General features: G+C 48.9%; 1 protein-coding gene across 6 annotated transcripts; it reads left to right on the forward strand.

Moving 5' to 3' along the window:
• Positions 1-242: 242 nt before the first annotated feature.
• On the forward strand, positions 243-50230 carry KMT5B (lysine methyltransferase 5B). 6 transcript variants are annotated; one of them, XM_045854809.1, is made up of 11 exons: positions 248-618; positions 17136-17371; positions 23320-23467; positions 26699-26767; positions 32244-32409; positions 32978-33087; positions 34542-34708; positions 34993-35012; positions 35091-35227; positions 40651-40847; positions 47864-50230. In XM_045854809.1, the coding sequence occupies exons 2-11, from the start codon at positions 17212-17214 to the stop codon at positions 49339-49341; spliced, it is 2652 nt and encodes an 883-aa protein (XP_045710765.1). In that variant the 5' UTR covers positions 248-618; positions 17136-17211; the 3' UTR covers positions 49342-50230. The 6 variants fall into 6 exon arrangements, with proteins under 6 accessions (XP_045710770.1, XP_045710769.1, XP_045710765.1 ...); XM_045854815.1 differs by lacking the exon at positions 47864-50230 and adding an exon at positions 41863-42121 and having other exon boundaries at positions 254-618; XM_045854810.1 differs by lacking the exon at positions 248-618 and adding an exon at positions 750-902.
• The last annotated feature ends 19405 nt before the right edge of the window (positions 50231-69635 follow it).

Below are 69635 nucleotides of genomic sequence, written 5' to 3' on the forward strand. Positions count from 1 at the left end.
GCCTGCCGTCCCCCAGGCCTGCCCCGCGTCCCAGCTCGGCAGCCACCCCCGGTGGGTGCAGCCGCACGGAGGGTCTAGAGTGGTGGCCACGCACGGACGCCCCACGCCGAGGCGGCGCCCAAGGGGCGTGCGGCGACACCGCCTCCAGCCGCAATTTAAAGGGCAGCGAGGGGCGGAGGGATCCGTGCCGACTGCTCAGCGAGGATCCCTCCGCGGCGAGAGAAGTGCAGTCAAGACTCGGCTCGCTCCCTCAAAATTCGCTGTTTGTTCTTCCGCCGCAGGAGCACCCGGCGGCGGACTCATTTCTTTCTCGGGTTTCTCCGCCTCCCCCCCGCAGAGTCCCGTAAAAGCAACAGAGGTGACTAGGCCACGCGAGCCGGCGTGGTGTCCCTCCGCCCGGCCGAGGGCACTCCTTTTCGTGTCTTTCCACCGTTCCCGGGCGGCGTCCGGGTGGCTCACCGGGGGCGGCGACGCAATCGCGGCGCGGGCGGCCAGGCTCTGGGGCTATGAGGTGAGGGCGCCCCGGTACAGGAGACGGCAGCGCGGCGCCAGGACCCAGGACGCAAGCCTCGAAGCTGGCGGCTGCCTCTGGGACCCCGCGGCCGCGCGTGAGGCGAGGTGAGGCCCGGGGCGCGGGGGACGCGGGGGCGCGGGGGCGCGGCGCGATGGAGGCGGGGGGCTCCGGCCGCGGCTGGGACTCATTTCCCGACAGCGGATGGAGCGGGTGGTGCTGCGGCGTGTGCCGCCATCTTGGATTTTACTCTCCATTTTTCTCTGGAATTATTTTTTGGTGATTAATTTTTTCGTGGGACGGGAAGTGTCGTCCGGCAGCGCGGACCCCCCCAGCGCAGTGGCCGGGGGAGGGGCGTCGACGCGCCCCGAGGAGCGGGCAGTGCCCGGCGGTGAGCGGGGTGGTGGGCGCCGGTGCGGGGGGCGGCGGCGGCGGGCTGGGGGCGGGCGCGGGGGCACCGGGCCGGGCGGGGGGCGCGGCGGCGGCGGCGGCGGCGGCGGCGGCGGGGGGCGGCCGGGGCGCGGGGCCTGCAGTAGGCGCCGCCGCCGGAAGGGAGCGGTAGCGGCCACCGGGCGGCGCGGGGCCGGGCCGCGGCCGCACGAGGGGAGCAGCCCCGCCGCTCGCGATTGGGGGACTCTGTTTTCCCTCTTCTCCAATGGGCGGCCGTGAACGGTCTCGCCCAATCTGCTCCCTCGGCCGCGCTCGGCTCGGGCTTGTTTTTGTTTGGGCTCGAGCCTCCCCTCGGCCGTCCCCGCGGGCCGGCCCCCCACCCCTCTCCGCCCCTCGCTTGACAGCGGCCCCGGCTCCCCCTGCGCTCCAGGCGCCTGGGTCCCGAGGAGACGCCCGGCTCCGTCGCGGGGATCGTCCTCCTTGCGCGGATCCGAGGCGATGTGCGCCCGCGTCGCGCCCACCCGTGAGAGGGGGCGACGCGCTGCCGAAAGGACAGTGCGGCCCAACAACCTGTGGGAATGGCTCGCACCGGCCGGGCTCGCTCGCTCGCTCTCCTCGGGCGTTTGACCCGGCCCTGGAGCGCTCGCTTCCCCCCCACCGAGTGCGGGCCGCGGGGGAGGAAACGCGCCCTTGGAGTGAATGTTTGAGAACTCGGCCAATGAAACAACTCCCTGTGTGTATGTCCGGGGTGGACCTGGACGCGTGGGCCGGTGAGCGGGTTGGTCGTGGGCGTGCCTTCTCCCGGGCGTCCTTAGACCCGAACTGTCCCGGCGCAGGTGCAGGTGCGGGTGCAGGTGCGGGCGCGGCGGCCGTGTGGCCCGGCGTCCTGCTGTGCAGGGACCTCGGAGGGGACAGGCGCCCGCTCCGGGTTTCCCCCTCGGGGTTGAATGCTGAGCGCACGCCTGTGGCTTTGGGGGATGAGGGGTGGAAGCGGACACGTTTTGGGGGGGAGAGGAAGTCGGGCTTGCCTGCAGTGACCACGGGTAACTGGACACGCGGACGAGCGTTCGTAAAGAGTTACTTGTGTCTGCAGTCGGTACGAAGTTACTGTGCAGCCAGAGTTTAGCAACTTGAACTCCAGGTGTGGCCCCTCAGGGTCGGGGCTCCTTATCCAGGCTCCGGGAGACAAGTCCGGGACGGCTTCTAGTCCCCGCGGGTGTGGGACCTCAGGCCCATTTTTCAGTTTTTAAATATTCAGCTTTTAGAAGTCTCCAACCCTTGGACCTTCGGCTCTCCCTCTCCCAAGCGCCAGCCCCGCCGATGTTCCTTGCCTGGGGCCGCCGGGTCGCCTCCTGCGCACACCCGTGCCCGGCTGCCCCCTCCCGCGGCTCCTCCTCCGGGAAGGCCCGGCAGCGGCAGCGGCGGTGTCGCCCGCCAGGGGACCCTCCTGGCGCAAAGGTGCGGGCCAGCCGGCCCTCGCTGTCCCGAGCAGCGCTTACTTGCCTTATTTCGGCTGTTTACCTGCCCAGCCCCTCAGGTCTCTTGTGAGCTGCTTATCCTTTATCTCCTTTCAGGAGCAGGTACAGAAGAGGAAAAGTTAAATTTATTAATCTCTAAGTTATCAAGCTTAATAGTTTGCATTTAGTTTTTCAAGATGTCCATTCTGATGTTATTAGCGTTGTCATTAGCGAAACTTAGTTTGAGAGTGAAATGAGTGTTATGGACATTTACTCTTTATGGAGAGAGCATAGTAGGGCAGTTTTTGTTACCCATAAACTTGGAGGTTGAACTCTCTTCGATCTCAAATGGCTTCAGAGCCATTTCCAAGTGCTCTCATGCCTGTATTCCCGCCCGTGTCCTGGGGCACACTGAGCTGTGTCCGCCTTGAACTCTCTGCCCGGGACCCAGCGCCTGTGGGCAGTGCTGCGGGAGGTGGGCGGGTGGGGGAGCGCCTGCGAATGCGCCTGTGAAGGAAGTGGTGGCAGGCTGTGTGCACATCTCTGAGCGCAGTTTTGTGGGTGGAGGATGTTGGTTTGTGAGTGTTCCCCTGTCATTGAACTTGACTTTCCTGTACATGAGTGTCGGTTTGCTTCAGGACACGAGTACACGGCCCGCTTGTGTTGCAAAATCATTAGTTTGTGTAAGTAGCCTCCGAACAGCCCCCTGTCCCCAGGAATGCCTTGCCCTGCCCACGGCTTATGAGAGCAGATCCGCTCCGATAATCACGTAGACTCCATTATTTCCTACTTTCACTATTTTATGAGCTTCACTTTCCACTCCCAAATCCTCCTCCGTGGGTTTCACATGTGGACATACCATGTTTTGTTCAGCAGACACGTTCCCCAGTTTTAGTCACACATATCTTATTTTAAATGCATGACGGGATTCTACTGTTTCAAAGGTGTGCTATAGAGAGAATCCATCTGTACGGGAAGGAATCACCGCCTTACTCTTGTAATTCACGTTAATGTCGAACATGAGCTTTTGACCCGTGCTGCTCAGAGGTCGTGCGTTCCAGTAGGTGTGTTATCTTGAGGTAGTTGGTGACGGGACCAGAGACCACTTGCAGAAAAGGGGAAAAGGTCAGATTTCCGTAATTATTGATGCTCTAAATTACATTTTGCGTCCTAATTTTCCTTTCATCGTGCTGAAGGGCTCCCAGGACCATGGACCAGTTTGCTGCCCCACTGCCTCCGGCCCCTGTGTCTGCCCGCCGGATTCGGGGCTGGCTGGCGTCTGTGTGGGGGAAGCTTAAACACCACGTAGTCTTCCAGGGTTGAGTGTAATCATGACTGCCGTGTCTCCATATAATTCTGGGGCTGGTTGAAGGCGCTGGAGTAAGAGTCTCTACCTGTGTTCGTTTGCTCTGTCATTATTTACAGAAGACACTGATAGGGCCAAGCCTCAGTTTCTTTGTCTGTAAAATAATCAAGTATTAATCTCTGTAATCATTTCCAATCCTGTATTATAGTTTATCTTAAAAAAAGATTTATTTTCAGAGAGAGGGAAAAGGAGTGAGAAAGAATGGGAAACATAGGTCGATTGCCTCTTGCATTCACCCAACTGGGGACCTGGCCTGCAACCCAGGCATGTGCCCTGACAGGAGTCCACCCAGTGAGCCTTTGGTTCGCAGGCCAGTGCTCAGTCTACTGAGCCACAGGAGCCAGGGCTATAATTTATCTTTTACACTTAATCGCGGCTCTGTTTTCTTGCAGGGATGTCCAACCTGTGGCCGACGGGCCGCATGCGGCTTAGGATGGCTATGAATGTGGCCCATCACAAAATCATAAATTTACTTAAAACATTATGAGATTTTTTGTGATTACATGTCACAGTATATCTAATATGTGGCCCAAGACAACTGTTCTTCCAGTGTGGCCCAGAGATGCCCAAAGGTTGGATGCCCCGTAAGGGCTGTTTTAATCGTATTTTGACGTCTAATTGTGTACGCAGTTCATCTGTAAATTCCATGCAGTTTTTTTTTTATAATCAAATTGATGGTATAGGTTACAGGCAGTTGGGTTTTAGAACTGAGAAACTCGGGTATATCCCTGGTTCCAGAAGCTTGATTCTTCAGGTCTGTGTGGCTCCTGCTTGTTGGCTGCATCTCTGCAGGAGATACGGGGTCTTATTTTCTGTGTTATAGCAGTGCACTAAAGACAGGTGAGTAGACCTGGGAAGCATTTCTCGGTGATAAGCCTCTTTATTTCTGCCTGGTGCACATGTCCTCACATACTGGAGTAAATCTCCAGACTGCGGCTTAAACACTAGAGTTTTAGACCCAGCCTTACCATCTAATAGCAGTTTGACTTCAGGAAAGCATCTTCATTTCTGAGCTTTAGCCATCGTAATCCCTGACTCACCTACATCACAGCGCCACCACGCTGGCAAACCCTCCGTCCCGTGTGTGAGGGCGAAACAGACGCCTGTGTTCCAGTTGGGCCTCTGGTTGCAACAGTTGGTCACCGGGTCTCTAAGGCACTACGATTGCCTCTCAGGTCTTAGGCAAAAGACCCCTTCATGGCAGGGTCCTTCTGCTTCCTAGTCTGTGGACTGGTTCTTCTGAAAGCTGAGGCTCTCGGGCGCCCTCTACTGTCCCCGGACACAGCCGGTATTCCAGCACCACGAACAGTGCCCGGTGGCTCCTGGTAGGTTCTTGGGGAATGTTGGATTGAGTGGATTCTGATCTGCAGAGTGATTCATTTTGTCTGACTTGTATAACAGGATTGATTGAAGTGCCTGATAAAGTTTAATGATCCCTGAGGAGTATTTTCATCTTCAAGGAAATGCGTACGTGGCATGATGTGGAGGGATATATATTTTTAGCAAGAAGACCAACCTGCTCTTAGAAAGGTGGGGCTCCCTGACTGAGGAGAGAAGGGGGGCCTGATCCCTCAGCCAGTGAGCCAGTGGAGTCTGGGCTAGAGAGGCCAAATAGAAACCTTTTTCCTTTCCCCTGAGAAAGGAACAAAAACAGTCTTCATGCCCCAGCTGGTGTGGCTCAGTGGGTTGAGTGCCAGCCTGTGAACCAAAAGGTCCCCAGTTCAATTCCCAGTCAGGGCACAGGCCTGTGTTGTAGACCAGGTCCCCAGTAGGGGGCACTTGAGAGGCAACCACACATCGATGTTTCTCTCACTCTCTTTCTCCCTCCCTTCCCTTCTCTCTAAAAATAAATAATTAAAATATAAAAACAAACAAAACAAAACAAAAACCCAGCCCTTATTCTGGGTCCAGGAGGATTTAGACAAAGTCATTTGCCTCAGAAACTGTTTGTTCATTGGATATGAGTAGATACCAGGAATGTTTTGATCCTCCCAAAAGGTGATTGTTTTGGTGTTTATGCTTTTGATTTCTTTTCTCTGTCATCCAATCTAAAGTCAGTTTCCACATTATTCTGTCTCCTAACATCCTATTTGTTTCCTTTATAGTGCTTACTAGAATTTATAGTTTCATGCTTATTATATTGCTTATCTCTCTTCCCACACTATACTTTGAGCTCCATGAAATCAGGAACTATGTTTTGTTCTGGGGTCTTACTCTTCAAATAGGAGGTAAAATAAAGTACACTTGTAACATCATCGATAGGTTCTGTGACTTTAAACAAAATAGTTTACGGTGAAACCAGTTTTATCACAGGCTAATTGATAGAAACAAAAGTTAAGCTTCTGCCCTGGCTGGTGTGGCTCAGTGGGTTGAGCATTGTCCTGCAAACCCAAAGGTTGCTAGTTTGATTCTCGGTCAGGGCGCACGCCTGGGTTGTGGGCCAGGTCCTCAGTTGGGAATATGTGAGAGGCACCCGCACACTGGTGTTTCTCTCACACATCAGTGTTTCTCTCCCTCACTTCCTCCCTCCCTTCTCTTCTCTCTAGAAATAAAATCTTAAAAAAAAAAAAAAAGAATGAAGCTCCTACGGCATCACATCATTTATACCTAAACAACGTGATTTAAGGACCTGCTGTATGTTTAAAAATTTGAGTCATGGTTGTATCGGTTTCTCATATGGCATAAGGCTTGCTGCCATTTGTAAAGTGGGGGCGATAACAGTAGTATCTTGTGCGTTAATACATAATTTAATATTTTTATTATGTGTGAATGAATATGCTTAATGTATTGCACACATTGAAGGACTGTGATGGGGCAAATGATGTGATACATGGAAAGTTGGCAGCACAATCCTTGCACCATAGTCAGAGCAGTAGTGCGAAATGCCCAGAAGACCAGCACTACAAGGTGTCTCTCTGCTGTGCCCAGGACCGTCCAGTTGTCCCTGCGGCATTCAGTCCTTCACTCACACCTTGAGCAGCCGTTTACCTGAATGCGTGGTGGACGCTGTGCTCCGCACTCAGCACGTAGCCGCCAACACTGTCGTGGGGCTGCTGCTTTGCGAGACCTGTCTCTCCACAGTGATGACTGTGTGTGCCTCTTGCTCATTTCATTTCCTTCTCTCTTTCCTCCCCTTTTTTCTTTCACTTAACTGCCCATGATAAAGCTCAAAAAATTTTTTTATATTGGTTTTCGGGGGAGGGGGAGGGAAAGGAGAGAAAGAGCAATTTGTTCACCTTACCTATGCGTTCCTTGGTTGCTTTTCGTCTGTGCCCTGACGGGTCAAACGTGCAGCCTTGTTGTATCAGGACGACGCTCTAACCAGCTCAGCTGCCCAGCCAGGGCCTCCAAAATTTTTTTGGTTTCATGGATTGGTAACACCTTATCTTGTCAAAAGATGTGAATTACTTTAGGTAGGTAATTATATTCTTTTACACTAAGACTTTCTGCTCTGAAATACTGTGATTCTTTTTTTTTAATGTATTTTATTTATTTATATTTAGAGAAAGGGGAAGGGACAAAGAAAGAGAGGGGGAGAAACATGAGTGTGTGGTTGCCTATTGCACACCCCCTACCTGGGACCTGGCCAGGAACCTAGACATGTGCCCTGACTAGGCATCCAACCTGCTACCCTTTGGTTCACAGGCTAGCACTCAGACCACTGAGCCACACCAGCCAGGGCTGAAGTACTGTGATTCTTTGAATTAAAACAATGTTGGAATGCTTGGTAAACTGCAAAGTCCTTGTTAATGTTACTCTGCACAGTCCCACTTCTCTCCTGAGTTCTAACACACGCCGGCTTCACCTGGGTAGTGCTCCCCGCCTCAGATTTCCCAAATCCAAACTTTCTCATCTTTCCTACAAACAGGTTCCTTTGTGGTTCCTAGCTCAGTTGATGGCAACCTTGCAGTCACCCCAACTAAAACTTTTGCACCAACTAGAGATTTCTGACTCAGTTGGGATTCCTTTCTGCGCGTCACCATCCAAATCAGATTTGTTACCAAGTCTTGCCAACTTGTATTTGAAACACCAGAGCTTTTCTCTCTTCCCACTCACTGCTCCTGTTGCATTGGACTTTCTAACCGGTCTCTGCTCAAACGCTTCCCACCAGCAGGGTCCTTTCTGGAGTGCAATGAGCAACTTCTCTAACCTTTCGTCTGACTAGCAGCAACTCCACAGGGTGTGAGAATTAAATGATAAAGTGACTATGGGAAGCACTAAATAAATGGAGAAGCTATGATTTATTGGTGTTGTTTTTTTAAATGGGGTTACAGTTTACCAAATGCACAACAAGCTAAATCCCACTGTGACAAATCCGTAATCCCTCTGAATGCTGACTGTGAGATGTAGTTTGGTGTGACTTTTAATTCCGCATTGTTGCCAGAGGTCTCATTCCTTCTCTTCAGGAGCAGCAGAAAAGTGAAGCTGATCTCAGCCCTGTGGCATAGATTCACACCCCTGGTCCTTTTTTATTCTCTTAAAAACTTTTTTAACGCAGGAGGCGAGGTGATTTTTTTTCTTGTGGGAATTACGGTAGGATGAGGAGTGGAGGGAATATTTATACTTGGTTAAGGTTTTGTGAATGATGCGTTAACATGCCTGCCCTCTTTGTTTCTGCCTTAGTGATTGATTCAAAAAGAGACAGTTGGATACCTTTATTAGCAATTTCTGCTCATTTAGTCCTTTTGATAAACTGAGGAGGTAGACTCTTCATTTCACTGAAGCTGTTAGCAAGGTTAAGTGACTGGTCTGCGGTCCCACTGATGGAGAGCGATGAGTTGGGGCCGGGGTGGGACCCAGGCTCTTTGACTCCACCCAGAGCACGTCCTGAACTACCTGGCACACTCAGCCTTGGCCATTAAGAGCCACCCCCAAAATTGCCCGTTGGAGTTTTTCTTGCCTTTGTCTTTGCACGGTAAGAATTGATTATTCTTTGTTTGACTTACCTCGGAGCTCCTGAGGAACTGTGGACTGTACTTACAGACTTTTGACACGAGGTGGCATCTGTTTACAGAAAAGTGAAATGCTGTTTGGCTCTCAGAACACAATGACAAAGGAAGCATCTTTGGTTTTCATTCTGAGGCCCTGCTAGGTAAGTAAGGGGGTCAGATGTGGAGAGATGGCAAGCAGGTTCCTTTGTTTGTTGCAGAATTTCCTTCAACAACTACATTAGCTAAAACCTGTATTTGAAATATACCTACTAAGTCAACTGGAGACACAATCTTGCTCATATAAAATCCTTTGTTGTAGTGTATATCAGATGCGAGTAAATAAGGACTATGAAGCAGTATTTTCTGTAAGGACTCAGTTTATTGTAAGTCCAGCTGTAGATCAGTGGCCCATTGAGCAAGTGCAAGTGTTGTAAATATCTGATCGTTCACTTGCCAGTGAGTAGTAATTATACTGTTTAAAATGTGCTGAATGAAAAATTTTAGTAATTTTATTTTTCATATTTATTGTAAATTTTGTATAAACATAAAAAGTGGAAGTACTTCCCAGGAAGGTCTTGTTTAGCTGGGCTTAAGCCCAGTGTGTGAGCAGTTGCCCCTTCAGACCCCATGTAGCACTCTCTGCGGCTGTGTTGCATGCCTGCAGTGGGAGAGGAGAAATGACTTTAAGTGTAATTTAAGACAACCTTTTTTCTTTATCCTCACCCAAGGCCATGGTAATTGATTTTAGAGAGAGGGCAAGGGGGGAGAGAGAGAAACATTGATGTGTGAGACAAACATCGACCAGTTGCCTCCCGTACGTGCCTTAACTGAGGATGAGACCCACAGCTTAGGTATGTGCTCTGACTGGGAATCGAACCCATGACCTATTGGTTCACAGGAGGACGCTCCAACCAACTGAGCTATCCAGCCAGGGCTAAGACAACTTTTTAAAGGTGTTTAAAATCTTTTTTCCTGTGATACATGGAAACCTTATGTGTTTCTTGAGTCTGTTGACTCGTAATACAGTAGAAATACTTTACAGTATTTTTTCATGGTTTTCTTTTTCTTGGTCTCTTTCGGTTTCATGTGGGTGTTGTAACAGATGACCACAAACTTGGTGGCTTGAGACAGCAAGTGCGTGTTCTCTCAGTTCTGGGAGGCAGTGCACCCTCACTTTCCCTGGGCCCAAATCAGGGTCCGGTCAGGCTCCCTCCGGAGGCTCCAGGAGAGACTCCGCCCCTTGCCTCTTCCGGCTGCCCGTGACTGACGTGTGTGCTGTCCGAGCTCCCTCTGCCCCTCTCTTGCAAGGGCACTGGTGACGCCATTTAGGGCCCACCTGATGCAGATGCTCTCAAAACCGTAATTTAATCACACCTCCAAAGACCCTTTTCCCTGTAAATGAACACTGGCAGGTTCGGGGAGCATTTTCCAGCCTGCTGCAGCCTCCTTTAGAGCAGCCAGTTAGCGCACCAGGTAGGCCCGATGAGTGGTGCTGTCCTCCAGCCGTCCTGAAAGGGTGGGCGGAGCATTTATATGCGTTGGTGGGAAACTGCTCAGAATGGGGCATTCTCTTGCTTGTCCCAGTGGCTGCTTGGGAAAGCCGTGAAATTGTCTGAAGCAAAACGCACGTGAGTTTGACTGTCAAGAGCTGGAGAAAGAAGGCTGAAGTGATACCTTTAACAATAACATGACACGGGTTCCTATGACTGTGAAGAACTACTGGCTCTGGAGTTTGGTGCCAGATACTAAATCCTCACTGAATTTGTACCAACACCTCCAGTCTTACAGCAACAGCTCTGCCTTAGGTAGCAGCTTAATTGTGAAAGCAGAACAAAATTCCCCAAAGCCGCTCTTTCATAGCACTAGTTGAACTCCAGCAAGTCATCTGAATTCTCACATGCAGTTTATTTCTGACAGCAGTGTTTATAAGAGCAAGTTTTAGGTTACAGGTGTGATCATGAATTCATGGTAGTTTTCTAACAAATTTGCAGCTTGAGAGATTGCCCTGTCAAACTGCATCGTAGTCTTACGGTGAGGTGCTAATCACAAATGCTCCTGGTAGCTTTGCAGGACTTCTTATACTGGTCCAACCATATGGATTGTTACTAGAGAGTTCCATGGAACCTTGGGTATGTATTGATTGCAGATGGATTTGGAATAGCCAATTTTAAAAACTAATTAGGGCTCTGGCTAGTGTGGCTCAGTGGATTGAGTGCTGGCCTGTGAACCGAAAGGTCGTCAGCTCAGTTCGCAGTCAGGGCACATGCCTGGGTTGCAGGCCAGGTCCCCAGTGGGGGTGGGCAAGAGGCAACAACACACTGATGTTTCTCTCCCTCGCTTTCTCCCTTCCTTCCCCTCTCTCTAAAGATAAAGAAATAAAATATTTCAAAAATCTAATTTGGAATTCTTTGATATATTTTAGGGTCCCTTTGTAATTTTAGATTTGATGGGAAAAACTAACAACCACTTGGGTTTATATGTAGCAGTTAGGTTTGAGAATAGAAAGGGGAATGTGAGGCAGGCCAGACATGTGAAGCTCTAGAAGATGAAATTGATTTTTCACTTTACTAATGGGAAGTTATTAGAAATGATGTGAGCCAGAGTGGTCTCACTCCTGGTCCAATGTGGGCACTTTTGTTCTTTTGGGGAGGGTGGTGTGTGTTTTTCCTCCTTGGACAGTGCTCTCTCTCATTTCTGTGCTTTCTATTTGTGTTTGTCTTCCTTGTGCTTGTTTTAAATGTAAAACTACAGGGAGTCTGGGATTATGACACTTGAGTGTCCCAAAGTCCAGAAGTGAAGGTGTCAGAAATTTGCGAAAGTATTTCTGTGACATGTTGGACTTCCCATCACTCTAAAAGTCTTATTTTTTAATTGCTATATTATGGTTTTAGAAATTGGTTTTAACTTACATACATATAAATAATGCAAAGGATTTTTGTGAAGTCTTTTTTCCTTTTTATGTATACCTTTAAATGTTACAAGAGTAATACATGTTTGTTTTGAAAAGTTGAGCCCTTTGAAGACTATGTCATGTAACAGGTGAAAATTGCTTGTAATCTCATTCTCTAGGGATACTACAGTTAATTGTTTGGTGTATTGAATTGTTTTCTTAGCACATTGTATCTGCATCACTTAAATGTTTGCTCAGCTTTTTCTCAATAAAGATTTCCAAAACTCCTTAGCAAGCTAGAGCCTGCTCTTTAAAAATGTGTATCAGTTTTTCCTCTTTAAGCACTTCGGGATTGTTTCGTTGCCACTGGACAATTTCTCTAAGATAAACTTTGTGCAGGCAAGTTCAGCATGTAAACTGGTTAGAGAGTTCTTGGTAGTGTCTCAGGAATTATGCTAAAATCCTTGATAGTCATTCAGAACCAATGTTTTCATTTTTCTGACAGAGTTTTAAAAATCCTGGTTTGTATTTTAGAACATTCAACAAAAAATCGGTGTCCAAAGCTTTAAGTAAAACCATATTGGGACCACAGTTCTCAAACTGGGCACGAGCAGTTTACTGAAAAGTCAGTCAACAGCCTCCAACCCTCTGTGTGTCCACAAGGGGAGGGTGACAGTCACAGAGGTGTCGACACCTGGTGACGGCCCCTCGCTGCGGCAGTGGGGCAGCCCCTCTGCTCAAACCAAGCACAGTTTTAATGAAACCGTTCTGTGCTTTCTTTTGAAACGTTTTCAAGTATCAGAGTATTTTAGGGTTTTTTTTCCAATTATAAATAAATAGGTTTACTGTAAACATTTTGGGGAAATTTTTTGTTAGTGTTAACCCCATTCCCTCAAAGATAGCCATTCTGTCGTTGGTTTGGAATAAGGAGCGGTGTGATGTGTGTGTGCTTTTTCCTGTAGTGGCATTGCAGTATGGTTAGATGTTCCCTCTTTGAATACAACTCTACATAATTCTTTAAATACTTTCCTCTTCAAATGCAGCTCTTATTTTAGCAGTTCTTCAGTATATTTTGTATTATCATAAATAGTCTGCCTTCTCTTTATGTTTGGGACTGGAATCTGGGGCCTGTGCTTCCTTCCCCACCTGTCGGTCCAGTGAAGTCCGTGAGGCGAATGTTCCTTTCCTGTTGACTTCCGTGTTGCGCAGCCTCCCTGCCCCTGCCCGGGGCACGGTCACTCTGCATTTCCTTAGAGCCTGGTCGCATCGCTTTTTCGTGAACACGCAAAGACACGGAGCAAAGCTGGCAGAATACCCTCAGGAATTTCACTCCATTACCTACACTTACATGGTCTTTTTTTTAAAAAGGACATTTTTTCATTTTTTATTCATTTTTAAAAAGATTTTATTTATTTATTTTTATACTGAGGGGAAAGGAGGGAGAAAGGGAGAGAAACATCAGTGTGTGGTTGTCTCTCACGTGCCCCCACCAGGGATCTGGCCTGCAACCCAGGCACATGCCCTGACTGGGAATCGAACCAGCAACCCTGTGGTTTGCAGGCTTGGCACTCAATCCACTGAGCCACACCAGCCAGGGCAGAATTTCTGTTTTAAAAGCATTTATTGTGAGCTCTTCTCCATATAGCAAGCAGCTAGCATGGGCCTTTAGACTGTCACTTGGGTCAGGTCACTCCTCTGCCTTGCGTCTCACTGAGATTCAGCGCCCAAGGCTCAGCAGGCTTCGAGGCCCTCTGTTACGTGCCGTGTCTTCTGGCCGCCCCCCTGGCCTTGCCCGCCCCGCCACACTGGCTCTGTGCCGGTGCACTTTGCCCGTGCCCTGTGCCTCACACTCCAGCATGCGCCCGGCTTTCCTCGTCGGCCCCGGTGCCGCCCGAGGCACGCCCTGCCACTGGGAAACTGCCTTGTTTTCTCCGAGGTGCCAGCATTTATTTGTGAATTTGCTGTTTCCCAGAGCTTTCTTCATTAGAATATAAGCACAAATAAGGGCAGAAACCTTTTGTTCTTTGCTGTGTCCTCAGTGCCTAGAACAGTGTCTGGAATACAGTAGATGGCTAATAATTTTTCTGATATTCTTATATTGGGAGGTCAGAACAAAGTAAGATTTGTAGCTATTATACTATTAGGGAGTGATCAGTACTCCTTGAAATTTTTTTTCTGCCCATTTTGGGATAAATTCAAGGTAATTTTTATTTCTAAATTATAGTCAGTGGCCAGTTAGCCTAGTACTGTCAACCAAGCCAAGACTGTGGTGGCATTTCCATGTGAGCCCGCTGCGTTCGAAGCCAGAGGGGCACACCTTCGCTCGCGCTGGGAGGGGGCCTCCGTGGGGGCCAGGAAGCCTGTAGGCTTCGCCAGCCGCCCGGCGCCTTCAGCCTCTCTCTCCGCAGTTCGCGCTGTGTGGGCCGCGGTAGCCTTTGAAGTCCCGTCTCCTCCTCCTCTAACGTGTGAGTATCCTTCCCATTTGTGATCTTACAGGAAATATGCTGACGGCAACAGGTTCCATGCTCCTGGGGCAGAACAAGCGATGACCTGATAATTACTAGAGTTTTTATTGTATACACTCGTACTAAGCTAAAAAACTATAAATAGTCCCAAAATTTCTGATAGCTTTACTAGAAGTGCTTCCAAAAAGTGTTCATTTGTGAGCCTGAGTCGAGTCTTTCGCCTCAGTGAGCTGTTGTCATCTGGACGGGTGGAGAGGCTTGGAGCCTCCGTGAGAACGCGTCCCGGGTCCCGGCACGGGCGGTGTGCTCCTGCTGGAGGCTCGGCCGTGCTGGGTGACTGACACGGCACCTGCCACACCACGGTGCGGCGTCGGTGTCGGTGAGACCGCAGGTTCCCAGGGCACTCCCGCTGGCACCGTAAGCGCACAGCACACTTGGCTGACTGTGTGTCGCCTGGAGCGAGCTCAGTCTGTGCTCCGTGAACTGGGCCGCTGTGCCCCTGGGATGATCTGTTGGTGCGCTTTTCCTGGTTCTCAGGGGGAAGAGTATAGCTCGGTAGGTACAGTTTCCTCCGATTAAAATTTTTTGTTCCATGGTTTTTAATTCTTCAGTCCTCACTGGAGAACATGTTTATTGATTTTAGAGGGAGGGAGAGAGGGAGGAACATCCATGAGAGAAACATCGATCGATTGCCTCCTGCATGTGCCCAACCAGGGATCAAACCCACAAGCTTTCGGTGTATGGAACAACACCCTAATCATCTGAGCCATCCAGCCAGGGCTCTTCCATACTTTTTCTTAAAATTTTGGCATCTGTCCTTTGCTCCAACAGCCAATGAAGTGAATGAATAAGTAATTTGGAATGGTAGTACTCACGCTGGTGCTTGCATCAGAATCACCTCGGGGGGCTCAGTAAACCAGATTGCTGGATCTGGCTTCGGGTTTCTGCTTTTTGTCTCTGAGTGGGAATCTGGGTTGGGACTTAAGGATTCTCTGAGGAGCGGGGACTCTATTTTTTGTGTCTCTTAACTCTTCCTAAAGCCACCTTGCTCTTTTCCATTCCATGTGTTACCATTGAAGAAGATAAGGACTCCTAAGAGTCTCAAAAGCCCATTTTGTAGTCATTATCCATAAGCTGTGTGTTACATGTGGGCATCCTTGAGATGGACTTGCTAAAGGACCAAAGCCCTGTGCCTCTCCTTGTTCTTTCTGAGTGGGGACGCAGAGCTAGGGAGTGCAGCAGAAGGCGCAGAGGGAGGGGGCCGGGGCTCGGGTCTGCGCCTGCGCCTGCGCGGGAGCTCCTCTCGCTGCCTGTGAGAGCACTGGCGTCTTGAGAGGGTTTGAAGAGGCCAGGTTATAACTTTAATGTGCAGTTTAAGAAAATAACAGAGTACAGTTTCTGTTAGGTGGTTTAGACTGCAACCTTATTTATTTACTCTTGCATCAGTCTAGTGGCTCTGATCTACTTTGTACTGTGCCAGATACGAGGGTTAGAGAGAAGAAAAATAAATTCTTGACCTCAGGACCTGCCAGTCCATTAAAGAAGCAGGCAGACCGGGACTGCACAGTGACACAAGGGCTGTCGCCTCCGCTTTAGAGTAGGGGTGTCTCCCTGGGTTTGGCAGTGAGGGTCGGGGAAGACTTCCTGGTCACGAGGGGATTTGCGTTCCAGGCGCGGGAGAGAGGAAGGGCGTCCTGGGGCACGGCCGCTTTCCCTCAAGCTTCCTCTGCTTCAAAAGCACACTGCTCGTGCGCTCCGCGCCTTTTCTTCTGAGTGTAAATAGAGGACATTTGATCGCCAATAGGAAGTCTCATATTTAATTTGAGGAGGTGTAATACTTGAAAAATCTTTAATCTATAACTGATGTATCAATAGTTTTACTCACCCTTTCCTATATTTTAAGGAGCACTACTTTTCTGGATTTAGTGAAGCCTGTAAGAAGTAGCAAAAGATAGGTACAATAGAAGTTGAATGCTAATTGAATTTAAATAGTAAGGGAACCGGGAGAAAAGTACATGATGAAGAATAATTGCACAAGTATCCTTAATATTGATCAGATATATATATATATATATTTTTACCTAAGCATATCATTCACACATTTCATCCCACTGTGAATTAACACAAAATTCCTGTCACAGGAAAGCAGTCTGAAGTCAAGTAAAAATTAATGTTTCATATTTGTGTTGGTTATCATTACAGACATGTCCAGTTCGACATTTTTCTTGGAGTACTTCAGAATAACTTATCATTTGTACTTTTCTGTGTGTTTGTATAAAGCAGGGGATATCAACTTTGTCATGTGTCCTGAGAGACCCGAGGGCATGAGCGCTGGGTCCTCACGATTGTGCTATTGGCTGGTGGTGCGGCCTCGGTCATGTCACCTCTCTGGCCTCAGTTCCGCCTGCACGTGGGAGGGCCCGTACCAGGGTCCTACAGGTCCTTAGCGCCAAAGGTTTGTTTTCCTAGAGCCTTTTTAGTTTGACTTACACTAAAAACATAATTTTATAATGAACTGATATCATGGACATTTTTTTTCCTTAATCCATTACCAACAAACATGATGACTTCCAAAGGTCTTTGTAAAGTACAGGCATCCCTCACTGTCCAAATCATTCAATTCCCAAATTCAGCTCATTCAAATTCATATGGTGAAAGATGCCTCTACATTAGCGAATGTAGCAGCCTCTCAGTTTGTGTTGCCATTGCAAAGGAACACTAAGGAAGATGTGTTATGATGGGCGATATTTGGATATTGATAGGACACACTGAATACCTTGAATGACAAAAAGGTGACAAACTGTTGTAGACAAGAGATAACATAATGAGGAGCAAAGGTGATTCTTACTGATAACTGAAGGATAAGTGTTTATCGAGTACTTGCTGTTTACCAGTTGCTATTCAAAGCACCAGCAATGAGAAAGTCCCCCATCAGGGCCTGGGGTCATTGCAGACCTCAGCATGATCGGGATGGCTGGGGAGCCCAGATAGTCTCTAAAGAGTGGAAACATTAATGACTAAGTTACTTTTAATACTCTGTATCTTTCTCAAGGGTCTGTGTAGCATGGTCTTTTATGTATTGACCTCCCCGTTTTGTTTTGTTTTTCATATTTTGTTTCTGTTAGGAGAGAACATTGAAATTATTCTCTAAGCTATTTGAAGAGAGTGACTAAATGCACCTGGGTCAGGCTGTCTGTGGGTATGAAGTGGTTGGGAGAATCCAAGAACATGGTGGTGAATGGCAGGAGGAGTGGAGGCAAGTTGTCTAATGACCACCCGCAGAACCAATCAAAAGCACAGCACACGGGGAAGGACGCCGTGAAGGCTGGCAGAAGCGCGGTGGAGAGGCGGTCGAGCAGATGTATGTACACACTCAACCTGTCGCTCTTTTGACTGTGGTGCGGGCAGTGGTTCCCTCCCGTTTGTGATGTGTTCTGTTCTCTGCTGTTCTCGAAACAGTTACCTGTGTTCTCGCAGTTAACAGTATAGTTGTTTCACTCTTTCATAGCTATATATGTTTTTATTCTCATCAAGCATTGTGTACAACTTCAGTTTAATGCTTAATATAATAACTTCAATCATGCTTTTTATGTCCATGGTTTCTACAAAATTATAGTTTGTAGAAGTTATACCTAAATGGTTAATCTGTTCTGTAAAAAATTACAATAACTGCTACTGAACTGAATTTCTTAGTTCATACTGTATTTTTTATATTTGATTTAAGTATAAGTATGTATGTCTTTAAAAACTTATAATGATATGAATAATAAGATCAACTCTAAATTGTATGTTAAGTGGAATTTAGGCCAGCTTCACAGACTGTTACTACTTCTGTTTATGTAGGGTGAGGCTCTACTGATATTAAGTTACTTTTTTATCTCTACACCTTGGTAAGAACAAAACTACTTGTTGAGATTTCTGAGAAATTGTAGAGTTGATACATGTTTCATAGTTCTTTAAAGAGTAGTAAATTGCCATAGGATAAATTTAAACTTAAGTAGACAGCCATATGAAGATTGTCCAAAAGTATGTTAAGGAGTTCAACTTTTTCTATTGATATTTCTTGATTTTGCTAAGGTTAATTTAGCCACTGCTGAATGGCCTTAGTTTGTGTCGGAATCCGCCTGCTCCCTGTGCACTGGGTTCGCCTGGGGCGTGCTGCAGTTTCAGGTAGATTGCCCCAGTCCGATTCATTTCGTTCTTTCCTTAGGGGTTTATGCAGTTCGCTGCCCTTACCTTTCCATACCCGATCAGGTCACTGTTTCTGTAGAGAAACAGGCAGAAATTCCTACCTCGGTTAAGAGTGGAGGGAGAGTCCAAGACTGAATGTATTCTCTTCTGCACGGACACCTCCTCGCCTCTTAGCCTGTGACACAAGCCTGATGGAGCTGAGAAACGCAGTGACTGGAGCAGTGGTGTCACTCTGTTCAGTGAGTTAGGTGTCGCTTAGACTTTTTAAAAGCAACTTGTTATTGGCCTCCTTTTGTACATCACGGTGCAAAAGGCCCTCATTGGTTTGATTGTTGGAGGTGCATAAGAATCTAGAAAATGACCACTATGTGTGCTGCACTTTGCGAAGTGTAGACAGATGTAGAGGGATAGGTTGGAAGAGCCCAGAGAGTGTGAAGACGGACAGCATCACGTTGAATGTTGCTGGCGCAGAAACAGCCAATGATGAAGAGAAGCACAGCAGTGCTCCATCGAGATAAACTGCAGTGACTTCACCTGACATCACAGCCACAAAATACATGAAGCAGAAACTGACCAAATTGAGGGGAGAAGTAGAGAACTCAACAATAGTTTGAAGACTCCAATAACTTGCTGTCAATGATGTATAGAGCAAGGAGAGAAGACAAACCAATTCTCACCGACAGGCACTTCAGAACACTCCGCCCAACAACAGCAGTCTGTACGTTCTTTTCAGGTGCACATGAGCGTTTTCAGGACAGACTGTAGGGCAGGCCGTAAAGCAACCCTCAGTAAATTTACAAGGATTGAAGTCTTACATTATATGTTCTCTGATGAAAATGGTGTAAAATTAGAAATGAATAATAGAAATTTGGGAAATTTACAAATATGTGGAAATTAACACACTCCTAATTAACCAATGGGTTAAAGAAGAAATCGAAAGGGAAGTGAGAAAATACTTGTACATGATTGAAAATAGGATACCACATATTAAAATTAATGGGGTGTAGGTAAAGCATTGCCTAGAGGGAAATTTGTAGCTGTGAACAACTATATTTAAAAAAGAAGAAAGATCTCAAGTCAGTAACTAACTTTTTAGCTAAAACAAGAGAAAAAGAAAAGCAAGCAGAAGGAAGTAATGAAGTGAAATTAACAAAGTAAGGAATAGAAAGATGGTAGAGATAATCAACAAAGGTAAAAGCTGTTCTTTGAAAAGATCAACAAAATTGGCATATCTTTAAGCAAGGCTGACCAAAAAAAAGAGAAGAATCAAGAATGAAAAAGATGTTATTATCTCAAAAAATAAAAAGAATTATAACAATATTATGAACAACTGTATACCAACAAATTAGATAACTTAGTTTAATCCAAAAAATTCCAAGAAAGTAACAAACTGCCAAAACTGAATCTAGAAGAAATACAAAATAACACTACCTACAAGAAAATCTCAGGCCCAGATGGCTTCATCGGTAAATACTGGCAGGTGTTTAAAGAAGAATTAATACCAGTTCTTCATAGATGGTTCCCAGAAAATGGAAGGGAATGCTTGCTGGTTCATTCAATGAGGCCAGCATTACCCTGCCACCGAAATCCTCAGCAAATACTATAAACCATATCAGCCAACAGATTCTGTAGCATGACAAAGTGGGATTTATCCCAGGAATCCAGGGTTGATTTAATGCCTTTAATACACTGTAATTAATTAATACACTACATCAAGAGAATGAAGGACTAAAGCCATACAATGATCCCAATAAATCATTTGGCCAAAGTCTTAATACCCTTTCAGGAAAAAAACATTCAATAAACAAGGAATAGAAGGAAAGATAAAGGATGTCTATGAAAACCCCATCACACCTGATGTCACATTTAATGGTGAAATACTAAATGGTTCTCCCCAAGATCAGGAACAAGACACAAAATCCATTCTCACCAATCCTATTCAGCATTGTGCTTACAGGTTCTAACCACGGCAGCTAGGCAAGAAAATGAACTAAAAAGCATCCAGATCAGGAAGGAAAAGATAAAACAGTCTCTCTTTGCAGATGACACGATTGTGTATCTAGAAAATCCCAAGGAATCCACTAAAAAACTATTAGAACTAATCAGGTTCCGCAAGGTTGCAGGATACAAAAATCAGTTGCAATTCTGTATACTTTCAATGAACAATTCAAAGTTGAAACAGTTTTATTTACAGTGGTGTAAAATATAGCATCAAGTTTAACAATAAAAGTAATACTTATACTCTACAAACTACAAAACATTGTTGAACTAAGTTTAAAAAGACCTAAATAGATAGACATCACATATGCATGGATTAGAAGATTTACTACTGTTAAAATGGCAGTACTCCCCAAATGATCTTCAGATTGAATGCATTTCCTATCAAAATCTCAACTGGCCTCTTTGCAGAAATTGAGGGGCTCATCTGAAAATTCTTATGTAAATTTAAGGAACCCAGATTAAAACAATCTGGGGAAAAAAGGACTCTCAGTCATCAGAAAAACGCAAATTAAAACCATAGGATACCACTTCACAACCACTAGGATATATATAGAATTAAAAGGACAGACAGTAACAAGTATTGGTGATGATGTGGAGAAATTAGAACCCCCATACACTGCTGTTGGAAATGTAAAATGGTGCATCTACTTTGAAGAATGGTCTGGCAGTTCCTCAGAAGGATAAGCATGGAGTTTCCATATGACCTAACAATTCCACTCCTAAGAGAATTGAAAGCATATGTACACACAAAAACTTGTATATAAATGTTCATAGAAACATTATTCATAAAAGCAAAAAAGTGGAAACAGGCCAATTGTCCATCAACTAATGAATAAGCAAATGTGGTATATGCATACAGTGGAATATTATTTGGCCATACTAGGAATGAACTTGGATGAACCTTGGAAACTCTATGCTAATTGAAAGAAGCCTGTCGCAAAGGCCACATATGGTATGATTCTGTCTATTTGCAATTTTCAAACTAGGCAAATCTGTAGAAACAGAAACTAGATTGGTGGTTGGTTGCCAGGGGCTGGGAGGGAAAAACAGGTAGTGACTACTAATGGCTGTGGGGTTTCTTTGGGGAGTGATGAAATGTTCCAAAATTGATTGTGGTGATGTTACACAATTACGTGAATGTTTTAAAAAACCTTTGAATTGTACACTTGAAATGGGTGAATTGTATGGTATGTGAGTTATAGTTCAATAAAGCTGTTACAGAAAATACAGTGATGTGATAGCTTTTCACATACCTATATGCTTAGTATGAGTGTTTTAATTTTTTTTTTTGAAAGAGTAGATGAAAAGGAGGTTACACCTCTTACTGTGTCTCCTGTTCTTTCACATAGTATTTGGGTTGACCAAACAAAAAGTCCATTTAATTTTTTCTGTAAAGTAAAAGACACTTTTTTTTATTTTTTATAAATAACTTTATTGATTGGAATATTTTGAGTATGTCAGCTGTCTCCCACATGGTGTAACATGGATAGTTCTCAGTGAATGTTTCTGTTTGATCACTGTCAACTTCAACTGGTCTACCTGACCATGGAGCATCATCGAGCGAGAAATCTCCAGCATGAAACTTCACAAACCACTTTTGACATGTTTGATCAGTCACAGCACCTTTTCCGTATACTGCACAAATCTTTTTTTGCATTTCAGTTGTGTTTTTTACCTTTCTTGAAATAATAAAGCATAATATGCTGAAAATGTTGCATATTTTCGTCCATCTTCAGTATTAAAATGGCTATACAAAAATTCACCAATTTTGGTGTTCTTTTTTAAAAAGTTTTATTTATTTTTATTTTTTTTTAAAGAAACATTTTTAAAGATTTTATTTATTTATTTTTAGAGAGAGAAGGAAGAGAGAGAGAGAGAGAGAAACATCAATGTGCAGTTGCTGGGGGTCATGGCCTGCAACCCAGGCATGTACCCTGACTGGGAATCGAACCTGTGACACTTGGGTTCACAGCCCGTGCTCAGTCCACTGAGCTACACCAGCCAGGGAAAATTTTATTTATTTTTAGAGAGAGGGGAAAGGAAAGAGGGAGAGAAATATCAATGCATGATTGCCTCTCGAGTGCCCCCCACTGGGGACCTGGCCTGTAACCCAGGCATGTACCCTGACTGGAAATCGAACCAGCGATGCCTTGATTCACAGGCCAGTGCTCAAGCCACTGAGCCACACCAGCCAGGGCCAGGTGTTCTTTTTTTAAATGCATGCTGATATCACAGGTGTCACAATACAGTCTAACAAAATTGTTTCGAATGAATTTAAAGACAACTGAGTGCTACTACAGCCATCTTATGGAAGAAAACGAAACAAACTTTTTGGCCTGTTTTGCAAGGCTTAAAGTTACGCTGGTGGTGTCGCTGTCTGCTGCTGAGACCATCAGTGACAAAGACACCCGACACTGACGAAACTTCGTGCATACAGATTTGGTTTTCCTCTCCTCTTTTTACATTTTTTTCCCACAATTAAACCCAAGAACTTGAGTCACCTTTCCTGTTTTTATCCAATCACTCAATTTTCTAAAGAGAGGTCAGTTGGAAATAGGCCTGCATTCTCTCTTCTCTTCTTTCCCCACCTCTACTACCTACATCTGTAATGATGGGCAAGTTTCTTAACCTCTGGGCCTGTTACCAGCAAAAGGGAGGTAGTAATCACTCATCAGACCAAAGGCAGGAAGATGGAGTCAGCTCCTCTCGACTCCTTTTGGTCCTTACCTTCTACCCTCCTGGCACTCGCTGCAGAGAGTATCTTATGCTCCTTCTTGGCCCAGCCCTGTCTCTAACGACCTTTGGTGCTCTCTTGCTTCCTTAACGAACATCTACCTTCCCTGTTTCTCACCTCCTCGTGAGAGGGGCAAGGCATCGGAGCCAGAGGCTCATCCTCCCCTTGGGAAAGCTGGTACTGGCTGCTAACCAGAACACTCAGTGGTGGGCTAGTTTACTGCGCTTGGTTTTGTGCTCATTCAACTAGTACTCCACCCTCCGCTCTTAAAGTCGATTGAGATCATTTCAGTTCTTGATGATTAGCTTGAACGGGCAACGGTTATTTTACGGTAGATTTTAGTAGCTTTCAGTTTAAGTTACTTTTTCTTTCTCTTTTCACAGGTAATGGTAATTCAGGATTCGAGGGACAGAGTCGATATGTACCATCTTCTGGAATGTCCGCCAAGGAACTCTGTGAAAATGATGACCTAGCGACCAGTTTGGTTCTTGATCCCTATTTAGGTTTTCAAACACACAAAATGAATACTAGGTAATTTTAAGCCTTTGTCCTGAATGAAACAGATGATGTTGAATTTAAGGAAAGAGATGGCTAATTTTACTTTCAGTCAAAATTTTAAAGTAATGTTAAAGGAAAGTTCTTTCCTACAGAAAGATTTTTCTGTATGTGAGCTAAGAAAAGCAACGAAAGCTTATGAAAGTCTTGTCAGTTTTAACTCTGTGTTCTTGTTTTATCTCAGGATATTTCTGTTAAAATATATATAAGGCTGGGGGACCACCTCTATATCCTATTTTAAACACTGATGATAATTAGCCAAAAGAAAAATCTTAACAGGCATCCTATAAAACCTTAAAAATGTATATGGGTTTTTCCCCTGCTAAAAGTAGGTTGCGTTAGTTTTTTTCATGGCTTTATTAAAAACTTGAATAATTGCTTCTGTACATAGGTAATTCTGCCATCTGTTTTAATATTTGAGATGCAGCTAAGGATTCAGCTAGGTAGGATTCAGCTAAGTAAGAGTGAATGATTTTAAAGATGTGTGCTTACCTGCAGTGTGCAGATGAGAAATTAGCTGTACAAGTGCTTTATTGAGTATCAGGCGTCATCTACATAAACTGTCACTCTATTGCTCTTGAAATTTGTCATCCTTTGAATTTCTCTGTTTTAATTCCCTTAAATTTTATCTCTCAAATTCCATGGCAGAGGGTTTCCAAGTCTGGTGGGAAAAGCACAGGGATTTAGAATGTAGAGCGAGTTCTGGGCCAATGTCCACTCTTACCCCTGCCATCCTAGCTCTGGTGTTCAGTAGCTCCGGTGCCAGTGACTGGCCCTGGGGGACTTGATCGCCAGGTGGGCCCTCGTTGGTAATTAGTTGAGTAATTTTATTCAGCAGGAATTGGTGAGTAAAAGTGATTAGGGGAAAATCTTGTGTTCATCATTTTCCCTTTTAATTCTGTTTCTTGCTAGAATTAAAGCAAGATACTGTGTTAGCATTTATCAGTACATTCTAAATCCAGAAAGAAGAAATTTGGGTAAAAATGTGCCTTTGGTATTTCTGTGTCATCTCTTGTCACCCCGTGTCCTTACTTACTAAAATGAAGGGAGGAGCGGGGATAGGCTTGGGAGGCCCTTTAAACGGCTCCCTTTCTCCAGAGGGGCGAGCGCCCACAGTTTCTGACCAGGCAGGCCGGTGGCTGTGCCCTGCGAGCCCGCAGAGTCGGATGCCCTTGTGTGCAAGTGAAGTCTCGTTTGCCTTGTTTTCAGTCCGCTTCCCTGTCCCCCCAGGGAACATGCGGGACCAAGGCTCATGCTCTGGAGGGTCCTGGTAGCCTGTGAGGCACCCTTTCGGCCTTATTTTATCCTAAGAAATGTGAATCGCTGATTCACAGACATTCTAATGGCATTCAAGATATTACCACACAGGCCCCTAATTATGACCTGGACTCATCAAGAAAGAGATTATGTTCATTAAGCCTTATGTATACTGAAATATGGAAGCATATAAACCATTTTAGAAAGCGTTCCATCAAAATTACAAAACGTTTTTAGTGGCTGAGGAAAGAAATCGGCGTGTTCAGTATCTGCACGCTTTGTTCCAGAGGATGAAGGGTGGTCGCCTGTTACTATCTTCTGCTACGGGAAGTAACTCCTGTTTTCTATAAAAATCCTCTTAGACAACTGCTTCTCCTAGTTTCTAGGAGTCACCTGGGGAATCTTGTTAGGGTGCACACTCAGCTTTGGGAGAGGCCTGGGAGCCTCCGTTCCTGACACGCCCGGACCACGCTCTCAGGAGCAGGGTCCCATGCGCCAGGCTGCCGCACCTCCTCGAGGCGTGAGCAGTGGATTAGAAGCGCTTTACCAGTAGTTTCTTGGGGCTCACTTAAAAACGTGTGTCTTTAAATGGTAAAGTTTAGGATTGCCACACCAATATTAAAACTCAGAATGTTACTGTATCTAGGTACCCTCAATTAAAATGTATTCAGTGCATAAAAATTTTTGTGAATAGAAATTGAAGGATCTAAAATGAAAACTGGTTCAACCTGGTTAAACATGCAGCGGACATACTTGAAAATAAAACTGTATCCATTCTAGTTCATCTTTTGAGCACGAATTGACCAGAATGTTGGCTTATATCATGTTCAAAGATACTATTTTATGGAAAATCTATAGTGGTTTATTTGAATAAACCATAAATATCTCTAAAATTGTTAGCTTGTAGACTTCTCTGTCTTTGGGATGCAAATGAAGTGACTGGAAAGTAGGATTAGAGCTTGTGTGTTTATACTCCAGGCTAGTACTTGTCCAATGGTCTCTTTGTTCTCAGGTTTGTACATCTGTAATTTGACTGTCAGTTGTTAGTTTCTCTTTTTTATACTTTCTTCCCCTCCTTTCAGCTTCTTTCAGTGTACTGTGTTGAGAAACAGAAAAGTTTAATAATTTGAGAATTTCCTAAACTAGCTATATTATGAGTACTCATGTTTTAATCTTAAAATATCCCTAATTGACTAACAAGTAGGTCAGAGTTATAGCATGAATACCTAGAAATAGTGTAAACAAAACAGTAATTTCAGTCTGTTGGGAAATACTTAGACCTCGTTGACTTGTCAGTTATGAAACTTAAATTTTTCCTTTTAGCCGGAGAAGAGAGGTATTAGTAATACCTCTGCTTTTTAAAAAATCAGAGTAGGGCAGTGGGTGTTGCAAAGCCAGGGCGGGTGCCCCTTGTTCAGGCTCCAGAACCCCAAGATCTGACAGTGTCGTGGGGAGCCGGGGGGTCTCTGGTGAGCAGAGTGGGAATAACGTTGCAGAGACACACGGAGTCGTCTCGTCTCAGGGCACTTTTTCTTCGGAGCCCCTCTGGGCTTTGCTGGCCTGCACGTCAGGTGCGCAGTCCTTCCTCGTCCTCCCCCCTCGGCAGCCATCTCATCTCATTTCACTTACGGATTTGATTATGCACGTCCGTGTTGGGTGTGAATTTATAAACCACTGCAAATGCCACTTTGAAATCAAGTGCTTGACCAGAAAGCCTGCAGAGGTTCTTAGGCCCTCTGACTCCCCGTAACGAGGGTAGAATGATGTCACGGGGGAGGGGAGTGCGTCCTGGCGTTCACCGTGCTGAGACTGCCCGCGGCGTCGTGGGGTTCTGGGATTTCAGTGTTTTAAGGGTTTCTGCTGCAGCTAATACTGTAAGTCTGTTTAGAGATTGCAAGTACAGATTGTACAAATAGTTTTTCATTGTTGTTTGTTTTTGCATTTATATAGCGCCTTTCCTTCGAGGAGCTCAAGGCATTTTTCAAAATCTGACAGTTTTCCTCACAACCACCCTGTGAGGTAGGTAGAGTGCATTACAAACAGTAACAAGATGCCGCTAACCTGTCGCAGCCTTCATGATGTTCTTTTATGTTAAGTGTTGGAGGTGTCAGCATGAACATGAGTTTTAGACCATTTTTCGAACTTTTTAAAATAGTTTGGTCTTAGTCATAGCTGTATTTTAAAAAACCACTTGTACTCCATAACAGGGTAATTTTAAAAGAAATCTTTTCATGCAAAGATTGGGAGTCACTCCCTGGGATCAGCTGAGCGCTGGGTGCGGGACTCAGCCAGGTGTGTTTCTGGTTGTTGTCTGTTTCCAGGTGGCGAAGGCACGAAGAGCTGCGGCTGTAGCACGCCGCTGCTGCCGCCTCCCAGCACCTGCCCAGCCCTCAGCTTGCCGTTGACCTTTCTGAATCAAAGGGGGAAATGTGTTCACAGTGTTGCCTCGTGGTTTCCTTATTTTATATCTTAAAGTATTTGAACATTTTTCTCTTCCTGTCCCCTTCCATTGCTCCCTTTTTTCTGCCCCTCCCTTCCCGTCCTCCCTTCCTCCAGTCAGCTCTTGGTTGTACATGCTAGTGGAAGGGACAGTAGTGCAGCTGATACAAATCTACAACCCTTCCTCCATGCCACAGTGGTCTCTTGGGTTTGGAAACAGAAAAACCAAATAGCAAGAAAACCTGGGAAGTCAGTCTCTGGAAAGAGTGGGGAACAGGTGTGTGGGGTGTGAATTCATATTTTTTTCTGTGCCTTTTAATAGTGAATGATTGTAAATGACATTTCTTTTAACTACTTTTTAATTTTTGGTTTATTTATTTTTAGACAGATGGGAAGGGAAGGACAAAGAGAGAGAAACATCAGTGTGTGGTTGCCTCTTGCACACACCCTACTGGGGACCTGGCCTGCAACCCAGGCCTGTGCCCTGACTGAGAATCAGACCTGTGACCCTTTGGTTTGCAGGCCGGTGCTCAGTCCACTGAGTCACACCAGCCAGGGATTTTCTTTCTACTTTAAAATCTTTAAAAACAAACAAACAAATATTTCTTTTTCTCCTCCCACAACTCTGATCAATAGCTGCTGTAAAAAATTTTTTTAGTGGGCTGGGGAGTAGTAGGGAGAAAATGGAGACAACTATACTTGAACAACATTATTATTATTTTTTTTATTTTCAGAGAGGTGAGGGAGAAAGAGGGAGAGAAACATCAATGTATGGTTGCCTCTTGAGTGCCCCCTACTGGGGACCTGGCCTGCAACCCAGGCATGTGACCTGACTGGGAATCAAACCGGCGACCCTCTGGTTCGCAGGGCAGTGCTCAATCCATTGAGCCACACCAGCCAGGTCAAAAAATATTTATTGAAAGTAGCAAATTTTTTGTTAAAGAGGGAGGGGGGTCCTACTTACTTGGAAATACCAGATGCCTGTTTTTCTTGCCTCCCTGCCACTCCAGCTCACCCCCAAAGGCCACACTTAAAAGTGTGTATTACTTTTCACGGTATTGTCAGAATACCACCAGCGCCTGGCTGGGCTCCAGGCTGGTGTTCCATGGCAGATGCAAGTCAGATCCTGTTCTAATGTCAAACGCCACCAGAGGGCCCTCCGAGTCCACCCAAGAGCAGGCTGGCGAAAGGCTTCCCTTCATTAGCCTTGTGAGCCTTCTTTCCTCATTTATGGAACCAGAGGGCTGTGTTTGATGGTCTAAATTTCCTTCTAGCTTTAAGAAGCATGGTGTAAGGACAGCTTTGTATAGTTTGTGTGGGAGATTCAGAGTGATTGGGATTAAGGAGAGGGCAGGGGGTGTCTTTCTACTCAATAATAGAAAATTATTTTATGTCCTGGCTGGTGTCACTCAGTGGATTGAGCGCCAGCCTGTGAATCAAAATGGCCAGGTCACAGGCCTGGGTTGCAGGCCGGGTCCCCAGTGGTGGGTGTGCAGGAGGCAGCCATCAGTGTTTCTCTCACACACTGATGTTTCTCCCTCCGTCTCCCCTCTCTCTAAAACTAAATATTTTTTTAAAAAAGAAAATTATTTTAATTTTGTCTGAGGTCTTTAGTGCCGTTTGCTCTGGCCCTAATAATTATAACAATCTTATGTTCTTACAAAATTTTTATTTCCCCACAATATTTGTTGTAATGGGATTTGACTTGAACTATCAGCCAGGTGATTTTGATGTAATTTTTTGTAGGATTATTGAAAACAGCCATCTACACCCAGAACCATTTTCTTCTTTCTTTGCCAGTCATTTCATGCCTATAGCAACCAACTGTGATGGGAAGTTTTGATAATCAGTTATATTTTAAGTGAAATAGAGGTTCTTTTTTTTTTTTAAGGAGGGTCTTAATTTCAACTATTCTACTTTTTTCTTTAAAAAAACCGTTTTCTTTAAAGATTTGTTTATGTATTTTTCAGAGAGGGGGGAGGAAAGGGAGAAAGAGGGAGAGAAACATCAGTATGTGGTTGCCTCTCATGTGGTCCCCACTAGGGACCTGGCCCACAACCCAGGCATGTGCCCTGACTGGGAATCGAACTGGCGACCCCCTGGTTTGCAGGCTGCACTCAATCCACTGAGCCACACCAGCCAGGGCTTTTTTTTCAATTGTTGTTCAAGTACAGTTTTTTGCCTTTTCCCCCTGAAATGGAGGTTCTTGCTAGTGGGTAGCAAGTAGCATTTTGGGGGATTTTGTTTTTGCTTGAGCTGATAGAAGTCAGGAAGGCAGAAACAAAAGTGAGCACAGGGAAGGTGGAAGGCAGAGAGCGTTAGCCAGGAGTTCATTATTTTGTGTCGGTTTTGGCATATAAATTGGCATCGAGAACAAAGAATAAACAAAGCTGAAAGGAGTTTGCAGATCGGAGGGGCAAGTTCCAGGAAGTGGAGAGCACTCACCGTGCCTGTAGGAGGAGCCTGTGTCTGGTCCACGTCTCTGCCCTGTGTTTCCACCGTGTTCTTAAAGCTCTGTGTGAATTTAGCCCTGACTCTGACTTGCTTGCTAGTGTGTTGAGCCATGTGATTATTTTAAAACAGTGAGTCACCACTGGTCAGTTCCACGTTGGACATACCGAGATTGCTTCGCTCTTTTTGTCATTTGCAGCCCTGCCACTAACATCGTGGATTGTACATTGTATTTGCTCAAATGAAGTATTGCTTTTCTGTTCACTGCACAAAACGTGGGCTCTCCTTTCCCCGCCATGCCCTGTCGCGTTGTGTGAAGTGGCATGCCTTAGCTGACACTGCTTGGCTGTCTTCTCTGCCCTTCATATGCAAATGATCCCTGTGCGGGCTCTCAGCAGGGAGGGTTTAAGAAACTCAGTCTTGACAAAATCACTTGGGATATCTGCAAGTAACTTAATGTTACAACTGTGGAAGTTCGGATACTTTCACAATTCTGCAAATTCTTAGATTATTTTAGTGGTGTTTCTCCAACACCACATCCTGACAGTCCTAGTTAAAGACATTCCGGTTGTTTACAGGGTTTCTGCTCAGCGGTCTGTCCGGCGGGTGTGCTAATTAACTGAAAATGGAATAAAATAAGGCCTTGTCATTTCTTCATGTGGTATCTCTGGGGTGTGTTCAAACTTTCACATGGTTCTGCTCAGTAGTTGTGAGGACTTACCGCAACTGGAGTCGGAGGCTAGTAAGTCCCCAGCGGCGTCAGCATGCGGGAACGAGTCTGAAGTCCCCCAGAGACCCCTCTTCCCGTTCCAGGGCTTTACTGTCGCCGCGCTGGAGCCCGCAGCCCGTTCCCCGTTCCTCTCGCCGAAAGGAGGCTCCTCTGCCTAAGTGCCCTCTCACTTCGCCTGCCCTCCTTTGATTCTTTCCTGCCTACAGTAATATTCTAGAAAGCCGAAGTCACAGCTCGCCTCACTGCCCATAACAGTCCCAACCGCAGACCCCTTCCCAAACAAATCTTCACTTCAGTTATAATTTCCATACTTTAAGTGCGCTATAGCAGAGTAGTTTGTACCATATTAACATACATTTGCATATCGAGGCCTTGCTTAACTGTTTGATGCATGTGTATGTCTTTTAGTCCAAATTAAATATTTCATTTAAGAGGTTTGGCCATCCCTGGCCAGGTGCTCAGTTGTTGGTTAGGGCATCGTCCCAATACACCAAGGTTGCCGGTTCTATCCTTGGTCAGGGCACACATTAGAACCAACCAGTGAATGCGTAGATAGGTGGAACAAAAATTGATGTCTGTCTCCCTCCCTCCCTCTCTCCCTTCCTCCCCCCTCCCTTCTCCCCCCCTTCCTCCTTCTCTAAAATCAATTGATACATTTTTTTAAGAGAGCAGTGGCCAGTCTGTCTCTTCTGTTTTTCACCATACCACCTGTGTGCACAGCACCTAGTTAATAATCCTTGGTGAAATGTTGTGACTTAAAATCTTACTGAAATGTTACAAATACATTTATGATAGCTTATCTAGAAGAAAAATTCTGCTTGAATGCTTACTTTCCTGGAGTTTATGCTAGATTTTATCTCAGCTTTAGCATTTTCACATTTATGAGGTATGCAATTTTAATTCTTAAGAGTTAAGAGGCATAGTTCAAATGTTTTTCTCCTTGGCCATTAATATTTTTTTAACTTATCTTTTTTAATAGCAGGCTGCAGTTCCTTTTTTGGTTGGATTTTTTAAAAAAACTTAATTTGGGAAAATAAACCAAATGAAACTGACATGAGCAAACATTTTTTAATTAAGATCCAAGTACCTTTAATTATAGTACGTGTTTTATGAGAACACAGCTCTAGAAAGAGGGGCCTGGAAACTTAAGTTTTACTTGGACCATGATTGTGTCCGTCATGTGTTATTTTATGACTGGAAAGACAGTATTCTGAAGTCGTTACAGTTGGTTTACACTAGAAGCTTTTTACAGTTCCGTGTCAGCAGTGTTTGCTGGCCCCGCCCGCACAGCGGCACCGCTGCTGGGGCCGCGTGGTTGCTGTCCACGTCCTCTGAACGCTGCGGCCAGGGAGCGGTCTGACCCGGTGTCGGAAACCCGGGTGGTCTCGAGGCCTGCTGGGGTGCTTGGTGTGGGGTACATTCTCTAACTGTACGCAGAGAATGTTTCATTAGCGGCGTGATTTTGTTTGCTTCTCATTCTTCTGAAGCTCATTGCCTGGCGCTCTTCTGGCTTGATTCTGCATGTTTGTTAAAAAATGTTGTCATTCTAACACGATTAGACAAGTGCTATTGTAGGTCTTTCACCTTGTACCCTCCATAGTAGATGACTAGTACAAGCCTGAATCAGTGCGCATTCGCTTGAGTCAGCAGTTAATGAGAAAACAGTGAAATTAAAATATTAAAATGAAGTTTGAAGAAAGAGAAGTTGTATTTCCTGGTGACCGATATTACTTGCATAGTAATTATCAAGATTATTGATCTCTTTTGTAATGTCTGGCAGTTTTTAGGTTAATTATCGCTTTCTCAAGATCTCTTAACAGTGTCCCAAGGATGATGGTAGGTAACTGGGGTTATTGTCTTGATTTTTTTTTCCAGATTTCGGCCTATTAAAGGAAGGCAAGAAGAACTAAAGGAAGTAATTGAACGTTTTAAGAAAGATGAGCACTTGGAGAAAGCTTTCAAATGTTTGACTTCAGGCGAATGGGCACGGCACTATTTTCTCAACAAGAACAAAATGCAGGAGAAATTATTCAAGGAACATGTAGGTTTATTAGTAAGATTAATACTATTTATCTGTTTGGATAAGAGTGAAGGAAACTAAAGCCTAAATTCTGGTGAACACTGAAACTTGAAATCTATGTTTTGGCCCTGACCAGCGTGGTTCGTTGGTTGGGCATCATCCTGCAGGGCGAAAGGTCACTGGTGCAATTTCCGGCCGGGCACGTGCCCGGGTTGTGGGTTTGGGCGTCTGTCAGGGCACATGTGAGATGTTTCTCACATCAGAGTTTCTCTCCCTCTCCCCCCAAATATAAATAAATAAGTTTTTTGTAAAACTAATCTTATGAAGATCCAGTAATATATAAGATTATTTGTGTGACTATACAAAGAGGAAACTTTATCATGTAGAAGTTAAGTTCTTTGTGAACTATTAGAATAACATAGCCAAGCCATTAGGTACTCACATATGTGAAATTTTAAAATACCAACAAAATTTGTTATTTGAGGATCTTAAATGTTTTTATGTTGTTGGTTGTGGTTTGCTTTTTAATTCCAAGAACGTCTAACAGAATAAACAATGTAAACTTAATGTTGAATGTTTTCTGTTTCAGGTGTTCATTTACTTGAGAATGTTTGCAACTGACAGTGGATTTGAAATACTACCCTGCAACAGATACTCTTCCGAACAAAATGGAGCCAAGATAGTAGCAACGAAAGAGTGGTAACTATTATACTAGTATAAACTCATGAAGTTACTTTATTTAAATTCTCTCTTAAGTTACTGTTGGAGTGCTAAGAAAGTCGTGGGAAGGGCTGAAACCGGAGCTCGCTGTGGAGGAGCCAGTGCGGGGCCCGTGCCCTCGCCCAGGACCAGGGTCTGCTGGCTGTTCTTCATTCCCACCCCTGTCGTGTGCAATTAGAAGTCTGAGTTGAACCAGCTTCTGTCTCTAAGCCGAGTGCTTTGTCTTTCATTGAGCCTGGTGTCCGCTTAATGACAGGGCTAGGAAGGCTGGGGAGGCCAGGACGGGGAGCCGGCTTCCAGAGTCAGTCCGTCGCTGGCCTAGAGGAGAGGTCAGGCACGACCCTTGCTTCGTGATCCTAGGAAGTTGATGGGTGGAAACTTGCTAGCACACCACCTGCTTAAAAAATACACGTATGTGTCGGCTTAAATGAAAGTCGTGCCGCCGAGCCCCATGAGGACGAATAGCAGCCACGTGTGAAAGGGAGAGAAGTGTGGTTATATCTTCTTTCCTCCAGTGCCTGTTCCTACCTTTTCTCCCAGACGAAATATGTCCTCTCATAGGCCCTCTCATAGACCACCCTAATACAGTGTATGGCAGAAATTTTAGGGTCAGGTGCCTGGAAATGGAGTGGGCAAAGAGCGTTACTCCCGGGCTCGGAAGGGTGTGTGTACATGAGTGTACCTTGTGCGTCTCCGGGTGACATCGGGCCTCTCATCGGCGCCCGTGGCCCCCTGGGGTGGGGGTGGGGGTGGGGGTTTGAGATCCTGGGTGCAGAGCTGCGCTATCCAGTACAGGAGCCACCAGCTCCATGTGGCTCTTGAGCCCTGGAAATGGAGCTGGTCTGAATGGAGCAGTGCTGTAAATGTGGTGTATGTGCCGGGTTTCATATTAAGTTGTCTTTTTCATTAATAATTCTTACACTGACTACCTGCTGAAATTGTGTTTGGGGTATGGTGGCATGGAACATGTTACTAAAAGTAATTTCACATGGTTCTCTTTTACTTTCTTAAAGTGGCTATTAGACAATGGAGGACTCTGTGCTGGGCTCGAGTTACATGTCTGTGGGGTGGCAGCCTCCCAGTTCTGTGTCTCATAGCTTCCCTGCTGGTGCACTCGTCTGGGTCTCCTTCATCCACTGCCAGCAGGGTGGGTCCAGTGCCGCGGGGGCCTGAGTCCTTTCTGCTCGCAGAACGCCGCAGCAGGTGCTGCGGGGCGCTCAGAGGCAGCGAGGGGCTCCTGTCTCGGAGGACTTGCCAGCCTCTCGTAACCAGGGCAAAGGCTTGGGGGCTTCCCGGTGGGGATCGGAATCAACTAAAATACGCAGAGCTAGGTCTTCTCAATACTTGGTATTTGTTGGACAGGGTTATTTTATTAAAAGAAGCCTTATTATTTATAATTACTAGTAATTTTTAACATCACATATTTTAAATAGGAAACGAAATGACAAAATAGAATTACTGGTGGGTTGTATTGCCGAACTTTCAGAAATTGAGGAGAACATGCTACTCAGACACGGAGAAAACGACTTCAGTGTCATGTACTCCACGAGGAAAAACTGCGCTCAGCTCTGGCTCGGCCCGGCTGCGTTCATAAACCACGGTAAGCGCCTTTCTCGGGGCCTGGCGCCGGTGTGGGCGGCACCAACCACTCCCAGTGGGACGGCCCTGTCTGACCGAGGGAGCCTCCGTCGTCCTCCAGAGGAGGGCTAGGAATGTGATCTCCCCCCACAAAGTCGTTAAATACTCCTGTGGTTCTACCTTGGGACGCAAATTTCTATCAACTTTGTAAACTTTATATGGAAAGCTTATTTCAGATTTCTGTAATTGTTCGTGTTTCAGATCTTATCTACAGTTAATTGACTTTATCTTTTGGACATTTTTCAGATTGCAGACCTAACTGTAAGGTAAGCACAAAAATTTTATCTCAAGTATTTAGTTTCTGCTCCAGGTACGAGTTTCTTACTGAGTTAATTTTATTTCAGTTTGTGTCAACTGGTCGAGACACAGCATGTGTGAAGGCTCTCAGAGACATTGAACCTGGGGAAGAAATTTCTTGTTACTATGGAGATGGGTTTTTTGGAGAAAACAACGAGTTCTGCGAGTGTTACACTTGTGAAAGGTACGCATAGTATTCATGAAGATGTTCGGCTTTTTCATTCTTTTAACCACCTGATGATCGTGGACATTAAATCGCATTATCTCGTCACTTAAATGCAGGGGTGGTCGTGTGCATTAGAACATCACACCCAGTACTGAACGCATAAACAAAATCACAGGATCCAGAACTTTGAGGGGCCCTGGCACCTAACCCTGTCAACTCCCACTGTTACCAGCGGTTACTCTCATGAATGGGTCAGAATTCAAACGCGCATGAGGGGAGAGTGGGAGACACTTACACGCACGCACGCACACAGCCGGCGGGGGTTGCCCCCAAAATGGCAAGTGAAGTTCCACTGCTGACAGTCCTGCACAACCCTGGAGCAGTCTTGTGAATTACCACGCTCTGCCCTCTGGAATTTTCGCTTTGAGGCATATACTCTTTATAATTCCTAAGTTCCGTCCCTTAGTGGGGAACCTCTCTGTGTGACCCATTGAGACTCTGGCGTCCTTGTGGGAATCCCCCGGGTCTGCCTTAGCAGCACTGCTGTTCAGCGGCTTGTTAGAGGAACCACTGCCGGCCTGAGCTCCCAGAGACAGCCTCACAGGCTCACCCGGGGGCGCTGCAGGAAGGCCCCATCACAGCCTAGTGCAGCCTGTGTAGGCCACGCTGCCCAGCAGACCTGGGCTTGTGCAACCCATTTCGCATGCCTTGCACTGCCCTGGACACCACCGGTCTGGACTCATTCGGTGCTCACAGCCATCCTGTGAGAGGGCAGTAGTGACTGCCCCTTGCAGGGGCGGAAACTGAAGTACTGAGCCCCGGTCAGCCTAACTTCAGAGCTCTCATTCTTTTCACGTCATGTTGCTTTTGCAAATAGGAGCAGTAGTACTGGTTAGTGCTACTTCTCCCCTGAAGACACCCAGCCTTAGTCCTGGATGGGCAACGTGGTGGGTTCCGCAGAGGCCTCGTTCTCCTCTTCCTGGGTGGCCAGAGGTTTCCCCGGGTTGGGGTGGGGGATAACACTTACCTTTTTCTATATAAAAATGGCATGAACATTGGTTGGATCTTAGACTAGTCCCCAAAAAGACCCTTTAATCTATGAAATAACTTAACTATAGTTGATCAGTGCTTTGAAATCATTGTACAGAGACAGCACAGTGTAGTGGGGTAAGTGCCTGGGACCCGGGGCAGACTGCCCGGGCTGGGTCCCGGGGCTCTGCACTTCGTTCGCCCCAAGGTCTGGGCAGCCCAGCCGCTTCTGTCCCTCAGTTCCCTTCGGTGTCTGCAACGTGAGGAGAGCTCTGGGACTTAGTCCGTAGGTTTGCTGTGAGGGTTAAATTAGTTATTTCACATAAAGTGTGTAGAACAGCACATAATTAATACTCAAATATTAACTATAAAGTTGCATTCTGGTTTCTGGTTGTTATTAATAGAAATGCCAAGAAGTCAGAGATTTTTATCTCTTTTATTTACTCCTATATTCCAGAATAGTACCTGGCACATAGTAGGTGCTTGATAAACATTTGCTAAATGAATGATTGAATGGAGCAGATGATACGCTAATAAGGTTTTAGAGGCAGTCCTGAAAGTGTAACTACATACACAAGATTCCAAACCAGCCCTGAAACAACTATTTTACTCATTCAGAGCTGCTTGTATCATCATGTTCCTTAGGCGTGTTAATTGTCGTTATTGAGCCCTGGTTTCTCCCGGGTCATTTGGGGTCATCCCTCCTACTTCATAGGCTGCGTATGAACAGTAGGTAGAAACGTGCAAGTCCTTCCCAAGTGGAAAGGCCTCATACACAGAACAGTATGCATGGCTGTTGTCACACTGTGTGAGCAGTTTGATCTGAAGCTTGGCTGCAAATAGGGTTCAAGTTCTCAGGAACACCAGTTAGATGAGAGGATGAGAGTAGTCAGAGGAACTCATTCAGTTCTTCATTGGATACTAACTGAACAGCTACTTTGTGCTGGGCCTGCATGTGCATGATAAACAAGACTAATAAGCACAGCGCCAGTCGAGAGGGCAGTGTGTACACACATCCGTACTCACACGGTGCTGGGTGCTGGAAGGCGAGAAGAGGGGGCCCAGGGAAGGGCAGAGAGGGGGCGGAATTTTACAGAGACGCTGAAGTAGCAGGTGAAGTGCCCAGGATGCATCGCATGCCTGCGTCTGGGCTGTAAGTGCCCTGACGCTGCAGCGACTGTGGCGCGTTCCCCATCAGCACTGCAGATTTCACGCCGGAAATTGGAGGGGTAGAATCTGATGAGGGGCCAACTCACTGTAGAGCTTATGCAAAAGTATGTTTGATAGCCAAGAAAATATTTCTAAAGTAAAGGGAGATTTGCCTTAACAGATATTAAAAAGATTCTATGAAACAATTGTAATCAAAACTTGATGATATTCACTGGCCAGAAATGGGCAGGTAGGTAGGAGGACACGAGTGGAGCCTGAAACAGGCCAGCACGAGGGGGCAGTGTATCCCATCTGCCCGCGGGCGTCCGCGTGTGCCGAGGGCTGGCCTTCTGACTGCAAGACTGACTGGCGCCCCGGGTCCCGCCTTGTTCAAGGGTCAGCTGTCGATCGTTATGTGTCTGGAAGAAAACTGAGCTAAATTCCGATCTCGCACTATATAAAAATAAATTCCAGATGGGTTAAGAATTTAAATTTCGAAATACAATGCAAAACTATTAGAACAGTTTAGGAGAATATATGTTTAACATTGGGTTAGTAGTAGTCTTTTGAAAGAAGACAAGAAATGGTAAATACTGAAATTTTGAATGGCTGAAAATAAAGTCAAGGACAGACGATGAACTGAAGGGGGAACGGTACACACACGAAGGGTTAGTACTGTGATAACAGAAACTCCGGCGAGCTCACAGGGAGAGACAGGCTCCAGTAGTAGAGAAAGGAGGGGGGTGCTGCACAGAGCATGAGGACCAGAAGCAGGGGAATCAGAACAACCAGGTATTCGTTTTCACCATCAGTTGGCAAAATTTGAGGGGCGCGCTGCATACTGCTGGTGAGAACGTGGAGAAACAGGTACGATGTTATTAGGACCATGAATAATAGCTGTAACCTTTTGGGGAAGGAATCTGGCAACGTGTGTCAGAAGTAAGTGTACCACTTACTTGGCAGTCAGTCCCACTTGGCAGACTCTGTCCTCTGGAAATACGAGCACTAGCTCATGGATTCGGTTTCAAGAGCAGCACGGCAGCCGTGTTCATGGTGGCGAGCGGGAAAGATAGCCTGCAAGGTTCAGTGTCCACAACCTTTAGAACGTGTTCTATTCCAGTTGATTTGCCTGAGCCGTGACCATGGTAAAGCTGGTTGCTGAGTGAACGCGTGTATTATCCTGCTGACTCGGTTCACTGAGAAAACACCGACAACGAGATAGGTGTGCAGACGGGGGCACAGAGGTGGGAGCGGAGGTGCCGGCAGGTGGGGAGCACTGGCCCCTCAGGGTTGCGGGGCTGCCGGGGGTTGGGAAGCACCACCGGTTTCCGCCTTTCAGGTGTTGCTGTCCTGGGCGGCGATCTGGCTCGCTGCAGCCAGCGCGAGCATGTGTCATGCTCCTAGGTTAGAGAGAAGAGGCGCGGGTCATAGAGAAGCAGGTGAATAGTAGAGTTTTACTTAAAAAGAAAAAACCTTCTAATTTCCAGATAAAATAATCCCACTACAATAATTTATTCTGTGTTTAAGCATAATTTTTTTAAATAAAGTCACTGGCTATATAACCACGCCTTTATTTTTTTTAATGTTTTTACAAAGATATAGTCATTTATTTATTTATTTATTTTATAGAGAGGGAAAGGAGGGGGAAAGAGAGAGCAACATCACTGTGTGGTTGCCTCGTGTGGCCCCCACTGGAAATACGGCCTACAACCCACTGAGCTATGCCAGCCAGGGCTTGTGTTTAAGCATAATTTTTAAGTGTAGCTCATCTTTCAGAAATGTTATGTGTTATGGTAAAAGGACAGGGACTATCTGAAAATAATTTATTACTTTCTTTATCCATATAAAATGAAATGGCCTTTGGGATTTATGGATTTACTTTCTGAAAGTATTTTGGGGTGGAGTTGAGTGTAATTGGTTGCCTGGCTTGGTGAGAATTTCCAATGTACTTTCTGAGCCAAAGAATTGAGGCAGTCCCACAGTAAGTTTTTTGTTGTTTTTATAAATGCATTAATAAAAATTCTAGGTGCATTCTGTGAAGGTGAAGAAAGCAGAAAGCAAGAATTCTCACCTTACCAAAAATAGTTTCCACTTTAGGGTTAGGTCTGTGCTTCCTAGCATTAAGAGTTAGGAGGGTGGGAGAGAAAAAAAACTCTTGTTGTCCCTTAGCAAAAAGTCACACACTCGTTGCTTGGGAGGAGAAAGTCCTGAAGGTCACACGGGGTCTTGTGCAGGCAAGACTGCTTTCGCACCAGAGGTGTTCGCAGTCCGACCGCAGGGTCGGAAGCTGTTACTACTTGGCTTTCTTCTAACAAGCTAAGGCCGACGGAAGGCAATTTTAGCCCAGCAGATTTCTCACTTCTTAAATGCAACAGGTAGTGCTTTTTTTAAAACCTCTTTAGTGTATAATTCTTTTGCATAGAGCTGAGTAGAAATTTCCCTTTATACACTGAATAAAGCAAAGATTTGCAAAAACAGATTCATTTAGGAAGTTTAGGAACTCTCCTGTTAAACACCCTCACTTGAGAAGAATTTACATAAATACGAATAGTTAAAGCAGGTTAGAAATTATTATTCTTATCCTGTGGTAAAAGCAAGTCTTTTAATTGTGATGTCTTCTGTTTAGTAACGTTTTATTAACTTGATTACGGTCATTTGTTTATCCAGTAACTCGGAAGGAATGACTTGGCAGGGTTTTGTGTTCCCAGACTCAGATTCTCACTGAGACAGCCTCGCCTTCTGGTGCGGGATTTCAGTTGGGGCTTGTCGTGTCGAACATTAAGTTCTATCGAAATAATGACTTAATTTATGGAAATTGCCTGGTTTCTTTTTTTAATTTCTTAATTCTCAGTTTTTAGTAGTGTAGTGTTAAATTGTGTAGAACAAGGCTGGAACATAATTAACAGGTGGGTTATTTAAGCCACAGTGTAGACCACAATGTATTTCTGTATGTATACAGAAATAGTAAATTTCACCAACCAGTTTTGAAATTGAAGAATCAGTCATTTATTGTTTTCTTCACATAATTCTACAGGGTCCAGTAGCTTCTCGCGGGCGGTTAGTGATCGACAGCAGTCATAACACCTTGTTGTTGTTAATTTTACATAATATTGAATCTCTCTGGCGAGCCCTAGACCTGGCAGACCCCGGGGGTGGTGGAGGCCCCTCCGCTCATCACGCCTGTGGACCGGATGGGCCTGGAGCCCGCGGCCTGTGGTCCGTAAGTACGCTGCTCGTGTGACGTGTGCTCTTTTCTCTTTCAGACGGGGAACTGGTGCTTTTAAATCCAGAGTGGGACTGCCTGCGCCTGCTCCTGTTATCAATAGCAAATACGGACTCAGAGAAACAGATAAACGTTTAAATAGGCTTAAAAAGTTAGGTGACAGCAGCAAACATTCAGACAGTCAGTCTGTCAGCTCTAACACTGATGCAGATACCACTCAGGAAAAAAACAATGCAAGTAAGTAAGGGACCTTTGATGAGCATATCTTTTTGGGGGTTTTTTAAATGTTTCAACACAGTTTGTTTCCTGAAGTGTGTGCTTCAATAGTTTTGATCTTTTAAATATTGAGAGACACCCTGGGTCTTCAGCAACATCACAAGGTTCTAGAATGATCCACCCACAAAAGCAGTCTGTATCCCTCCTGCAGATTTAGTTGGCTTGTCTAGACCCATTGCTCTGCTTTTCCTGACTACTTGGTAACTGGATCTTCCATGCTTCATCACATGCCCCAGGGTTGTCTTATGTATCATGCATGTGTCATGTATGAGACATACTGTGTATGGCATGTGTTTGTGTGTGTATACGTGTTTGAGAGCAACGTTCTCGAGGTGTTAGCTTCACTGCAGTGAAGCGGCTGCGAGCAGATGGGATGGGGCGGGGCCACACGGGCGCACGCCCAGCCAGCTGTTGGGACGGCTGAGGGACACGGGGTTCAGAGCTTCTGGCTTCCGGGTTTACTTGCCTTTTTCAAAATGAACTGACCCAGTTCACCGCCAGTTACCAGGATTAGATTGTGATAAAGGAGCATTTTAAATGTCCCTGCACTGTGACATATTAGCTGCTACCAAAAAGCAAGGTGAGAAGGAGAAAGCAGCAAGCTTTAAGATGCCGGTTGTGGGGGTGGGGCCCAGACCTAATGGAACTGAGAAAAGAATGAAGAATACAGAGTGAAGAAGGAAGGGAAGAAAGCCTAAGCAAAGAAAACACATCGTCTCGGAGCTCCGAAGTCCTGGGACCGTTCTGAACGCTGCTGTTTTCCGCCTGGGTAGCACCGACCTGCTCCGGCTGCACTGAAGTGGTGGGCTCTTTGGTCTGGCTTCTCCCTGACGGGGGTCGAGTTTGAAGGTTTTGCCCTGGTGACCCCCAGAGTCTGCCTGTTTGGGCACTAAATGTTCATAGATACTTCTAGGCACCTGAGTATCCTCTGAGACCTGGTTATTTTAGGCTCTTCTCCCTCTCTTCACGTTTTCAGCCCAGCACTGGGTGCTGCCCTCCCTTGCAGAAAACCCCGAAGAAAAGGGAAAGTGTCTCCCGTGATGGCGAAGGTCAATGCCGTGAATTCCCGAATCTGCCTGCTGCCGGGAGTCAGAGGACAGACGCCCCCTCTGTAGTGTAACAGTAACCCTGTGCACCTAGCCCCGCTCGTAGTGTCCGGAGTGCACGAGACGAGAGCAGTTAGTCCGTCATTCGCTGTGGACTGTTGGTTCTGACAATAAATGCAGCGTAATCAATGCTTGTTTTCTGAGTCTGGTTCCTTGGTGGCACTGGAGACGTGTGAAACCTGTATGTGGAGACTGCCCCGGCGCTGTCCCCATTGAGTGGCTCTGGCATTCCAGGGGGGGTTTGTGTTTTTATGCATTAACTGTGTTTCCAGTGTAAAGATTCTCAATTCGGTACACCACAGTTTAAAAGATTGGAATACAAATACTTTTCGGAAGGTGTTGAGTGTACTATACTATGTGAGCATCAGGGAATATTTATCAATAAACCAAATATTTTTAAAAAATTTTTTAAATTTATTTTTAGAGAGAAGGGAAGGGAGGGGGAGAAGCGTCGATGTGTATGAGAGACAGCGATCGATCCCCTTTTGCACACCCGCAGCGTGGACGTGGCCCGCAGCCCCGGCTCGTCTGGGATTTAGCAGCTGACGGGAACTGCTTTCCTTGAGCAGCATGTGTATTCTTTTTAAAGAAACATTTCTGCCTAGTGGAAAGAAAAATTATTTCTTCCGTGCAGATCCTTTTTCATAAGGTAGATGAGAGCCACAACCTGACGGTTTGCTTTAGCGTCCAGAGAGGGGAGAAGGGAAGAAACCAATCCTTACAAATTCACTTCACAAGCCTGAATTATGCCGTTATTGGAAGATTCTGGTTTTTTAGGTCTCTTGTGGCTTGATGTGGGCAGTGCCCTGATACAGGATGTGTGTCACTGCAAATGCCACAAGTTGGGACAGGACCCAGGAGCCTTGGCCAGTGCATTAAGGCTCTCTGAACTGAGGAGAGCCTGTCCTGGAGGCAGGGCTGCTTGCCACTTTCCAGTCTCGCCCGCCACAGGTAGCGCCCCCCAGCCTGAGCGCGGGGGTCTGCATCAGGTCCTGGCCCAGGGCCTGTTCACGGCAGCCGTGGTCGGTCTGTGTTGGCCACGTGAGGTGGGTGCTGCTGGCTCGGGTTCTGAAGTATCAGCTGTGTGTGATCCTTGTACTATTACCTCGGTTCACACCGACAGCGTGTGTACCTGGGGCTTCCCGCCCGGACGCAGCCCTGGCACTCGGGAACCCTCGGTGTGGTTCGGCCGCTCTCGTGTCTGGCCGTAACTCCTGACACCCGTGCAGGGCTGCCGCGTGATTTTGAGGACACCCGGAAATGACCGCGATGGCCGTGCTGTGGCTCCTTTGCCCGTGAGTTGGGCCTGGCATTCCTCAGAGGCAGGGCCTAAGAGCTTGGGGTCTTGCCCTGCCTGGCGTGGCTCAGTGGCTTGAGCGCCAGCCTGCGAACCAAGGGGCCATTGATTGGGTTCCTAGTCAGGGCACCTGCCTGGCTTGCAGGCCAGGTCCGCACTGGTGGGCACTTGAGAGGCAACCACACATTAATGTTTCGCTTCCTCCCTCCCCCTCTCTCTAATAAAATTAATTAATTAATTAAGTCTTTTTAAAAACTTGGGATCTTGAACCATAGAGCTCAGTGGAGATCCCATCTCTGCCCTTCGCCAGATGGACAGTCTTAGGCACACGGGTCCTGTGAGCGTGGTTCTCACAGAGGTGTAATGGCTCATCAGAGAATGCTTGTTAGCACTGAGGTCATGCTTACTTGGCCATTTGCATAGCACCTGCTATATTATAATTGCAAAGAATGTGGCTTCTCCTGAAATCACTGTCTAGGTTTATGCATTTGGGGCTTTTCCTGGACAGCGGGGAAGAGAGTCACAGATGGCGTGTCAGTGCAGGCACCGGGGCGGCCACAGTCAGAATCCTTAGTCTCTTCTTTTTCAAAGATTTTATTTATGTTTAGAGACGGGGGGGAGGTAGGGAGAGCGGGGAGAGACGTTGATGTGCGAGAGAAATGTCCATCAGTTGCCCTTGCGTGCCCCGAACTGGGGACCAAGTCCACAGCCCAGGCCTGTGCCCTGGCCAAAGTCGAACTGGTGACCACCTGCTTTGCTGGATGACGCCCAGCCCGCTGAGCCACACTGGTCAGGGTGGAGTCCTCGGTCTCGCGCCTCAGTCACTCTGCTCTCAGTTCTGCCCGGCTTGCGTGTGTGTGTTCTTTTTTAACCTTCGACTTGACACACCTTTTAGCTGGACTTCTGAAGAGAGAATGCTTTTTAGGCAAAATGAGAACACACTGTAACGACATAAACCTAAGTGGAATCTCTGTTGAAACCATCTGTAGCCTCGAATATTCTGTTTTGTGCTGTTGCGAACACACACCCAAGTGCTTTGTGAGTGAGTCACTGCTGTCAGCTAACAGTGACTCCCTGGGAAAGCGGGGTTCTGGGGGTAGGCGGGGGAGCTGGGACCCAGAATCCCCGTAAAACAAGACACTTTTAAAGGGTCAAAATAGGCGCCCAAGGAAAGGGACGCTCAGGCGTTGTGGGCCTTACAGCAAGGGCTTCCTGTCCTACATGGAGAGTCACGATGGGCTCCCTGGGAGAAGGGTGTTCCTCAGTTGAATCTTAAAGGAGGTGAAGCGTTGACCAAGTGAAGCATATTCAGAGGAGGGGGGATTTTATTTTTGAAAAACAGCCCTGGCTGGTGTGGCTCAGTGGACTGAGTGCTGGCCTGCGAACCAAAGGGTCGCCAGTTCAGTTTCCAGTCGGGGCACATGCCTGGGTTGCAGGCCAGGTCTCCAGTAGGAAGTATGTGAGAGGCAGCCACGCACTGATCTTCCTCCCTCTCTTTCTCCCTCCCTTCCTCTCACTAAAAATAATAATTTAAAAATAGATATTTTGGGGCCCTTGCTGGTGTGGCTCAGTGGATTGAGTGCCGGCCTCCGAACCAAAAGGTCGCCAGTTCGATTCCCAGTCAGGTCCATGCCTGGGTTGTGGGTCAGGTCTGCAGTTCAGGGTGTGTGAGGAGCAACCCGTGAATGTTTTTCTCGCACATCAATGTTTTTCTTATTCCTTTCCCCTCCCTGTAAAATAAGTAAGTAAAATATATTTTTTAATATTTTTAAAATAAATTGGGGGGTGAGTGTAGGACTTATGTAAGTGGAGTTTGTCACGGCTGGACTAGGAGGCGAGAAAAAGGGATGTGAGCATGACTCAGAGTTGTGGACTTTATTCTTAGGGCGTTAGGTTAGTGTAAGGTCAAAAGCGCAGAAGCGACATGGTGCATGTACTAGGGAGATCATTTTGGCTGCATGGTGGGGAGCGGGGTGTTGGGGAAGCAGGAGCAGAGACGAGAAAGGGTAGAAGCTGCTGCCCTCGTTCAGGCAGGAGGCTGTGGCCGCGGTGGGGGGAGGTGGACCCCACAGGACATGGTGGTTGGCTGGGAGAGGCGGTCCGGGAAAGCAAGCACCAGGAACGCCCTCCCGGGGTCTGCTGGGCAGCTGGGCGGACTGTGGTGGTGCGCACCCAAATGGAGAAGTGTAGAAGGAGAAGCGGCCGTGAGACTTGATGGAGAGTTCAAGTTAAGCATGTTCGCCGAGGGCCTTACGAGACAGCCTCGGAGGGAGGGCCAGATGCCAGTGGGTGTTGGGTGAGAGGGATCGATGATGCAGGAGAGGTCGCGCTGGAGAAAGTGGTTCGGGAACTGCCCGCGGGTCGGTGGTAATAGCCGTGGGGCGTGGGTGCCTGTCACCCGGAGGCTGCTTTCCCAGAGGCCTGAGGAGTGCCGTCTCGGGGCACTCCCAGGGAGGGTGCTCTCGTGGACAGCCGAGGGGAGAGGGTTTTCCTGGAAAATGAGTGGTGAGCAGTGTCACATTCTGCAAAGGAAGGTAAGGGCTCCAAGCGCTCCCTGGATCTCACGACCCGGAGGCTGTCGGAGACTGGCCGAGGCCCTCAAGCCGCCGCGCACGGGCTGGGTCCAGACTTGAGGGGTGTGGCTGTGGGGAGCGCGGGGTGTGTGTGTGACGGTGATGTGCCGCTGGTGGGGGTGCAAAGCGGGAGGGGGTGGGGAAGGGGGGGGCCGAGTTGAGAACCGCTGACCTGGTCCTGGAGCGGCCCTTGAAGGGCCGTGGGCGGAGCAGGGGACCGCCACAGCCGCCCGGAGAGGACGGAGCGCGGAACGCCGGTGTGTGCCGACCTCCGTGAGCCCGTGTCCCCGGTCCGCCTCGGGGGAGGAAGCCCTGGGGGCAGAAAGAAATGGTTTAGCCAAAGAATTCCCAGAATATCCTTATGTTTTAAAAATAATTTTGAGCAAATGCTGTATCCGGTTCACACCAGTTTCCCAATGGAGCGGCATCCAGACTTGACCACTGTTCAGAAGGTAGCGGCCTGCTCGGGAACAGCGAGTCTCGGGCCTGGGGATCCTGCCGGCGTGGGGACCTCGGCGCCATTTAGGAGCCAGTCTCAAGTACAGAGCCTTCTGTTCCCGATGGCGCGGTCGTTTTGGAAAGCTTGTTACTCATTCTTGCTCTTCTCAATACAAACTAATGGTAGCTGATTGCCTAGCCATGCAGAAGGAACAGCAGTTGCCCGGCAACCCTCAGGCATGGAGCAAGCAACAGTCTCTGTCTGGCAGTGTGCTGGGCCTGCCCACATGCGTTGTTTTCCTTCTCCGTCGCCTCTGGTGAGAGGTGGTGATTGTTAGACCCTCTCAGCTTCCGTAGTGAATGAGGGGAAGGAGTATCTGGATGGGTGGGGGGTTTCAGATGGGGACTGTGGGAAGCTAGTTGAGGGGTCGGCTCACGTAAAGCATGGTATGTGTAGGTCTGGTCCCAGTGTACATGCAGAGAGAACAGCACCGGGGCAGGTCAGAGGCTCCCCTGGGGCGCAGCTGGGACTTGAGCCACGTATCGGCCTCGTGTAAAGCCCTTCAGCTGTCACCCCAGTTCTCAGGTGGAGGTTTTCAGTAGGATCATGGCGACCTCTCTGCATCCTTGACCAGAGGAAGGAAGTCGGAGGCCCCCCACCTGAGGGTAATTCTGGCCGCAGGCAGTCGAGAGAGGGACGGGGCCAAGTGAGTCCCGCTGCTCCTTTCAGCGCTGACGGGAGCGACTCAGTGCAGGTTTTGGGGTGATTGTCTCTTGGGGATACAGTGTGTGATTCTTAGGACCTGTTCTTGCTTGAAGCCACTGAAATAGAATTCATCTCTTTGAGCCCATTTGCAGTGTTTCTGTCCTAGATTTACTAGTCAAATAATATACTTACTTTGAGTTAATAAGCAATTGGATTTTAGAAACCTACTTTTTAAAAATATTTTTATTTTTAGAGAGGGGAAGGGAAGGACAAACAGAGGGAGAGAAACATCAATGTGTGGTTGCCTATCGTGCAACCCCTACTTGGGGCCCAACCTCACCTGCAACCCAGGCCTGTGCCCTGACTGGGAACTGAACCAGTGACCCCTTGGTTCACAGGCCAGAGCTCAATCCACTGAGCCGTACCAGCCAGGGCGAAACCTACTTTAAATGATTATTCTAAGAACTTGTGAAAGGGAAAAAAGCTATGATTTTTCCTTAACTTCAAATCTTTTATGTGGTAAAATAATAAATTAGGAATAGAAGTACTTCTGTTGGACCAGTATAGTGATGATAGATCTTAATCTATCATTGAGCATAGAGTGAAAACTAGTTACTTGTACTGAGCTCTTTCCCCAATTCAGAGGTGAATAGATGCTCTGTAAATTAGAGGCAGAGATTGGAAGGGAAACTGTGGGAACGCTTACGCGTAGGCAGTAACTAAGCTGGGGTCGTTCTGCCCTGTGTTTTTATAATCCGAAGGTCGCATCACCGAGAATCTGGTTTGGGGCATTGTTTTGTGTTACCAAGGCTGTTTTTCATCCTTTTTTTTTTTTTTTTTTTTTTTTAAATTTGCAGCTCCTAGCCGAAAATCTTCAGTTGGCGTGAAGAAGACCAGCAAGAGCAGAACGTTAACGAGGCAGTCCGTGTCAAGAATTCCAGCTTCTTCCAACTCTACCTCATCTAAGCTAACTCACATAAATAATTCCAGGGTACCAAAGAAACTGAAAAAGCCTGCAAAGCCTTTACTTTCAAAGGTAAAATTGAGAAATCATTGCAAACGGCTGGAGCAGAAGAGTGCTTCGAGAAAACTCGAGATGGGAAACTTAGTCCTTAAGGAGCCTAAAGTTGTTCTCTATAAAAATTTGCCCCTTAAGAAAGATCAGGAGCCAGAGGGACCAGTACAAGCCGCAGTGGCGAGTGGGTGCTTGACTAGACATGCCGCAAGAGAGCACAAACAGAACTCGGTGCGAGGGGCCCCTCCGCCCGGGGAGGGCGCTCCCACCACCTACACAACCAGGCGGTCCGTGAGGACGAGAATGAACTTGAAGGAGACCTCTGACATCAAGCTGGAACCAAATACATCGGACGGCTATGAAAACGGTTTGACTGAGCCTTGCCCAGACACTGGCGAGCAGCCGGCTCTGGCGGTGCAGGGCGAGGAACTGGCTCATGACACTGCACAGAGAGGGGACTCCAAGTGTCCTAAGAGTGACAGCAGCATCGCAAAGAAGAAGTCACGACAAGGAAAACTTGTCAAACAGTTGGCAAAGGCAGAGGAATCCCCTCCGGTGCGTGATCCTCCCGGAAAAGCCGGCGTGGTGCCTGATGGGACTGGACCCCTCTGCGACCAGGGCCAGCACAGCGGCACAGAGGGCGTGCCCAGCAGCTACTTGGACTGGGCCTCTGCGCCTCTGGATGGCGCGGTGGTGACGTCAGATAGCTTCAAAACAAAAGACGGCTTCAGAACTGCGAAAAGTAAAAAGAAGAGGCGGATCACAAGGTATGACGCACAGTTAATCCTGGAAAATAACTCGGGGATCCCCAAACTGACGCTTCGAAGGCGTCACGACAGCAGCAGCAAGACAAACGACCCGGAGAATGACGGGATGAATTCTTCCAAAATAAGCATCAAGTTAAGTAAAGACCATGAAAACGATAATAATCTGTATGTAGCAAAGCTGAATAATGGATTTAACTCAGGATCAGGTGGTAGTTCTACAAAATTAAAAATCCAGCTAAAGCGGGATGAGGAGAGTCGGGGGTCTTGTACAGAGGGGCTTCACGAAAACGGGGTGTGCTGCAGTGACCCCCTGTCCCTCCTGGAGTCTCGCATGGAGGTCGATGACTACAGTCAATACGAGGAGGAAAGCACGGACGGCTCCTCCTCCTCGGAGGGGGGCGAAGAGGAGGAGGACTACGAGGACGACTTCGAGGACGACTTCATCCCCCTTCCGCCGGCCAAGCGGCTGCGGCTGATCGTCGGGAAGGACTCCATAGATATTGACATCTCTTCCCGGAGGAGAGAAGACCAGTCTTTGAGGCTTAACGCGTGAGCTCTGGGCTCGCCGCGGCCCGGATGACTACTGTAACGAATGAAAAATTCCAGTCAGTTACTCCTAGGCTGAAACATTTGAGCACAGCACTTCTCTCGTCTCCTCACCTACCGGCATAACACCTAGCAAGTGTACAGCGTGCTGACTCCGGAAAGTCTGATTCGTGCACATTTTTATTGTACTTTTTACATAGCCTTCTTATGTGCAATTCTGAGTTAGCGATGAAGCCCCGTTGTAAAATAAAGGCTCAAGCAGAACTGTACAGTGACAGCAGCTTTCCACGCAGGACATTGGAAACGATAATGTGGCTACACAATTTTTTTTTAACTTGAAGAGCATTAACTAGCTCTTTAATATATGACTAAACAATAATTTAAAACAAATCATAGTAGCAGCATATTAAGGTTTTCTAGTATATGCTAATATCACCAGCAATGATCTTCGGCTTTTTGATTTATTTGCTCGATGTTGCCCCTTGGAGTTTTGTCAGTTCCACGCTGTTGGCTGGCCCGGGCGCACTGTGTGCGGCCTCGGTTGGAGGTCAGGTTGGTTTCTTTACAAAAAGAGTACAGTTGGCGTGCGGCGGCCACCTTGTCCGTGCATCGTATGGACGAGGTAGCAGAGTGCGGGATGAGTTTCGGTGCGGCGTATTTATTGCTTGTCATGTAAGTTAAAGACCTTGTATTTAACACTTTTCAATACTTTTAGATAAAATTGTTCTTTGCAAGAATGATTGGTGCTTATTTTTTCAAAAATTTGCTGTGAACAATGTGATGACAACAAGCAACATTGATCTGATGAACTACAGCTCTCTTAATTTGGGTCTTCAAGTTTTCTGTTGCACTTGTAAAATGCTACAAGGAATATTAAAAAACTCTATTCACTTTAACTTATAATAGTTTATGAAATAAAAACATGAGTCACAGCTTTTGTTCTGTGGTAACCTATAAAAATGTTTGTCTTTGAAATTCAATGTAAAGAACTGAAACAATGTATATGTTGTAAATATTTGTGTGTTGTGAGAAATTTTTGTCATAAGAAATTAAAAGAACTTACCAGGAAGGTTTTTAAGTTTAGAAATATCCATGCCAATAAAATAGGAAATTATAAATATATAGTTTTAAGCACTGCATCAGTGGGAGTTCTTGGCTTATGTTAGTTTATGTATGAAAAATATCAAAGAGTTTTTGACTATATTATCAGTTAAACAAAAAGAAGAGTCAGATTTAATTTGTTTTTGAAGCACTTTGAGAAGAGAAATTAATTTTAAGTAACTTAATGAGCAAAATTTTACTACTTTATGTTCAGTATCGGTCTTTCCTTTTTCTGGATTATTTTACAAATCGTCGGACACAGCGTCGGGGACTGAACCTGTGACAGGCGTTGGCGCCAGCCAGCCCGTTTCTGGAAAGTGTGCGTGAGCTCTCTGATGCACAGTGTTCCCCAGTGAGACCGAGTCGGGGCGTGCGTGTCGTGCCTGGCGGCGGGGTGGCCCAGGTGTCACCTCGCTCGGAGGAGGTGGCGGGTCACTCGAAGTCCCTTGGAGAAAACCTCCGTGCCCACGGTTGTCCTGGTTCCCACCAATGTTGAGATTCTGAGACGTTTAAGCTCCTTAACACTATGGCCAACAGGTTCCAAGTAGAAATTAATAACATCCATAAAAGTTGTTTAAATCGAGAGGTTTTTGTTTCCCTCCTTCCGTTCCTCAAGGAGTCACTTCTGTAGGCTTGTCCCATCCTCCTGTGTCACGGTGCAGTTGAACCCCTCAGGTACCCGTGTGGCAGCACGTGACCACAGCTTGGGTCCACCCAGGGTCCTCACCCGGGAAGCGGGGTGGCCCCCAGGGTCAGCCCGCTCAGCGCCCCACAGACCACGAGCTGTTCTCACCGCGCCCCTGTGCAGAAGCGTGAGACTCATGCCACCAAGGAAAGCCGGCCGGAGGGTCACCTCTTCGATTCCCACCTTAGTTTGGGGAGTTTTGTAGAGGGCCAGAGACCAGATCTTGAACTGATTCTTGGAACACCAACAATAGCCATTTCAGGAAATTCGGTCTTAAGGAAAAAGTAATAAAGTAATCATATTTCTCACTTTTCTCCATTTTTTTAAAGCTTCATTTTAGTAACTTATTGATGATGTTAGTTTTAACTTGATGGCGGCCTTGCCCTTTGAGCCGACCTTCCCGTGCGTCCGAGCGGTGATGTTGTGCGGACGCCTTGCCGGGAGGCCGCTTCCGAGTTAGCGCTGGGGCCTGGGAGCTGCCCCGGCTCTGCTGGGGGTGCAGCGAGGCCCACCCGGCGCGGCCGGCAGGGGTCGGTGAGACTTCCACTCGGTAAAACTCTTAGCTCGAGCTTATGCAATGATCGGTAAAGACTTTGGCATTGTAAGAATTAGGAAATGATCATAGAAATATATGTAAAGTATTCAATTTTCAATCATTTTTCAAACTACTGTTTTAAATTGTTTTGCTGAGTTGTAATACTTTTGAGATACAATGTATTCCTTGTACTGAAAGAATGAAAAAAAAGGACTTTTTCAGCATTTGAGGTAAGTTCTTTAACGTTTCATTAAAAACATTTTTTACAAATATTTTGTACATGCACTTGCAGTATTGAGGTTAATCATTTTAATAAATTCGGAAATTAAAACAGTCTGGCCGGTGTTCACTGTATCTGAGAAGAGAAGGTCAGAGCGGTTTTCTCCCACAGGCTTTTCCTTTGAATTAGAATTTGTGGAATCGGCGTTTCTAAAGCTTCTCAGTCTCTCCGAGCGAGAGGCGTTCTCGGACCCCCGGTCTCTCTCCGCCTCTGGCTCGAGCCCCTGTCCGTCGCTCGTTCAGAAGAAAAGAGGGTCAGCACTCATCCCTCCGTCGTCCCGGGGCTACTTTTAAAGGTCACTCGCTCCTCGGCCCTCGGGCCCACCGAGATCTTTGCAACCCGGTTATTAATGGTTCCTGATGACTGGGTGTTTTTCTCACCGGATTGGACGGACCTGGCCTGGGTCCTCCTTCCTCCCAGTTACTGGAGCCTAAGCCTCGTTGACAGAGGACATGACGGGGTGGCCGGCTCAGGAGCCAGGCAGCCTGAGCTGGCCCGGCTCTGCAACCTGTGTGCTAGGGGCCCTGGGCGAGCCGCTGACCCCCAGGCTGTCCGGCACCTGGAGGTCGGGGCGAGCGGCGAGGGTGCCTGGTGCAGGCCAGACAAGAACGCAGGCTTCCCGATTCGCTGAAATCCACCCAAACTTGGGTCCCCGTGTGGGGGGAAAGGCTGACCTGTGGCGCCCCCGCTACACACTCAGGCCTCTCACCCAGTCTCAGGTTTCCTCTCCGCTCCTTTCCGGCAGCCAGCAGCAGCTCGCCTGTCCTGTGCCACCCACGGCCCCGCGTGACTTCTGTTTCTCAGGTGCCATCGTGTTTGCTGCAGGACCCACCGACACTTGGAGCGAAGGGCAGCAAGCTGCTGGCCTTGGGCCCTTTTCCAGCCCTAGGGTCAGGGTGAGCGGGACCCTCGCCCGCAAGGGTTGGGGGTAAGTGGGTCTCCAGCCTTCTCCCTCCCCGGGGTCATGAGAGGAGCCTGGGCTTCGTGTTTGCCCAGCGACCCCAAGGAAAGGCGGATTTTTATTCTTCAGGAAGCCTCGGGGGTGTGGGTGGGCAGGATTGGGAAGGGGTCACCCACCCAGGCTGCCTCTGCCGCCTTCCTGCGACTCAGCTACTCCAGTCCTCCCTGGACGTTGAAGTCGATGGTCACGGGCACAGGTGGAAAGCTGCCTTCCCTGAGGACAGAAGACAGACCGCAGTCTCAGAGAGAGGGCTTTGGTAACGTTTTGTTTTTTAAAGTCTGTGCCTGTCAGGTACATGTTTTTCTGCCAAGTTGCAGGAGACAGTGACTTATGTTTTTGGGCTGTGACCCGCACCCTGTGGAGCCCGCTCTGCTGAGGTGAGACAGAGCTCTCGGGGTGCACCCGGGCCCACCAGGGGCTGGCGGGGGATTTGCAGGGGCTCCCAGTCCCGGGCCCGAGCAGGCAGCGTCCAGAGCACCAGGAGTCTGGGGGCTGCTGCATTGCTCCAGTATGTGGGGGGTACGTGCTGTGGGGGGGCCGGGGGGTGAGGTTTGAGTGTTTTCCTTGGGTGTGACCAAAGTCATAGGAGCGTATGCAGTGGCCGAGGGAAAGATGACCGGCAGGCCCTGCCGACACAGGCATGGACGCAGGTGCCGTCGGGCCATTCGTGGTCCTGACCCCGGAGAACCCGGGAAGCCCCGGGCAGCACCGTCTGCAGGAGCCAGCGCAGCGGAGAGGGGGAAGAGGGGGGGTTGCTGACGGTCGGAGGGGAAGCTTCCAAGGGGGCTGAGTTCCAAGAAGAGAAGTAAAGGAGTCTCTCAGAGTCTGGGGGAGGAGGGGTGGTCTTAGGAAGCCACCTCGGGCTTCCTTGCTAACAAGGGGAGAGGGGACAGCTGTGGGGGTGAGGGGTCAGCCAGTGCCAGCGGGAGGGAGTTTCTGCTCTGCAAAGTCGGAGGCTGGGGGAGCCCAGAGTGAGGAGGGGATGAGAAGCCCCCAGACCCGAAGAGCCTGAAGAATAGAAATGGAGAAAGGGAAAGCAAGCGGACTAGAAACCTAGTGTAATTCACACACGAATCTTCACGGGGTCACTGTCGGTGGTCCGCGGTGCCCAGGCTGGCGGGAGCTGCCTGCACAGGCGAGGCGTCTGGGCCACAGCAGAGCGCAGGGCTGGAGGGCACGGGGGGGGCGGGGCTCGGGTTCAGGTGGGCAGGGAGGGCTTGAACCAAGAAAGGCCTGGAGTGCGTGCACAGGTTAGGAAAGACGAAGGGTCTGCAAGGGGTGGGGGGAGGGGAGTGTCCTGGTTCAGACGGACCCCAGTGGTCGGAGCTGAGGGCACCCACGGGGATGGCAGACAGACAGACACACACGCACGCAGGAGCCCTCCCGGGGAAGGGGGGTGGGACACCTTTTGGAGCTGCCCCTGGGGGAGGGAAGAAAAGCTCCTTAACTCTCAACAAGAGGCCAGTCAGCCTGAGGCCACGCAGCCTGTGATGACGGGCAGAGACACGTGTCAACCCCCACCCCCACCCCCGCCCCAGCACCGGCTGGGGCTCCCAGGCCCTGCCCTCGAGGGCCGCAGAGCCCAGGGTCACTCCGGCCAGCCCAGTGAGTCACAGTCACGAGGCCTCACCTTCCAGGGCTGATTCTGGAAGTCCGTTTCCTTGGGTGACACACAGCAACCACTGCTTTTCACCCTCACCGGCACGCAGTTACGAGGAGCCAGAGAACTCTGTGCAAAGGTGACCGCGCCGATAAGCGGGCGCCCCACCCCTGCTGGTCAAACACTGTACTCTGCGGGGGGGTGGGGGGGGCTTGCCCTGATTTGAAAAACCGAGTCAAGCACGAGGCTGCCTCGCGACAACCAAAGTCCAAGGTTTCCTCCAGCCCGGCCGGCGGCCAGACGCCACTGTTTCGACAGTGACCTTTCCCAAAATGCAATTCAACCTCAAGGGAGGGACCGAACCTGACCAGGGGCTTCCTCGTGTTGCCCCCTAAACTCTGACTGTGTTCACCTGGGGGTCTGTTGTGGGTCGGGTTTTGGAAGCTGCACTGACCCTGGGGGCGAGCAGCGTGGCGTTCACAGGAAGCTGGTCCGTTACACTTCAGAAGCACACCTGCGAAGTGTGAAGCCAGTCACATTCCTGCCGTCAGCGTGGGTGTGATCCCAGGACGTCCGCACTGCACTGCCGGCGTGCCCACCGGGAACAGGCAGGCGGTAACTGTCCCCCCCCCCCCACCCCCACCCCCACCGCCTGGAGCAGGTTGGAGGAGTTCCTTCCCAGCGTCACCCCTTCCTAAAGCAAACAGCGGGCCGTTCATGTCCTCCTCTTTCCAGTCCAGTGACATTTCCCCTCCTCCTGGGGGTGGGGTAAGAGCGCGAGGGAAGGGCTGAGCCTTGCCAGCTTCCACGTGGGCCAGAGCTGACCCAGGGAAGGGCCCCGTCTAGGGTCGCGCCTGGCCGGGGGCAGCTGGCCTGATCGCCCCGCCACAGGCTGCCTGGGGCTGGCACAAGCCACCCACGCGGGGTCTTCGCGGGACTTCCGGTCGCGGCCCTTTCCCAGCTGAGAGCACGGACCACACACTGCCTCTCCCTGGTCTCAGGCCTCCTGGCAGCCTGCGCCCCCCAGCAGGCGGGGCCGCTCTGTGCCCTGAGCCGGGGCCTGGCCAGCCGGGCAGCTGCTGGGGACGGTAATAGCCGTGATAGCGGGTGTTTGTTTAGCTGGAGCCGCTCATCAAAGGGGTTAATGTTCAACTCTCTCCAGCCCCTGGGGCTGTGTGCAGGGAGCTGGAGGGTGAGACCCGCCCCCGTTCCTGGGGCCCACAGCCAGCCTTCCTGGGGCGGGGGCGGGGACAGGGGGCGGGGACAGGAGGCCCCTGGGGAAGGTTCCACGGATCTCTCTGGGGTCTTCCGGAATGCTGAGGGCTGGCAGGCGGACCCCTCGCTGTGGAGCCCCACAGGGCCCCTCCACACTGGGCTGGGCGCGGTGCTGGGGACCCCGGCAGGACCTGGCGTGTTGTGGTTTGAGCTCCCTTGGACTGGGAAGGGGCTCGGCTCGCCTGTCTGTCTGCGGGACCCCCTCTGTGCCCACCCTGGACTGAGCAGATCCCCTCAACCCATGCTTCTCTCAGCTCAGTCCCAACCCCTCCCGCCCTGTGCGGGTCCCAGGGACGTCTGGGCGAGCCCCAGGCACCTGAGAAGTGGCCTTCCTTCTGGAGAAGGAAGCCCCGGGGGCACTCGGCCTCCCTCCTCCCTGGGTCGTCGGGGCAGGGTTCATTCAGTTCACCCGGAAAAGCCGAAAACCTCAGGCTGCCAGCGGCCAAGGGAGTCCCCGGCCAGCCTCTCTTCCTCCCGCCCAGCGACGCGGGGAGCCCAGGAGCCCATGCTGGGCAAAGGGGCTGTGTCCAGGGAGCGCGGCATCCCACCCAGCAGAGAAGGGGAGCAGGGCCTGGAGCTTCCTGTGAGGCCTGGGGACTGAGCCTGGGTCCGGGATGGGGATGGCTGAGGGCCGAGGGGGACTTGGGTGGGGGCAGCGGCCTCACTCCCTCCCACCTGCCACGCCACAGCCTCTGTGGCAGGGGAGCACAGGCGGAGGGGCAGGGACTGGCTGTCCTGCAGCCTGCCCTCCGGCCCACCTCCGGAGCTCCCCTTCCCGCCCCAAGGACCCCACAAGCACAGTGCTAGGCCTCATGCAGCCGCAAGGAACCTTCCAGACCCACCTCTGGGCAGCCAGGACACACGGGGAGAGAGACGGAGGCGCTGGGTATGGTGGGCAGGGACAGAGCAGGGCGCCTTTCCCCGTGGGCGAGAAGGGAAAGTGTGTTTTGAAGAGCGAGCGGAACTGGACGTCCCCGGCTGCCCCTGAGACAAGGCTTTGGAGAGGGTGAGGCTGTGGGGTGCCCAAAGTGGGGGCTGAGGGCTCTAGGACAGCCGCCCCCACCTGCCAGCCTGCCCAAGCAGGTGGCACTTGAGCCCAGCGCCACCGCATTGGAAAGCTGCCCCCTCCACGACCCAGTCAGTGCCCAGTGCACAGTGAGGACGAAGCAGGTGGCCAGACCAGCCAGGGCGTGATCGCCCCCCCTCCCCACCCCGTGCCGGGCAGCACTCCGGGCACTGGGTCGGATAAACAGGCTGCAGCCGGAGTGGCGGTGTGATGTTGCCACACGGCTTCCAGAGGCCTTGTTCAAGATGGGCTGATCACACGCCGGCTGCTGTGGCTCAGTGGACTGAGTGCCAGCCTGTGAACCCAGAGGTCACTGGTTGGATTCCCGGTCAGGGCCCACGCCTGGGTTGTGGGCCAGGTCCCAGCTGTGGGTGTACAACCGATCAATGAATCTCTCCCTCTCTTTCTCCCTCCCTCCCCCGCTTTCTAAAAATAAATAAGATCTTTAAAACAAAGAGGGGTTGACCTTGGACTCTGGCCAACTGGATCCTTCCTGCCACAGCTGTGTGTCAGCGGGGCCACTCACCCCGAGGTCCCTGACCTCTACCTCTGCCCTGGGCCTGAGCCGCGCTCCATGATCCACACCAGGCACCAGGGGACTGCGCCTCCCGGGGACTCCGGGTCCCCAGTCAGACACAGAGACAGACTTGCTTGGGGGTCTGATGAGGGCAGCCCGGGGACGAGGGACACAGAGGAGGCACCCCGGGAGGGCGGCAAGCAGGGCAGAGAAGGCTTCCCAGAGAATGCGTCCTCTGAGCTGGGTTTTGAAGGAGGAGGACTTGGGCCTGGAGGCGGGGAAGGGCGTCCCCACCGTCTCAGGAGCAAGGAGGCCGCCACCCCGTCACTGCACCCAGTTACGCACTGCCACAGCCTTTTCCCTGGACTGCGGGCTGAGGCCCCGGGACGTGGGCCTCGCCCTGACTCAGCCTCATGTCACAGCCAGGGCAGTGCGGCTGTGACAGCGTGTCGTCGAGGGCAGTTCAAGGGGGCAGTAAAGGAGTCACGCATGGTAGACCCCAGTTTGAGGCCTGAGCTCAGCCACTTGCTGGCTGCGACGGTTGTCTTCCTGAGCCTCAGTTTCTCCATCAGGTGGGTGCTCGTGGAGCCTGGGTGAGGACCGGCTTTTGATAAGCCCAGACCTGTCGGTGGGGGTTGGCGTCCGCCCCCAACACCCGCTGAGACAGAGGCTGGTCTGTTTGTGTGTGGGGAGACAGAACACTCCCCTCCCTCCCCCAAGGGAACATTTCCTTCCTCCAAGGCTTGTTCCTCCCACGTGTCCCTGCTGCCACCTCCCAAGTCCCCCAGCCCCCTGTGGCCCAGGAAGTAAAGCAAGGACAGCCACTGTCAGCAGGGCCGGAACCAGTGACAGGCTTGGGGCCCAGTTCCCTAAGCTGTGGTCATTCACGGCGTCCACCTGCTGGAGGCCAGTCCCCTTCTCTGGAAGGGGCCACTTCTCTGCACTCAGGCCATGTGGCTCACGGTGGATCAGCTCCCCCAGCCACTCCGGCCTGACTGCAGGGCCGACGCATGACCCCGGGCACTGTGGCCAGTCCAGGGACGGGCACGTGACCAAGCTGGGTCAATGAGATGCAGCTTCAGGGCCCTGGGCCCAGGAAGGCTGTCTCCACCGGGGCTGGTGTGAGCCTGGAGCTGCCACCTGCCTTCCTGCCACCCCAGAGTGAGGCTGCCAAGGGAGGAGGTGCCACTGGACCCGCGTGTGCACCCCTAGGTGCCTTAGCCCACAACCTGGGTGCGTCTTCTGGGCCTTTGACACCTGCTGCCTCTGGGGTCGGGAGACCAGCGATCAGGCCAGGGGCCAGCCTGGTCACCGGCCTGCTGTGTGACCCAAGACCAGGCATCACTCTGCTGCAAGCTTCTGTCTGCAGCAGGCCCTGGCCCCTGCCTTGTGAAGCGCACAGGGCTGGCAAGGCCCTGCCCAGGCCACAGGCAATAGGCCTGGGCCTTGGCCACCCGCGGCTCCGCTTGGCAGGGAGCTCCAGGAGAGAGTGGGGCAGGCTGGCGGCCGCCCCCGCTTCACCAGCCACACGGTCCCTGGGGCCCCTGACTCACACCAGGCTCGCTGCGTGTGGTGAGGCCTGGGGAGCAAGGAACAGCCAGAGAGACCTAGGGGCTGGGGGTCCGTGGCTCCTGGCTTCGAATCCACACCCTGCCCGCTCCCGGCTGTGTGATTCGGGGCACATGAAGTCGCCTCTTTGAGCCCCGCTCTCCTCATCTGCTAAACAGAAATAATAATAACAACAACAAATTGTCAGCTGACACCCAAGCTGGGCTTAAATGCTCCGTGTGTTGTCTGGATTTCTCCCACAGCCCCGCAGGGTGGCCTCACCTCTGCGTTCCAAATGGGGACACTGAAGAAAATGAGACTCAGAACCTCAGGCCCACAGAACCTGCAGAGCTGGGTTTTGGTCCCCATTTTTCTGTGCTAAAGTCAGTGCCCCCAACTACTAACAGGTCGTGTCTCGGGCCAAGTTCAGCCAGGAAAACAGCATCTCAAGCCGAGGGGCTGACCCCAGACACGCAGGGGCTGGCAAAACCACGAAGGGCTGGGGCAGCGAAGGGCAGGCCGCCTCCACCGGGCTTGGGCAGCCGCAAAGCGCGGGGACTGCAGGGTCTGGGCGCCGCGCACTCAAGCTGCGCGTTGGGTCGGGGGCTGTGGGGAATGGCGCTGCTGGGCATAATTCACGCGTCTGTCGTGGACATGAGGCTCGTTTCCACCCGGTTCATGCCCAGGAGTGCAGTTCCAGCCTCCTCTGATGTGTGTGTCCGCAGTCCCGAGGTTTCTCCACACTTCGCTACCAAAAACCTCAAACCTACTGGAGACTGGAAGGCACTGAGGAGTGAGTCCCACGCATGCTCCCCCGGAAGCCACGCCCACCATCGCTGCCCTGCGGACTCTCTACCCACCTGCCCGTTCCTCTACCCGTCCCTCCATCTATCTGCTTTTGCTGATGCAACGGCATAATTTTAAGGGGGGGAAAAAAAAGATACAAAATTATCCCAAGCGAAGGACCCAGAGAGACTGGGAGCAAGGGCAGCCGGCCCCGTGTCCCTGTGAGCTCTGCCCGGTAAAATGTTTGATCTTTCTCTTTAGAATGTCCCACTTTTTCTGCTCAATTGTTTTGATCAAGAAAAAAAAATCTGTTTTAAATAAAAAAAAGGAGCTATACCTTTTTTCAATTATATTTTATTGATTATGCTGTTACAGTTGTCCTGATTTTCCCCCTCCACCCAGCACCCCCCATTCCCTCAGGCAGTCCCCCCACCATTGTTCATGTCCATGGGTCATGGGTGTAAGTTCTTTGGCTGCTCCATCTCCTCTACTGTACTTTACATCCCCACGGCTGTTCTGTAAGTACCTATTGGTGCTTCTTAATCCCCTCGCCTCTTCACCGGTTCTCCCCCACCCCCTCCCATCTGGCAACTGCTGCGGACTCCGGCCCGAGGGGTCCGAGTGTTGTGGCTACAATGAACAAATTCACCTGGACTGCAGAAGTCCTGGGGAGAAAACGCTCTCTGAGTTAAAGGGCCCGACCCCCGCACGTACAGGCTTTTGTTGCTCTTCTGGGCACGTGACATCGTGACATCGAGGCTGGTCCTCATTTACTATGCACAGGTTCGCTTGAGGTGGTTACCTTTTACAGATAACAAAGAAAAGGATATTGGTAATTACTTCAAAGAGAAGAATGTTGCAGATCAAGGGGAAAGGTGGTTGAACCGGTTACACTCCATACTTGGGAGGTTTGGCACAGACTTTAAGAAGTGACTTTAAAGATACGCAGTAGACCTTTGCTGCCTCCATCCAGGGTGAGGGAGCTTTAGCCAAAGCAAGCCTCATAGCAGCCCAGGCCCAATGCAGGCCTGGCTCCCCACGGGAGAACCGATCCTCCGTGGGTTTGGGTCCTGTGTGCCGACTCACTCCCCACCAGTTTTCTGAATCAGGGGCTGGGCTCCATTTGCCACACCATGTGGTTCGGTTCCCTGTAGGCAACCATCAAAACACCCTCTGTATCCATAATTCTGTCTCATTCTTCATGTTTAGACTCAATTGTTGATAGATATGTATTTTTGGCCAACTTATTGTTCCTAAGGTTGACCTTTTTTTTTTCTTAAATAAGTCCCTTTAACATTTCATAGAATAATGGTTTGGTGATGAAGAACTCCTTTAATTTTGTCTTGTCTGGGAAGCTCTTTATCTGCCCTTCAAGTCTAAATGATACTTGGCTGGGCACAGCAATCTTGGCTGTAGGTCCCTGCTTTTCATGACTGGATATTTCTCACAGATTCCTTCTAGCCTACAAAGTTTCTTTTGAGAAGTCAGCTGACAGTCTTATGGGAAGTCCCCTGAACGTAACTAACTTGTTTTCTCTTGCTGCTTTTAAGATTCTCTCCTTATCTCTTACCTTTGGTATTTTAATTATGATGTGTCTTGGGGCCTGTTTGCATCCATCTTGTTTGGGACTCTGTGCTTCCTGGACTTGCATGTCTATTTCCTTCCACAAATTAGGGCAGTTTTCTTTCTCTGTTTTTTCAAATAGATTTCCAATTTCTTGCTCTTTTTCTTCTCCTTCTGGCACCCCTATAATGTGCTTGTTGAAACTCTTGAAGTTGTCCCAAAGGCTGCTTATATTATCCTCATTTAAAAAAAATTTTTTTCTTCTTGTTCTGATTGGTTGTTTATTGCTTCCTAATGTTCTAAATCATCGATTAGATTCTTAGCCTCATCCACTCTAGTTTCCCTGTAAATTGTTTTTTTATTTCACTTAGCGCATCCTTCATTTCTGCCTGGACCTTTTTTATGCTATTGAGGTCCTCACTAAGTTCCCTTGAGCATTAATCTATCCAGTGTTTTGAACTCTGCATCTGATAGATTGTTTATCTCCATTTCCTTTAGTTTTTTTCTGGAGGGTTTTTTTTTTAAGATTTTATTTATTTATTTTTAGAGAGGGAGGGAGGGAGAAAGAGAGGGAGAGAAACATCAATGTGTGGCTGCCTCTCATGCACCCCCTGCTAGTGACCTGGCCTGCAGCCAAGGCATGTGCCTTGACTGGGAATCAAACCGTGACCCTTTGGTTTGCAGGCCCACGCTCAATGCACTGAGCTACCCCAGCCAGGGCCCCTCCCGAATTTTTATCCACCACACGTGGATGTGCTACCAGCCTGTCCCATGTTTCCACCCTCCTACCAGTCTGGGTGGATGTGGTTTCTTAAATTCCGTAGTTGTCAGACTTCCATTCACCTCAATTTCTACTGGTGCTGAGTGATTGTTGTTCTATATTTTAATTGTAATTTTTAAAAAATATATTTTATTAATTATGCTATTATAGTTGTCCCATTTCCCCCCTTTATTCCCCTCCACCCTGCATACTCCCTCCCACCCACATTCCCCCCTTTAGTTCATGTCCATGGGTCGTACATGTAAGTTCTTTGGCTTCTGCATTTCCTATACTGTTCTTAAACTCCCTCTATTTTCTACCTATCATTTATGCTACTTATTCTCTGTATGTTTTCCCTCTCCCCCCTCCCCCGCTGATAACCCTCCATGTGATCTCCATTTCTGTAATTCTGTTCCTGTTCTACTTGTTTGCTTAGTTTTTTTTTTCTTAAGGTTCAGTTAATAGCTGTAAGCTTGTTGTCATTTTACTGTTCATAGTTTTTATCTTTTCCTTAGATAAATCCCTTTAGTATTTCATATCATAAGTTCTGGGTGATGGTGAACTCCTTTAACTTGACCTTATCTGGGAAGCAATTTATCTGCCCTTCCATTCTAAATGATAGCTTTGCTGGATAGAGTAATCTTGGATGTAGGTCTTTGCCTTTCATGACTTCAAATACTTCTTTCCAGCCCCTTCTTGCCTACAAGGGTTTTTTTGTTTGTTTTTGTTTTGTTTTAGAAATCAGCTGATTATCTAATGGGAACTCCTTTGTAGATAACTTTCACGTTTTCTCTTGCTGCTTTTAAGATTCTCTCTTTATCTCTAATCTTAGCTAATGTAATTATGATGTGTCTTAGTATGTTCCTGCTTGGGTCCAACTTCTTTGGGACTCTCCGAGCTTCCTGGACTTCCTGGAAGTCTATTTCCTTTGTCAGATTGGGCAAAGGTCATTCATTATTTATTCAAATAAGTTTTCAATTTCTTGGTCTTCCTCTCCTCCTTCTGGCACCCCCATGATTCAGATGTTGGGACATTTAAAGTTGTCCTGGAGGTTCCTAAGCCTCTCTTCATTCTTTTGAATTCTTGTTTCTTCCTTCTGTTCTGGTTGAATGTTTCTTTCTTCCTTCTGCTCCAAACCATTGATTTGAGTCCTGGTTTCCTTCCTGACACTGTTGGTTCCCTGTATATTTTTATTTCACACAATTCAACCTTCATTGCTGCCTGGGTCTTTTCTATGCTGTTGAAGTACCTGGTGAGCTCCTGGAGCATCCTGATAAATGGCGATTTGAACTGTGCATCTCAAAGGTTGGCTATCTCTTCGTCGCTTAGTTGTATTTTTTCTGGAGCTTTGAACTGTTCTTTCATTTGGGTCATTTTTTTTGGTCTGGGTGCTCCTGTTACATAGTGAGGGGTGTAGCCTTAGGTGGTCACCAGGGCGGGGCAAGTCTCTGGTTGTGACGCTGTATGTGGGGGAGGGTCTGAGAGGGCACAGCGCCGCTTGCTCTGGTCTCTGCCGGTTTTCAGTTACTTCCCCCACTGCCCACAAGCAAACTGGGCCCTTCTGGTGCTGATTCCCGGGTGGGAGGGTTGTGCGAATTCTAGGACCCTGTGAGTCTCTCCAATGAACTCTCCTGTGAGGCTGGGAGTTTCTCCTGCTGCCTCAACCCCCACAGGTGTTTTCACTCAGAGATCTGAGGCTCTATTTCCCTGCTGGGACCCTGGATTGTGGGTCTGTCTCGCTCCCCAGTTGCTCCTCCTGGTTTATCTGCGTGTGAATGTGGGACCACCAGATCTACCAGCTGCCACCTTGCCCGCTCCCCCAGCCGATGCTGGTCTCCGCCCCTCCTGCCGGGCTGGGTGAGTGTTTCTTCTGTAACTCCTCGGTTGTCATAGACTTCCATACAGCTCGATTTTCTGTCAGTTCTGGTTGTTTTTTGTTTTTTAATTATTTTTGTCCTTCTTTCGGTTGTGCAAGGAGGTGCAGTGTGTCTGTCTACGCCCCTATCTGGGCCGGAAGTTTAAGGAGCTTGACCTTTCATAGTGTTGGAATGTCTTTCTTTGGGGAAGGAAGCCAGTCCATGGAGAGGTGAGCCCGGAGGGCTGCAGCCCCTTCAAACAAAGAAGGAGCCCAAGAGAAGGTGCTGGAGGGACTGGACCTCCTTTAGAAGGCTGCCGAAAGGTTTCCACAGCTCGATTCGTTCAGCCAAAATGAAGATTTAGACTTGCTTCCTCTGGCCTGAAGGGCCTGCGGCACCAGCACAGCAGGGCGCGTGCGCCATGAATCACACCAACTCCAACACGCATCTCAACCCTTGGCAGTGGGCTCAAGAACACTTTTGAAGCCACTTAACTCTGTGCCAATACTGGCAGTGTTCGAGTTGCCCAAACTAGAAACGACTCAGAAAATAGCCCTGCCAGTTCCCCCACGGCCCCTCCTAGCCTCGACACTGTGGCATCTCAGAGACAGGTGGCCCGGAGATACAGGCAGAAGCAGGGGGTGGGCCGTAGGCGGTCTGGGCTGGGATCGCCTGCGGGAAAGGTGTCCAGCCGACAGACGTGTCTGCGCGTATTTCCTCGTTGGCCTTCGCAGGCGGATCGGTGTCTGCGTGGAAGAGATCGAGGGCGTTGACCAGGAGGTGAAGATCCGCAGAGAAAAAGACTTCAAGAACGGCATCAACTTCTCCCTCATCTCCGCAGGACCGGCCTCCAGGGAAACGCCTCGCTCTCACCCAGAAAGCGGCCCGAGCCACAGCGTTTGGAGCTGGTTACCCCAGTCTGCCACGGATGACGGTGAATGTCACGGCCATCGGAGCTGGTTACCCCAGTCTGCCACGGATGACGGTGAATGTCATGGCCAGCACCGGCGACTGGGAGCTTTACCAGATCAGGTGCAGCCAGGACAACATCAGAGGTCAAAAGAGCAGCTCAGCTGAAACGAATCCAGAATAACACTGAATGTAAACTGTAACTGGGGGGGGGGAAGACAGCTCAGGAACAGGAAGATCAGGAACAAAAGGAGGAAGAGGAAGATGGGCAAACATCCCACAGAGCCCAGGAGCGAGACGGCCCACCCTAGCAGCTACGGCAAAGGAGAGAACACGGGTTTGTCCCCCCACCCCCCGCCCCCCACCGGCTCCTGCTCTGCTCTGGAGCAGGACCGCAAAGACGCTCACCGCTCACCTCGCTTTGTACACTAGACGGTGAGCTGGCGACATTGTTTGGGTGTTAGCTTTCCTATCGGGGCGTATTCCCATTTCTCCCTTCTATCTCCCGCTCTCTGAATTATACATAAAAATCTTTTAAAATTTTTTATTTATTTATTTTTAGAGGGGAAGAAAGGGAGAGAGAGAGGGAGAGAAACATCAGTCAGTTGCCTCTCATTCACACCTGGACTGGGGACCGAATCTGCTACCCAGGCATATGCCCTGACCAGGAATTGAACCGTCCACCTTTTGCTTTGCTGGATGACGCCCAACCAACAGAGTCAAATGGGTCAGGGCCATTGGTCCATTCTCGTATGTGCCCTGACTGGGGGTCAAGCCCGAAACCTTGGCGTATCAGGACAATGCTCTCACCAACTGAGCTACGTGGCCAGAGCTGGTTGAATTCTGATTTTTAAGGAATCCTTCTAACAACCATCTGAGGCAGGGACTCACATGCCCCATTTCACGGGCAAGAAACAGAGTCACAGAGAAAAACCACCTGTCCAGTGCCAAATAGTGCATAAGTGGTAGAACTGGGATTAGAACTCAGGTCTACTCAGTGGACAGAGTGCCATAACCTCAGCCTACTCATTCATTCTTTCAGACATTCAGCGGGCCCCTACAATGTGCAGGGCCCTGGAGGCAGAAGAGGGACTGAGGGGCAGTAGATGCAGGCGGCCAGGACAGCAGAGGGGCGGGGCGAGGGTTGAGGGGGCTCACAGCCTGACCCCCAAGGGCTCAGCGTTCTGGGGGAGGCCTGGCCTCCAGAGAGAACCTGCCCATCCAGCTCGCCTGCCCAGCCACTTGCTTGTGGCTCCCAGCAGTCCCTGTTTTTTCCCACCGGGAATATAGGCTCTAACTGCAAAAGGGTCTTTGTCAAGCCTGTGGAAGGAAAACGACAAGGCTGCTCCCAAGAGGACGTTTTTGGGGGCTGATTCCCACCAGGACACAGGCAGTGGGTGGATGGTGGGGTGGGGCGTGTAGGCTAGGGAGCCCCCCCCCCACAGCTGCATGGCTGCCTGCCCCACGACCCTTCCTGAGCAGGCCCGGCCCCAACCCCCTGATCTTCTCCTGACTCCCCCACCTGCTGCTCCACAGGCAGGTCCCAGGGAGTGGAGAGGCCCAGGAATCCTGTCCGGCCAGATTCCTTCCCCCCAGGACAGTGGGGCTGGGGAGGAAGTGGGGCCACAGCCTCTCAGGACCTGGCAGATTCCAGCCCCCAGCCCTTCACTCCCCCCACCCCCCCATCCCTGCCTCCACTCCTTCCCATTCGCCTGGTTAGAGGACATTCTGAGAAACTCTTAGGGGCAGGCCAACCTCCAGAGGGGGGCCAGTGGGGGCCGGGTGGGGTGTGGGGGCTGACCCTCGCTTCACTGTCATCACTCACGGTGGGGTGGGCACAGGGCCAAGAGGAGTGAGACCCTCCCAAGGGGTAGGAGTCAGACCCCAGCTTGGGGGAGTGGGAAGTGGGGGTGGCCCAGCGGTGGCCGTGGCATCTTGGGAAAGCAGAACCGCTGACTCCTGCCTGGTCCAGGGCCTCAGCTTACCCATCCGCAAGGGGTTCTTGGGCCCTGCTGGCCCTTCTCCACAGAAAGGCGAGCCCATAGGACCCGGGGCTGACAGGGAGGAGAGAGGGGCTCCGAGGGGTGTAGCACCTGAACCAAGGCTTCCTGACTCCCGGCCCAGAAGGCCCGTCCCTAGGCCGTGACTTGCCTCACAACCATTATTTTTCAAGACTCCGCAGCATCACAGAGACGATGCGTGTAGGGCACGGAACCACAGGGCAGGGCTTCGGAAAGGGAACTTGGAAGGCTGCTTTAAAACATAGGCCGCGGGGCCCTGGCCAGGCGGCGGCTCAGTTGGTTGGAGCGTTGTCCTGTGACTGAAGGTTGTGAATTCGATTCCAGGTCAGGGCACATAGCTAGGGTCCCGGCTCCATCTCTGTCTGGTCTGGGTGTGTGCGGGCACGTAAGGAAGTCAGTGTTTCTCTCTCGCATCCGTGTTTCTCTCTCTTCCTTCCTTTCTCTTTAAAAAGCCATCAGGAAAAAATGTCCTCGAGTGAGAATTAAAAAAAAAAAGCCCTGGCTGATGTGGCCCAGTGGATTGAGCGCCAGCCTGCAACCCAGAAGGTCACAGGTTCAATTCCCAGTCAGAGCACACGCCCGGGTTGCAGGCTGATGTTTTGGCTGTGGGCTCTGCTGTCCTGGTGACAGTTGGGGGGACTTGCCGCAGGCCAGCCTTCCCAAGGACGGGCGTCGGCTGCTGTCGTCCAGCCGCTGAGAATCAGCTAACAGTCGGAAGGGCCAGCGGTCCTTTGTCCGGCCCTGGCTGTGCCCAGCACTTCCCCTGCCGGTGTTCGGTGACCCCCCACGCCCCTGTCACATAGGAACAGTGACCCCCATCCGGCTCAGAGGCAGGCAACTTGTCCAAGGTGTCGACTGAGCACAAACCAATCGGGAGGCTTTGCTAACATTAAAAATGGCAAAGATTTATTCAAGGGTTTTAGCATTTGCAGCTGGGAAGCACAGCGGGGCAACCCCCAGAGTGTTCCGAAGAAGAAAGAAAAGCCGTTCACAGAAAATCCAAAGACACATGAAACGATGTTCAATATCGCTAGCTATCAGAGAGATGCAAATTAAAACCACAATGAGATACCACTTCACACCAGTCAGAATGGCCATCATAAACAACGCAACAAACAGCAAGTGTTGGAGAGGTTGTGCAGAAAAGGGGACCCTAGTGCACTGTTGGTGGGACTGCAGACTGGCGCAGCCACTGTGGAAAACAGTGTGGAACTTCCTCAGAAAACTAAAAATGAATCTGCCTTTTGACCCAGCAATTCCACTGCTAGGACTATATCCTAAGAACACTAAAACACCAATCCAAAAGAACCTTTGCACCCCGATGTTCATAGCAGCACAATTTACAATAGCTAAGTGCTGGAAGCAACCTAAGTGCCCATCAATAAATGAATGGATCAAAAAACTATGGTACATTTACACAATGGAATTCTATGCAGCAGAAAGAAAGAAGGAGCTCCTACCCTTTGCAACAGCATGGATGGAGCTGGAAAGCATTATGCTAAGCGAAACAAACCAGGCAGTGAAAGACAAATACCATATGATCTCACCTTTAACAGGAACCTAAACAGCAAAACAAAGAAACAAGCAAAATATAACCAAAGACACTGAAATAGAGAACAGTCTGACAGTGACCAGAGGGGAGAAAAGAGGGAATTTCAGGGGAGAATGGGGAGGGTTTACAGGAGCAAATTTAAAGGACACATGGACAAAAGCTAGGGGAAGGGTGGTAATGGGAGGGAAGTGGGGAGGGTTGGGTGGATGGGCTGGAATGGGAATAAAAGGGAGAAATCTGTGCTTGAACAATGATTAAAATAAATTAAATTAAAAAAAAAAGAAAGTTTGATCCAATAAAAAGTATCTCCGTAAGTAAAGAAAGAAAGAAAGAAAGAAAGAAAGAAAGAAAGAAAGAAAGAAAGAAAAGCTGTTCTTACTGGAAAAAAAATCACATTGTTGATAACAGCAGTGTAAGAAACGTTCAGACCTGTAGAAAATTTTTCTGAATTTATTGGAACCAAACTGAAGACAGTTGCCGGGAAGCTAAATCTCAAAGGATTGAGAAGATACTCCAGAAAATGTCAGTTTACCACTTATTTTATAGATTTGAACCAAAGGGGAAGACGGAAGGTGGTTACAGGAAATTCACTGGTGATGGGTTAGGGGGGCGTGGGAGGAAGCAAAGCAGGGAACTCCCTGGGAGCAGATAAAAAGTACAACAAACAGACACACTTCTTTTGCATTTGTGGGTACTGGATAGTTAACAGTTAATAGTTAACACGATAACAATAACAGTGAGGGGATTTGTGGTCTCTGCTTCCTTGGGGCGGTTGTGCCCTGAGGGTGGCGAGGAAATTCCTGACCTTCCAAAGCTGTGTCATCCCAGATGCAAAAGGATGATAGGTTCAGTTACCGTAAAGACTGATCTTTGTCAGGGAGGGTAAAGACTGATCTTTGTCAGGGAGGACACGGCCCGGGACGTCACTACCTGCCCTGACCTGCGTTGAGTTAGAGTTTTAATTTCAGGCCATCCTACGTGGTTACTCGAGTCTCTGAGTTTGTAAGGCCGCCACGTAGGCCTCCCCCGAGCTCGCTAGGTTTAGCGCGTGGCCCTTTTTGTTCGTGGGGAGAATCAGTCCCACACCCCTAGTCTCTGCATTGGTCCAGGGTGGCGATCCCCCCGATGACTGGTGGTCTGGACCCGTGAGCACTTTTCCCTCATTTCTCCACATGGTTATCTCTAGGATTTCTCTGTGTCTCCAGGCATGGACGTACAACTGGAAAATTCAAGTTTAATGGCCCAGGCTAATGAAAGCAAGAATGAAACCAGTTCCTGAGACCTCG

This window comes from Phyllostomus hastatus, unplaced genomic scaffold, assembly GCF_019186645.2.
Source record: "Phyllostomus hastatus isolate PE091 unplaced genomic scaffold, TTU_PhHast_1.1 phas_scaffold_11, whole genome shotgun sequence".
In the NCBI taxonomy this organism is placed as follows: domain Eukaryota; kingdom Metazoa; phylum Chordata; class Mammalia; order Chiroptera; family Phyllostomidae; genus Phyllostomus; species Phyllostomus hastatus.

Bases quoted from the DNA above. Each gene is read 5' to 3' on its own strand.
- KMT5B (XM_045854809.1), top strand. From the start codon at position 17,212: ATGAAGTGGTTGGGAGAATCCAAGAACATGGTGGTGAATGGCAGGAGG. The intron at 23,468-26,698 runs GTAATTTTAAGC...GCATTTATATAG, and splicing joins ACACACAAAATGAATACTAG to CGCCTTTCCTTCGAGGAGCT. The intron at 34,709-34,992 runs GTAAGCGCCTTT...GACATTTTTCAG, and splicing joins GGCTGCGTTCATAAACCACG to ATTGCAGACCTAACTGTAAG.